The sequence below is a fragment of the Gobio gobio genome, assembly GCF_949357685.1.
Source record: "Gobio gobio genome assembly, chromosome: 20".
Taxonomy (NCBI): Eukaryota; Metazoa; Chordata; class Actinopteri; order Cypriniformes; family Gobionidae; genus Gobio; species Gobio gobio.
The window spans coordinates 7,290,597-7,362,685 of NC_137113.1; the positions used below are offsets into that span (position 1 = coordinate 7,290,597).

At 38.3% G+C, this 72,089-nt stretch overlaps 1 protein-coding gene across 1 annotated transcript; it reads left to right on the forward strand.

Annotated features, from left to right (window-relative positions):
- The first annotated feature begins 2,405 nt into the window (after positions 1-2,405).
- On the forward strand, positions 2,406-59,699 carry LOC307144076 (uncharacterized protein). The gene is made up of 11 exons (XM_079846063.1): positions 2,406-2,668; positions 3,857-3,990; positions 4,080-4,376; positions 4,462-4,557; positions 4,644-4,782; positions 56,513-56,643; positions 56,755-57,033; positions 57,299-57,394; positions 57,903-58,053; positions 58,385-58,467; positions 58,561-59,699. Exons 1-11 carry the CDS (start codon positions 2,632-2,634, stop codon positions 58,639-58,641), a joined length of 1,524 nt encoding a protein of 507 aa, XP_079702189.1. The 5' UTR covers positions 2,406-2,631; the 3' UTR covers positions 58,642-59,699.
- Positions 59,700-72,089: the final 12,390 nt, after the last annotated feature.

The following is a 72,089-nucleotide window of genomic DNA, read 5'->3' on the forward strand; positions in this document are numbered from 1 at the left end:
CTGGAACGCGGCATAAGATGCCGGTATTAAAATGCTTCAGTGATTTTAAAGACAGAAAGAAGCAGGCAGGATCATGCATTGAGATGACATTTATGCATTTTGCAGCTTCATTTTTTTCAAAGTGACATACGTTGCATTCAAGATATATATTTTATTAGTTCATGGATTCGAAAATTTCAAATTTGCTCTACTGTTTGAGCTAAAGTAAGTTTTAACTTATTTTGGCAATAAAAGTTAAATATCCCCATTGACCAAAAAGTAAACATCCATATTGACCAACCACCCCCCTGTATCTGCATGAAATGGTGTGGTCCTGCCTTAGCGCACTCATCAGTAGCCGCGTTTCCATTACAGATTTGCACAACACTTTTGCGATATTTTCTAAAAGTCGATAAAAAATATTACGAAATTATGGCATTTCCATTAACTGATGTTATGTGACTAAAACAATTTTTTTCCTCTCTTGATAGGCCTAAGTCATTCCAAAAATTATGCCATGTATGTTGTTAGGTTTATATCCCAGCAACCGCACGCCATTATTATTAATGGAAGGAGACGTGTGTGTGTGTGTGTTATCCAAGCATTGATGGATTAATGTTTGAATTTGATGGTGGTAATTCAAAGGTTTTTTTTACCACTTTGTTATTTTGGCTCGGAATTTCGTTTGTTGGAATTATATACTGAATTTAGAAATGCTTTTGAAATGAAAAACTTTGCGTTTAATAAACAAAATATATATTTTTAAATGAAGACAAAATAGGCAAAATAATCTGTTCCCGGAGTCCACGGCCTTTGATGTTATTATGAGTGTACACAAATAAAAGTAGACAGTTTATAGTTTATAATTATATCTTGCACATATCTATGGCTAAAAATGACGGAGTATTGTGAGTTTTTTCCACTGCCATAAAGGAAAAAATCCATCAGAAGGCGGCGACGACTTCGTCGGCCATGGGTTAAAGAGAATGCAGCCTATTTAGTTTCATAGTTAGGCTATGTTTAAATATTATTATTTTAATTTCATATGTTGATTATGAAAAGTGAGCAGCATGAGTAAGGCTACATAATCAGATGTGCATATGTCTGGGGACACATGGATTTTGAGCATGTAGGCTAATTTTGTTTCCTATAAAGTCTTTCTTTAAAATTAATTTTGTTTGTATAAACTTTATCTTAATTTTAATCAATGTTTCATTAACTAATTGGCTGGATTTAATAAACAATTAGGAAATATAGCAGTCAATATAATAGTGACATGGAGGCATCAGCAACATTAATAGCATTGCATGTGAAATGGAGCTTGTCTCACAGACATGAGAAATATGTCACTTGAAAAGTCTACTTTTAAACGAAACAATTCAACTCGAAAAGAAATGGCTACTCTCTGATTATGTAATGAAAAGTGCATTTTTCTCTTGGAATGGCAGAATGGCTCTCTTGGCATCTCTCTCCACTACTGCGGAGATGGCGAGTCAGCACCGTCAGCCGATATGACAAAAGCCGATTATTAATAAACAATTAAAATGTCTCCTTGCTAGTTTTGACACATTCATAATCAATACTTTTGCCGGTTCTTTGTGGCAAGCTTAATGCGTTCGCTTGAGTGGGGATAATAATAGCCTTTTATATTGGTAGCGTTTGGTGCGTGTTAGGGGGGGCCCAACCTCATATTCTTTCATAGGGCCCAAAATCGCTAGCGGCGCCCCTGATCTCCCTTGATGCTGAAAAAGCATTCGATCGTGTGGAATGGAATTATTTGATGAATAATTCTGAAGTTTTGATATCATTCAGTAGTGGTGTGTTTGTGTCTGTTGGTATAGGCTGTAAAAACAGTGATTTGTCAGTCATTTTACTACATTGACTATATTTGAATGAATTGTAAGAAATGTAACTGTACAAAATCTTTACACACCTTTTTTCTATTACCAAGACGAGACAAGATGACAGACATTAAAGGGTTACTTCAGCGATTAGCATTAAGCTTTGTATCAGTAGAAACCCGGTAGTATATTCAAATTATGGTACCCCCCCCCCCCATAAAAGGCACTTAAAACGTCGTTACAAAGTCCATCTCACCACAGTGGCTCTACAATAATTTTACGATGCGACGACAATAGTTTTTGTGCGCAAAAAAAAATCTAAATAACACCTTTATCCAATTTGTTATTGTCTTCCGTGCGTGCCTCCACGACGCATGCGCGAGAATATGACGTAGCGCCAGCATTCGGGAATCCATGAACTGCACACTTTAGTCCGATTTTGAGAACTACGCCGAGACCTAAAGCACGATCAATGTAGAATCCAACAGCTTAGACACGCGCGTCTTCCTCTGCTTGTAAACAAATCGCTTCTGGGTCATATTCTCGCGCATGCGTCGTGGAGGCACACACGGAAGACAAGAACAAGTTGGATAAAGGTGTTATTTAGATTTTTTTTTGCGCACAAAAACTATTGTCGTCGCATCGTAAAATTATTGTAGAGTCACTGTGGTAAGATGGACTTTGTAACGACGTTTTAAGTGCCTTTTATGCGTCTTGGGAGAGTAAATGTACTGAATGCCAATGGAGGCCTATCTGAAGCCTTTCTCAGCCATCAGCTTTCAACTAAAATATCTTCATTTGTGTTCCGAATATGAACGGAGGTCTTACGGGTCTCGAACGACATGAGGGTGAGTAATTAATGACAGAATTTTAATTTTTGGGTGAACTAACCCTTTAATGGTGTTGGTATGTGTTTCTTCTTACAGAAAACAGCACATGCCAAACACCACAGCGTCTGTTAATTAGGGCTGTGCAATTAATCACAATCGCAAAACAATCAATTTGAGCATATGCTATTTCTAAACCGCACAAGGCTGCGCTTTTATTTATTTATTTATATTGTAATTCAGAATACTACAACGTTCTTGTGCGCATGTTTAAGATGTTACCCAATCAGAGCTCACTCAGCGGCAGCGCAGCAAAAACAATGGCCAAAATCGCAAATAAAATCGCAATTGCAATATTCATTAAAAAAAAATTGCAATATGAATATTCTGTCCATATTATTCCGTACACAGCCCTACTGTTAATAATGTTGTGAGTGATGAAAGACTAATCATATGTCTGTGCAGATGTTGCGATAGTCTTTTATTCCCTATTGTAACATATATCCAAAAGAATTTTTACATCGAGAATTGGATCACTGTCTTTTTACATTGCTGTGATCTCATGTGAGTGTCAAAGCCAGCTCTGGTGTTTGTTTTTCAAAAAACACTATTCTGGTCTCATCTGAACCATAGATCAGGGATCATTTATAGTAGATGGCTCCTGTAATGTTTGGCAAACAGGAGTTTGTAGTTTGATGACAGCAAATGCTTTTTTTGGCAAACCATAGAAGTTATGTAGATTCTTAATTATTGCCCTGATAGCACTAATGAGGATTTTCAACTGTTGAGCTAACTTCTTATGCCACTTCCTTATTTATGCAATTCAATGGAATTCTGTCAAACATCATCGCTGTATTTTCGGGTCTTTCTCATAATGATGTACGTCTATAAGAATTTACCTTGCATGTCAACTCATAATTAGAGCCCAGTGACACAGGAAGTCATGACTTATGATTTAAGTCTTCTGATCTCTCAGGTGAAAATTAAAACCATACAGTACGATTGGATATCTACTTTTAGATTTGACAGATTTTTTAATTGATGTAGTGATTAAATATTTTGCTGTCACATCAAAAGTTGGCCACCAGAGGCCATCATCATTCTTCTACTAATCACAGTCAGTCCTCACACGAAATAAAGAAAAATGAGCCTCATAAATCAGAGTCAAATGTAACCATTTTGTATTTTTTGTGTTCATTCTCCCGGCAGGACCAGTGATATTCTATCCATTCGGCTCAGCGGCAGGAGACACAGAACATTTTGAAAATGGTGGTGAAACCTTTGTAAATGTTGCCTTCTCCACTCCATTTGTGTTCTTCGGCCGCACGTACAACAACACATATGTGAGAATCCGGTTCCAATACCAGACTAAATATGAATGCAGATGTTGTGATAAACTATTTCATCCTGAACTTGTGTCTTTTATTTTTAGGTTAATTATAACGGACTTCTTACGTTCAAGCAACCTTTACCAGAATCTCTGCCTTACTACATTCCCAAATATGCAACTGAAGATTTCATTGCTGCGCTCTGGACTGACCTTGATGACTTTGGATTGGGCAAATACTCGTATCAGGAGTACACTAATGGAAGTGTGCTCACCCGCGCCACTCAGGATATAAACAAGTATTTCCCACAGAGGGGCTTCACTGCTTCCTGGGTCTTTGTTGCAACATGGGACTATGTTCAAACATCAGATATGAATGTATTTAATCTTCACTCAGCACCGGTAAATAATGTCTTCTTTTCTTTTCAGATACAAGGTCACAGACTGTGTAGACTATGAATCATGATGTTGTTTCTTTTCTTTTCAGGCAATCACCTTTCAAGTGGTTTTAATTTCAGGCAGTGGTTTTTCTTTCATTCTGATGAATTATGGTGATTGTGCTGTGATAAATGATTACGTGGAGGTAAGACAAACATCACAGGATTGAAGTAACATTATATACTGGCTCTGTATGAAAAGCTACATAACATTTGTATATTGTTTTATTAGGCTGGATATGACACCATAAACTCCACTGACTATTATCTAATTCATTATGCAACTAATGGCAGCTACATCCCAAACCTCAAGCTCACGACTAATGTCAACGTTGCTGGTCGTTGGGCTTTTCTTGTGAACAGTGGATCAGGTAGGACTTTCATCAGGATGTGTATTACTATTATCAGTTGTGTGCAGCTCTGACTGGAGTCCACCTGTTGTCATCCTGAGTATTGAAAACATTTCCCTACATACTGTATCCAAGCAAAATACAGGATATCTTAGTTCTGTGAAACACAGCAAAACCAACGTTACTCACGTATCGAGAAGAAACAAAATAACATCTGTGACTGTTTTCAGGCCTTCCCACACCTTAAGGTCTCTCCAGCGCTGGAAAGCTTCTCCAAAATTAACGCCGGGCCTACTTTTTCCCAAGTTATTCCCCTGGCCTTTTTCTCTTTCTATACACTCTAAAAAACATGGTGCTATATACTATATGGCACTAAAAGTGGTTCTTGGTTCGTAATCATAGGACAACCACTTTTGGTGCTATATAGCACTTCAGTCATTTAAAGAACTGCTGAAGAACCACTGAAGCACCAAGATTTGACCCTTACTGCGGATTGGCTACAAGTGTGTTTTTGGTGCTTGATCTGATTCACTTTTCAACAGCGTAATTCAACAATTGCTTACTGCACCTTTAAAGAGTTAGTTCCCCCAAAAATGAAAATTCTATCATTAATTCCTCACCCTCATGTCTTTCCAAACCATAAAACCTTTGTTCATCTTTGGAACACAAGTGAAGATATTTTTGATGAAATCTGATTGTAACATATAGATCCACTGGAGGCAAGTTGTTGGACCCAAGTGCAGTTATTTTATTCAACATAAAGCTTAACATAAATCAAAACCTTGGCAAAACAACAAACAAAACTTGGCTGTGACAAACATGACTAAACAAAACAGACTTGACTAGAAAACTCACCACCAACAGGTTACAACATCAATAACAGACAAAGACACATGGCAAACATGAGGGCTTAAATACACACACAGACTAATGACAAGACAAGTGACACCTGTGAACAGTGATGAGACAATGAACCAATGACAGGACAAGACACAAGACCACATGAGGGCATGGGAATCACATGACAAGACCAGGAAGTGCATGACAAGACTGAACATGACAAACTCAAACATAACCATGAACATGATAAACTGAAAACAGAACCAAGAACAATGAACATGAACCAACACCAAGACACCATGTGACAGATCCCCCCCTCTATGGGCGGCCCCTGACGCCCAAACAACACCAACACATCAATAACCTAACAAAGAGTCTTAACAAAAAGTCTTGGGGGGCGGTCTTGGGGGAGGGATGGGGGGCCAGGCCCGTGCAGGGGCACCGGACCCAGACATGACACGGCCGGGCCTGGGAGCGTGGGCGGACCTGGACCCTGTGGCGTGGGCGGACCTGGACCCTGTGGCGTGGGCGGACCTGGACCCTGTGGCGTGGGCGGACCTGGACCCTGTGGCGTGGGCGGACCTGGACCCTGTGGCGTGGGCGGACCTGGACCCTGTGGCGTGGGCGGACCTGGACCCTGTGGCGTGGGCGGACCTGGACCCTGTGGCGTGGGCGGACCTGGACCCTCAGGCGTGGGAGGCCATGGCGGCAACGGCAGTTCATCAGGCCATGGCGGTAATGGCGGTTCAGGGGCCCACAGAGGCGTGGCCTTCATGGCCTCCATGTACCCCCTGCCCCCCCCCAAAATTTTCTTGGGTGGGACAGCGGGGCCGTGGGCTGGAGCCTGGACGGGGCCGTGGGCTGGAGCCTGGACGGGGACGTGGGCTGGAGCCTGGACGGGGACGTGGGCTGGAGCCTGGACGGGGACGTGGGCTGGAGCCTGGACGTGGGCTGGAGCCTGGACGTGGGCTGGAGCCTGGACGTGGGCTGGAGCCTGGACGTGGGCTGGAGCCTGGACGTGGGCTGGAGCCTGGACGTGGGCTGGAGCCTGGACGTGGGCTGGAGCCTGGACGTGGGCTGGAGCCTGGACGTGGGCTGGAGCCTGGACGTGGGCTGGAGCATGGACGTGGGCTGGAGCATGGACGTGGGCTGGAGCATGGACGTGGGCTGGAGCATGGACGTGGGCTGGAGCATGGACGTGGGCTGGAGCATGGACGTGGGCTGGAGCATGGACGTGGGCTGGAGCATGGACGTGGGCTGGAGCATGGACGTGGGCTGGGCTCACTGGGGTGGAGAGTACTGTGGGAACGTGGAGCTCCTCATCCACCGTTCCCACAGTAAAAGATGAGCCACTCAACTGAAGTGCATAGTCAATATATCCAGCTAGAGTTCCTGGAGAATTGCTCTCTGGCATCAAATACCTTAAAAGGTCATTAAGTCCATTTAAGAAAATACCCTTGAGGGCAACATCATTAAAGTTCACCTGGTAGCAAAGTCCACAAAACTCCTCCACATAGTTCTCTATGGCTTGGTTTCCCTGGCGTAGACGAAGCAAGGATACAACTGCTGGGTCCATTTTGTAGGTCTGTTATTCTGTAACATATAGATCCACTGGAGGCAAGTTGTTGGACCCAAGTGCAGTTATTTTATTCAACATAAAGCTTAACATAAATCAAAACCTTGGCAAAACAACAAACAAAACTTGGCTGTGACAAACATGACTAAACAAAACAGACTTGACTAGAAAACTCACCACCAACAGGTTACAACATCAATAACAGACAAAGACACATGGCAAACATGAGGGCTTAAATACACACACAGACTAATGACAAGACAAGTGACACCTGTGAACAGTGATGAGACAATGAACCAATGACAGGACAAGACACAAGACCACATGAGGGCATGGGAATCACATGACAAGACCAGGAAGTGCATGACAAGACTGAACATGACAAACTCAAACATAACCATGAACATGATAAACTGAAAACAGAACCAAGAACAATGAACATGAACCAACACCAAGACACCATGTGACACTGATAGATCTCCGATCCCTCCATAGACAGCAATATAATTAACCCTTTTGGTTTAGTAAAGAAAGTAGTAAAAAGTCTCCTGCGCAGTAAATGCAGTGCATCTCGTGGTGCTCACATGAACAGCATCGGCTGCCGCAGAACTCAAAAACGCTGCAATGTTTACAATGTTAACTGCGTAGGAGACTGGCACAGGCTAGAATGAAATTGTTGAATAAAGGCTGTATTTTTGTTTGTTATTAGGGGTTCAAGCACGAAGTGCTGAAACCCTATTGTATTTGTGCTGATTTTTATTAGGGGTTCAAGCACGAAGTGCTGAAACCCTATTGTAATTGTATTGATTTTTATTATTAGGGGTTCAAGCACGAAGTGCTGAAACCCTATTGTAATTGTATTGATTTTTATTATTAGGGGTTCAAGCACGAAGTGCTGAACACCTATTGTATTTGTGCTGATTTTTATTATTATTATTATTATTATTATTATTCTGCCATAAAACGCATCGTGCAGCCCAAACCGTAAGTGCTGGAGCTTTGAAACTTTGTCAGATGGTAGTACAAAAATCGAGGAGAGGTTATCAAATTATGAGCCAGATTGGCCTATAGGTGGCGCTATAGCAATCAATTGCGCGAAACTGCTCATAACTCCTAAACCGTATGTCGTAGACTCAATTGTCTTATATCATTGGAAAGGTGAGTCCCTGACGAACAAAACGTATATCTCCGATTTCATTTCCGTCATAATAGATTTTCCGCCATTTTGAATTTTGTCAAAAAACTACTTTTGCGAACTAGTCCCTGGATTTTTGCCCGATCGGAACCAAACCAGTGCAGAAATGTTCTCTGGAATCTGAATATCAATAATTATTGAAAAAAAGTAGAAATTTCGATTCACGGTCGCAAAGGGGCGGAAAACGAATGTTGTGGGAGGAGCCTATTTTACTAAAATGGCTATAACTCAAGAAAAAAATTAGATATCTTTACCAAACTTGGTACACATGTGTATGGGCTGAGTTTTTGGTCACGATAAAAAAATCGCGACGATTGAACACTTGGTGGCGCTATAACACGAAAAAAACATGAAAATGGCTATAACCACCCGACCGCTAGTCCGATTGACTTGAAAATTGGTATGCAGTGTCTTGGTCCAAGGTCCCATATATGTCTATGAGGGCATTGGCGTATCTCAAAAAACATGGCTGCTATCGGCTAATGAAATTTGAGCACCTCTAAGACAAGGTTAACGGAGGCCGATCGGAATGAAACTTGGTGGGCATCTTTGACTCACGGCCCTAGAGGTCTGTAAGAATTTTGAAAGAAATCGGCCACTAGTTGGCGCTAACGAGTTTTATGGCTCTGTAATCACGTGGTGTTGCACACATCAACCAAATATACATATCATATGATAGGTCTCCTCATGCTGAACAACTTTGCCTCTAGAAGCATATCTGTCAATCAAACCGTTCATTCAATATTTGCAATTATGTTTAAAAACTACTTTTTCAAACTAGTCCCTGGATTTTTGCCCGATTGGAACCAAACTAGTCTAGAACAATTCTCTGGACTCTCTAGATCAATAATTATCGAAAAAAAGTTGAACTTTTGCATTTAGATGGCTATAACAGGGTCATTTAGAAGAGGGGCGTAGCTAAATACACTCAAAAGCCTATAAATCCTAAAGGAAAACTCAAAACTTCACGAAACTTGTTATGTATATGTGACATAAAATGCTGAAGAAGCATGCAGAGTTTCATGGAGATCGGACCATAGGTGGCGCTATAACTGTTAAAAAGCTTGGAAAACCATGTATTCCCTATGGTGAATTGCCTGTATTGGCTGTAAATGGTATTTTCCATCTCTGTAATCAGGTGGGGTAAAAAACATCCACATAATATGCAGAAATTATGATAGATCTCCTCATACTGAACAACTTTGCCTCAAGAACCAATACTGTCAATCAAATTGTTATTTATTTATTCACAATTATGTTAAAAACTTATTACCTAAAATTGCCACCAGATGGCAGCAGAAGACCACTCATTGGTTCATTCTGCTTACTAAGCATATTTAAACTTTATAAAATCATTATAATAAATGTTGCAAATGACATTTTGTCAATGTTTATCAATTAATTTGTTCATTTGATTAATGTTTTTACAATAATTATTAAATTACAATTAAAATAATGCCTGAAAATATATTTTAAAGGGGAAAACCTGGAATAAGCTATTTGTTACCCATCATTTATTTCAAATATCTATATCTCCAACAAAATGTACATTTGAGCTAAGCATGTTTGAAGACATTAACTTGGAAATGTGCCCATTAAATGAAAAACAGACATTTAAAATGAAAATGAGCCAATGAGTGGTTCTCTGCTGCCACCTGCTGGGCTTAAATGGTCATTTTGTCATACTATTTACTTATCATGTTCTACAATTCCTATTTAGACATTATAAAGTCACTATTACAATATTTACAATTATATTTTGTCAAATTAATTTATTTCAAATATATTATGGCGTATTACCTAAAATTGCCACCAGATGGCAGCAGAAGACCACTCATTGGCTTATCCTCTAAACTAATATTGTTCAATCATATTTAAACTGTGATCGTGCAGACCAAAGCGTAAATGCTAGAGACTTGAAACTTTATCAGATGGTGGTACAAAAATCGAGGCTAATGTTGTCAGAGAATGAACCCGATTGGCCAATAGGTGGCGCTACAGCAATCAAAAGCGCGAAATGGCTCATAACTCCTAAACCCTATGTCGTAGACTCAAGTGTCTTATATCATTGGAAAGGTGAGTCTATGACGAACACAACGTATATCTCCGATTTCATTTCCGCCATGATAGATTTTCCGCCATTTTGAATTTTGTCAAAAAACTACTTTTTCAAACTAGTCCTAGGTTTTTTGATTGATCGGAACCAAACCAGTGCAGAAATGTTCTCTGGAGTCTGATTATCAATAATTATTGAAAAAAAGTTGAAATTTCTATTCACGGTCGCTAAGGGGCGGAAAACGATTGTTGTGGGAGGAGCCTATTTTACTAAAATGGCTATAACTCAAGAACAAAATGAGATATCATCATCAAACTTGGTACACATGTGTAAGACCTCAATTTGTGGTCATGATAAAAAAATCGCGACGATTGAACACTTGGTGGCGCTATAACACGAAAAAAACATGAAAATGGCTATAACCACCCGACCGCTAGTCCGATTGACTTGAAAATTGGTATGCAGTGTCTTGGTCCAAGGTACCATCTATGTCTATGAGGACATTGGCGTATCTCAAAAAACATGGCCGCCACAGCCAATTAAATATGAGCACCTATTAGACAAGGTTAACGGAGGCCGATCAGAACGAAACTCAATGGGTATGTTTGACTCATGGCCCTAGAGGTATGTAAGAATTTTGAAAGAAATCGGCCACTAGTTGGCGCTAACGAGTTCTATGGCTCTGTAATAACGTGGTGTTGCACACATCCACAAAATATGCATATCAATTGATAGATCTCCTCATATTGAACAACTTTGCCTCTAGAACCATTGCTGTCAATCAAATTGTTCATTAAATATTTGCAATAATGTTAAAAACCTACTTTTGCAAACTAGTCCCTGGTTTTTTGCCCGATCGGAACCAAACCAGTCTAGGACAATTCTCTGGACTCTCTAGATCAATAATTATCAAAAAAAAGTTCAACTTTTACATTTAGATGACTATAACAGGGTGATTTAGAAGAGGGACGTAGCAAAACACACTCAATAGCCTATAAATTCTAAGGGAAAACTCAAAACTTCCCGAAAATTGGTGGGCATGTGTGACATTAGATCCTTAACAAGCATACAAAGCTTTATAGAGATCGGACCATAGATGGCGCTATAATTGTTAAAAACCATATGTTTCCTATGGTAAATTGCCTATATTGCCTGTAATTTGAGTTTTCCATCTATTATTTCAGTGTTTAAAATCTTGCTAAATAAAACTTAATGTCTTTTGATGCTTGTGTGCTTAAAGGCCTTAAAGGCTTGAACCCCGCTAAATGCTGCTCGCAGCTTTAATTATTATTATTATTATTATTATTCTCCGCTAAAACGCATCATGCAGCCCAAACCGTAGAAGCTGGAGCTTTGAAACTTTGTCAGATGGTAGTACAAAAATCGAGGAGAGGTTATCAAATTATGAGCCAGATTGGCCTATAGGTGGCGCTATAGCAATCAATTGCGCAAAACTGCTCATAACTCCTAAACCGTATGTCGTAGACTCAAGTGTCTTATATCATTGGAAAGCTGAATACCTGACGTAAAAAATGTATATCTCCGATTTCATTTCCGCCATTATAGATTTTCCGCCATTTTGAATTTTGTTAAAAAACTACTTTTGCGAACTAGTCCCTGGATTTTTGCCCGATCGGAACCAAACCAGTGCAGAAATGTTCTCTGGAGTCTGAATATCAATAATTATTGAAAAAAAGTTGAAATTTCTATTCACGATCGCTAAGGGGCGGAAAACGAACGTTGTGGGAGGAGCCTATTTTACTAAAATGACTATAACTCAAGAACAAAATGAGATATCTTTACCAAACTTTGTTCACATGTGTATGGACTGAGTCTTGGGTCACGATAAAAGAATCGCGACGATTGAACACTTGGTGGCGCTATAACACGAAAAAAACATGAAAATGGCTATAACGACCCGACCGCTAGTCCGATTGACTTGAAAATTGGTATGCAGTGTCTTGGTCCAAGGTACCATGTATGTCTATGAGGACATTGGCGTATCTCAAAAAACATGGCTGCTATTGGCCAATGAAGTTTGAGCACCTCTAAGACAAGGTTAACGGAGGCTGATCGGAATGAAACTCGGTGGGCATGTTTGACTCATGGACTTAGAGGTCTGTAAAAATTTTGAAAGAAATCGGCCACTAGTTGGCGCTAACGAGTTTTTTGGCTCTGTAATCACGTGGTGTTGCACACATCAACCAAATATACACATCATATGATAGGGCTCCTCATACTGAACAACTTTTCCTCTAAAAGCATTGCTGTCAATCAAAGCGTTCATTAAATATTTGCGATTATGTTTAAAACCTACTTTTGCGAACTAGTCTCTGGATTTTTGTCTGATCGGAAACAAACCAGTCTAGGACAATTCTCTGGACTCTCTAGATCAATAATTATCAAAAAAAAGTTGAACTTTTGCATTTGAATGCCTATAACAGGGTCATTTAGAAGAGGGGCGTAGCAAAATACACTCAAAAGCATATAAATCCTAAAGGAAAACTCAAAACTTCACGAAAATTATTATGTATATGTAACATAACATGCTGAAAAAGCATGCAAAGTTTCATGGAGATCGGACCATAGGTGGCGCTATAACTGTTAAAAAGCTTTGAAAACCATGTATTCCTATGGTGAAATGCCTGTATTGGCTGTAAATGGTATTCTCCATCTCTGTAATCAGGTGGGGTTAAAAACATCCACATAATATGCATAAATTATGATAGATCTCCTCATACTGAACAACTTTGCCTCAAGAACTAATACTGTCAATCAAATCGTTATTTAAACATTCACAATTATGTTAATAACCTACTTTTGCAAACTAGTCATAGATTTTTCAACCTGATCAGAACCAACCCAGGGCAGTACAATTCTCTGGACTCTTTAGAGCAATAATTATTTTTAAAAAAAGTTAAACTTTTGCATCTGAATGGCTATAACTGGGTTATTTCAAGATGTGGCCTTGACCAAGTGTCCCCAAATGCCTATATCTATTCAATGAATGCTCAGATATTCTTAAAAACAAGTCAGAACATGTGTACTATGCCTCTAAACAAGCATGAAAATTTTCAGACAGATAGGACCATATTTGCCTCTATAACAGTTAAAAAGCTGAAAATTATGAAAATAATGGTATATTAAGCCAATAAGTGGTCGTTTGCTGCCCCCCGCTGTTCATTTTATTGTACTACACTCTAATATTGATATACAAGTCATTTTCAGCTTTAAATAAATCACTATTTTAACATTTGCTATCACATTTAGTTAAAATTAATCTATTAAGTATTACTATTGACAATTGTCACATTGAGAAATGTGAATCTTGAAGGAGACTTGCAGGAAACATTTTGTTTACTGCAACATCATAAAGTTCAAATGTCTGTAACTACAACAAAATGTGTGTGTGTAGTCCTATGTTTCTGAATACATTTTTAAAAATCTGATTAATAGTTACAAAGAGCTATGTGAAATGATTATAGACCATAGCATTAAAAAAGTGTGTGTGTGTCTGGCCTTGACCAAGTGTCCCCAAATGCCTATATCTATTCAATGAATGCTCAAATATTCTTAAAAACAAGTCAGAACATGTGTAATATGCCTCCAAACAAGCATGACAATTTTCAGACAGATAGGACAATATTTGCCTCTATAACAGTTAAAAAGGTGAAAATGACAGAGTTCATATGAAAATAATGACCAATATGTGGTCTTTTGCTGCCCCCCGCTGTTCATTTTATTGTACTACACTCTAATATTGATCTATGGTTATAGATACATGGTTAATCATAGTAAATAATACTAGAACGTGGTGCATTTCACAAAAAAATGTGACATGCTCATAGACCATTAAAAGATATTTTCACAATAACATATCTCAAAAACATTGTGTGTGTGTGTGTGTGTGTGTGTGTGTGTGTGTGTGTGTGTAACCATGCATAATGGAACAACTGGTTTGAAGCCTGTTACAGAGCCTATTTTACTAAAAGGGCTATAACTCAGGAACGAAATGAGATATCTTCACCAAACTTGGTACACTTGTGTATGGGATGAGTCTTTGGTCAAGGTAAAAAGAATTGTGAGGATTGAACACTTGGTGGCGCTATAACATAAAAAAACATGAAAAGGGCTATAACCACCCGACTGCCAGTCCGATTGACTTGAAAGTTGGTATGCAGTGTCTTGGTCCAAGGTACCACGCATGTCTATAAAGGAAATTGGCGTAGCTCAAAAAACATGGCCGCCATTGGCCAATGAAATGTGAGCACTTATTAGACAAGGTTAACAGAGGCCGATCGGAACAAAAGTTGGCGAGCATGTTTGACTCAGGGTCCTAGAGGTCTGTAATAATTTTTTAAGAATTTGGCCACTAGTAGGCGCCAATTAGTTTTATGGCTCTTTAATCACGTGATGTTTCACATATTCCCACAATATTGATATAATTTGATAGATCTCCTCATACTGAACAACTTTGTCTCTAGAAACATTGCTGTCAATCAAATCGTTCATTAAATATTCGTGATTATGTTAAAAACCTACTTTTGCAAATAAGTCCCTGTTTTTTTGCCCGATCGGAACCAAACCAGTCTAGGACAATTCTCTGGACTCTCTAGATCAATAATTATCAAAAAAAAGTTTAACTTTTGCATTTGGATGGCTATAACAGGGTCATTTCGAAAAGAGGCGTGGCAAAAAACACTCTAAAGCCTATAAATTCTAAGGGAAAGCTCAAAACTTCACGAAAATTGGTGGCCATATGTGACATTAGATCCTTAACAAGCATTAAACGTTTTATAGAGATCGGACCATAGGTGGCGCTATAACTGTTAAAAACCTTTTAAAACCATGTTTCCTATGGTGAATTGCCTGTAAATTGAATTTTCCATCTATTATTTCAGCGTTTAAAATCTTGCTAAATAAAACTTAATGTCTTTTGATGCTTGTGTGCTTAAAGGCCTTAAAGGCTTGAACCCCGCTAAATGCTGCTTGTTATTATTATTATTATTATTCAGACCTAAAACGCATCGTGCAGACCAAACTGTAAGGGCTAGAGACTTGAAACTTGGCCAATAGGTAGTACAAAAATCGAGGAGAGGTTATCAAATTATGACCCCGATTGGCCTATAGGTGGCGCTATAGCAATCAATTGCGCGAAACTGCTCATAACTCCTAAACCGTATGTCGTAGACTCAAGTGTCTTATATCATTGGAAAGCTGAATACCTGACATAAAAAACGTATATCTCCGATTCCATTTCCGGTATGCAAATTTTTCCGCCATTTTGAATTTTGTCAAAAAACTACTTTTGTGAACTAGTCCTAGGTTTTTTGTCCGATCAGAACCAAACCAGTGCCAAAATATTCTCTGGAGTCTGAATATTAATAATCATTGAAAAAAAGTCATAATTTGGATTCACGGTTGTTAGGGGGCTTAAAATTGATGTTCAGGGCGGAGCCTATTTTACTAAAAAGGCTATAACTCTAGATCAAAATAAGATATCTTCACCAAATTTGGTACACATATGTATGGGCTCAGTCTTTGGTCACGATAAAACAATCGCGACGATTGGCCACTTGGTGGCGCTATAACATGAAAATAACATGAAAAAGGCTATGACCACCTGACCATTAGTCCAATTGACTTGAAAATTGGTATGCAGTGTCTTGGTCCAAGGTAGCATATATGTCTATGAGGAAATTGGCGTATCTCAAAAAACATGGCCGCCACAGCCAATTAAATTTGAGCACCTATTAGACAAGGTTAACAGAGGCCGATCGGAACGAAACTCAATAGGCATGTTTGACTCATGGTCTTAGAGGTCTGTAAGAATTTTGAAAGAAATCGGCCACTAGTTGGCGCTAACGAGTTTTGAGGCTCTGTAATCACGTGGTGTTGCACACATCCCCGAAATATGCATATCATTTGATAGATCTCCTCATACTGAACAACTTTGCCTCATGAACTATTGCTGTCAATCAAATTGTTCATTAAATATTTGTGATTATGTTTAAAACCTACTTTTGCGAACTAGTCCCTGGATTTTTGCCCGATCAGAATCAAACCAGTCTAGGACAATTCTCTGGACTCTCTAGATCAATAATTATTGAAAAAAAGTTGAACTTTTGCATTTGGATGGCTATAACAGGGTCATTTAGAAGAGGGGCGTAGCTAAATACACTCAAAAGCCTATAAATCCTAAAGGAAAACTCAAAACTTCACGAAAATTGTTATGTATATGTGACATAACATGTTGAAGAAGCATGCAAAGTTTCATGGAGATCGGACCATAGGTGGCGCTATAACTGTTAAAAAGCTTTGAAAACCATGTATTCCCTATGGTGAATTGCCTGTATTGGCTGTAAATGGTATTTTCCATCTCTGTAATCAGGTGGGGTAAAAAACATCCACATAGTATGCAGAAATTATGATAGATCTCCTCATACTGAACAACTTTGCCTCAAGAACCAATACTGTCAATCAAATTGTTATTTATTTATTTATTCACAATTATGTTAAAAACGTATTACCTAAAATTGCCACCAGATGGCAGCAGAAGACCACTCATTGGTTCATAAAGTTTAAATTCATATTTAAACTTTATAAAATCATTATAATAAATGTTGCAAATGACATTTTGTCAATGTTTATCAATTAATTTGTTCATTTGATTAATGTTTTTACAATAATTATTAAATTACAATTAAAATAATACCTGAAAATATGTTTTAAAGGGGAAAACCTGGAATAAGCTGTTTGTTACCCATCATTTATTTCAAATATCTATATCTCCAACAAAATGTGCATGTGAGTTAAGCACGTTTGAAGACATTAACTTGGAAAATGTGCCCATTAAATGAAAAACAGACATTTAAAATGAAAATGAGCCAATGAGTGGTTCTCTGCTGCCACCTGCTGGGCTTAAATTGTCATTTTGTCATACTATTTACTTATCATGTTCTATAATTCCTATTTAGACATTATAAAGTCACTATTACAATATTTACAATCACATTTTGTCTAATTAATTTATTTCAAATATATTATGGCGTATTACCTAAAATTGCCACCAGATGGCAGCAGAAGACCACTCATTGGCTTATCCTCTAAACTAATATTGTTCAATCATATTTAAACTGTGATCGTGCAGACCAAAGCGTAAATGCTAGGGACTTGAAACTTTATCAGATGGTAGTACAAAAATCGAGGCTAATGTTGTCAGAGAATGAACCCGATTGGCCAATAGGTGGCGCTACAGCAATCAAAAGCGCGAAATGGCTCATAACTCCTAAACCGTATGTCGTAGACTCAAGTGTCTTATATCATTGGAAAGGTGAGTCCATGACGAACAAAACGTATATCTCCGATTTCATTTCCGCCATGATAGATTTTCCGCCATTTTGCATTTTGTCAAAAAACTACTTTTGCAAACTAGTCCTAGGTTTTTTGCCGGATCGGAACCAAACCAGTGTCAAAATGTTGTCTGGAGTCAGATTATCAATAATTATCAAAAAAACGTCGAAATTTATATTCACGGTTGCTAAGGGGTGGAAAACGAATGTTGTGGGTGGAGCCTATTTTACTAAAATGGCTATAACTCAAGAACAAAATAAGATATCTTCACCAAACTTGGTACACATGTTTATGGGCTCATTCCTCGGTCTCGATATAAAAATCGCGACGATTGAACACTTGGTGGCGCTATAACACGAAAAAAACAGGAAAAGGGCTATAACCACCCGACCGCTAGTCCGATTGACTTGGAAATTGGTATGCAGTGTCTTGGTCCAAGGTCCCATGTATGTCTATAAGGACATTGGCGTATCTCAAAAAACATGGCCGCCACAGCCAATTAAATTTGAGCACCTATTAGACAAGGTTAACAGAGGCCGATCAGAACGAAACTCAATGGGCATGTTTGACTCATGGCCCTAGAGGTCTATAAGAATTTTGAAAGAAATCAGCCACTAGTTGGCGCTAACGAGTTGTATGGCTCTGTAATCACGTGGTGTTGCACACATCCACAAAATATGCATATCATTTTATAGATCTCCTCATATTGAACAACTTTGCCTCTAGAACCATTGCTGTCAATCAAATTGTTCATTAAATATTTGCAATTATGTTAAAAACCTACTTTTGCAAACTAGTCCCTGGTTTTTTGCCCGATCTGACCCAAACCAGTCTAGGACAATTCTCTAGACTCTCTAGATCATTAATTATCAAAAAAAAGTTCAACTTTTGCATTTGAATGGCTATAGCAGGGTGATTTAGAAGAGGGACATAGCAAAACACACTCAATAGCCTATAAATCTTAAAGGAAAACTCAAAACTTCAGGAAAATTGGTGGGCATGTGTGACATTAGATCCTTAACAAGCATACAAAGCTTTATAGAGATCGGACCATAGGTGGCGCTATAACTGTTAAAAACCATATGTTTCCTATGGTAAATTGCCTATATTGCCTGTAATTTGAGTTTTCCATCTATTATTTCAGTGTTTAAAATCTTGCTAAATAAAACTTAATGTATTTTGATGCTTGTGTGCTTAAAGGCCTTAAAGGCTTGAACCCCGCTAAATGCTGCTTGCAGCTTTAATTATTATTATTAGGGGTTCAAGCACGAAGTGCTGAAACCCTATTGTAATTGTATTGATTTTTATTAGGGGTTCAAGCACGAAGTGCTGAACACCTATTGTATTTGTGCTGATTTTTATTATTATTATTATTATTATTATTATTCTGCCATAAAACGCATCGTGCAGCCCAAACCGTAAGTGCTGGAGCTTTGAAACTTTGTCAGATGGTAGTACAAAAATCGAGGAGAGGTTATCAAATTATGAGCCAGATTGGCCTATAGGTGGCGCTATAGCAATCAATTGCGCGAAACTGCTCATAACTCCTAAACCGTATGTCGTACACTCAATTGTCTTATATCATTGGAAAGGTGAGTCCCTGACGAACAAAACGTATATCTCCGATTTCATTTCCGTCATAATAGATTTTCCGCCATTTTGAATTATGTCAAAAAACTACTTTTGCGAACTAGTCCCTGGATTTTTGCCCGATCGGAACCAAACCAGTGCAGAAATGTTCTCTGGAATCTGAATATCAATAATTATTGAAAAAAAGTAGAAATTTTGATTCACGGTCGCAAAGGGGCGGAAAACGAATGTTGTGGGAGGAGCCTATTTTACTAAAATGGCTATAACTCAAGAAAAAAATTAGATATCTTTACCAAACTTGGTACACATGTGTATGGGCTGAGTTTTTGGTCACGATAAAAAAATCGCGACGATTGAACACTTGGTGGCGCTATAACACGAAAAAAACATGAAAATGGCTATAACCACCCGACCGCTAGTCCGATTGACTTGAAAATTGGTATGCAGTGTCTTGGTCCAAGGTACCATGCATGTCTATGAGTACATTGGCGTATCTCAAAAAACATGGCTGCTATCGGCTAATGAAATTTGAGCACCTCTAAGAGCACCTCTAAGACAAGGTTAACGGAGGCCGATCGGAATGAAACTTGGTGGGCATCTTTGACTCACGGCCCTAGAGGTCTGTAAGAATTTTGAAAGAAATCGGCCACTAGTTGGCGCTAACGAGTTTTATGGCTCTGTAATCACGTGGTGTTGCACACATCAACCAAATATACATATCATATGATAGGTCTCCTCATGCTGAACAACTTTGCCTCTAGAAGCATATCTGTCAATCAAACCGTTCATTAAATATTTGCAATTATGTTTAAAAACTACTTTTTCAAACTAGTCCCTGGATTTTTGCCCGATTGGAACCAAACTAGTCTAGAACAATTCTCTGGACTCTCTAGATCAATAATTATCGAAAAAAAGTTGAACTTTTGCATTTAGATGGCTATAACAGGGTCATTTAGAAGAGGGGCGTAGCTAAATACACTCAAAAGCCTATAAATCCTAAAGGAAAACTCAAAACTTCACGAAACTTGTTATGTATATGTGACATAAAATGCTGAAGAAGCATGCAGAGTTTCATGGAGATCGGACCATATGTGGCGCTATAACTGTTAAAAAGCTTGGAAAACCATGTATTCCCTATGGTGAATTGCCTGTATTGGCTGTAAATGGTATTTTCCATCTCTGTAATCAGGTGGGGTAAAAACATCCACATAATATGCAGAAATTATGATAGATCTCCTCATACTGAACAACTTTGCCTCAAGAACCAATACTGTCAATCAAATTGTTATTTATTTATTCACAATTATGTTAAAAACTTATTACCTAAAATTGCCACCAGATGGCAGCAGAAGACCACTCATTGGTTCATTCTGCTTACTAAGCATATTTAAACTTTATAAAATCATTATAATAAATGTTGCAAATGACATTTTGTCAATGTTTATCAATTAATTTGTTCATTTGATTAATGTTTTTACAATAATTATTAAATTACAATTAAAATAATGCCTGAAAATATATTTTAAAGGGGAAAACCTGTAATAAGCTATTTGTTACCCATCATTTATTTCAAATATCTATATCTCCAACAAAATGTACATTTGAGCTAAGCATGTTTGAAGACATTAACTTGGAAATGTGCCCATTAAATGAAAAACAGACATTTAAAATGAAAATGAGCCAATGAGTGGTTCTCTGCTGCCACCTGCTGGGCTTAAATGGTCATTTTGTCATACTATTTACTTATCATGTTCTATAATTCCTATTTAGACATTATAAAGTCACTATTACAATATTTACAATTATATTTTGTCAAATTAATTTATTTCAAATATATTATGGCGTATTACCTAAAATTGCCACCAGATGGCAGCAGAAGACCACTCATTGGCTTATCCTCTAAACTAATATTGTTCAATCATATTTAAACTGTGATCGTGCAGACCAAAGCGTAAATGCTAGAGACTTGAAACTTTATCAGATGGTGGTACAAAAATCGAGGCTAATGTTGTCAGAGAATGAACCCGATTGGCCAATAGGTGGCGCTACAGCAATCAAAAGCGTGAAATGGCTCATAACTCCTAAACCCTATGTCGTAGACTCAAGTGTCTTATATCATTGGAAAGGTGAGTCTATGACGAACACAACGTATATCTCCGATTTCATTTCCGCCATGATAGATTTTCCGCCATTTTGAATTTTGTCAAAAAACTACTTTTTCAAACTAGTCCTAGGTTTTTTGATTGATCGGAACCAAACCAGTGCAGAAATGTTCTCTGGAGTCTGATTATCAATAATTATTGAAAAAAAGTTGAAATTTCTATTCACGGTCGCTAAGGGGCGCAAAACGATTGTTGTGGGAGGAGCCTATTTTACTAAAATGGCTATAACTCAAGAACAAAATGAGATATCATCATCAAACTTGGAACACATGTGTAAGACCTCAATTTGTGGTCATGATAAAAAAATCGCGACGATTGAACACTTGGTGGCGCTATAACACGAAAAAAACATGAAAATGGCTATAACCACCCGACCGCTAGTCCGATTGACTTGAAAATGGGTATGCAGTGTCTTGGTCCAAGGTACCATGTATGTCTATGAGGACATTGGCGTATCTCAAAAAACATGGCCGCCACAGCCAATTAAATATGAGCACCTATTAGACAAGGTTAACGGAGGCCGATCAGAACGAAACTCAATGGGTATGTTTGACTCATGGCCCTAGAGGTATGTAAGAATTTTGAAAGAAATCGGCCACTAGTTGGCGCTAACGAGTTTTATGGCTCTGTAATCACGTGGTGTTGCACACATCCACAAAATATGCATATCAATTGATAGATCTCCTCATATTGAACAACTTTGCCTCTATAACCATTGCTGTCAATCAAATTGTTCATTAAATATTTGCAATAATGTTAAAAACCTACTTTTGCAAACTAGTCCCTGGTTTTTTGCCCGATCGGAACCAAACCAGTCTAGGACAATTCTCTGGACTCTCTAGATCAATAATTATCAAAAAAAGTTCAACTTTTACATTTAGATGACTATAACAGGGTGATTTAGAAGAGGGACGTAGCAAAACACACTCAATAGCCTATAAATTCTAAGGGAAAACTCAAAACTTCCCGAAAATTGGTGGGCATGTGTGACATTAGATCCTTAACAAGCATACAAAGCTTTATAGAGATCGGACCATAGGTGGCGCTATAATTGTTAAAAACCATATGTTTCCTATGGTAAATTGCCTACATTGCCTGTAATTTGAGTTTTCCATCTATTATTTCAGTGTTTAAAATCTTGCTAAATAAAACTTAATGTCTTTTGATGCTTGTGTGCTTAAAGGCCTTAAAGGCTTGAACCCCGCTAAATGCTGCTCGCAGCTTTAATTATTATTATTATTCTCCGCTAAAACGCATCGTGCAGCCCAAACCGTAAGGGCTGGAACTTTGAAACTTTGTCAGATGGTAGTAAACAAATCGAGGAGAGGTTATCAAATTATGAGCCAGATTGGCCTATAGGTGGCGCTATAGCAATCAATTGCGCGAAACTGCTCATAACTCCTAAATCGTATGTCGTAGACTCAAGTGTCTTATATCATTGGAAAGGTGAGTTTATGACGAACAAAACGTATATCTCCGATTTCATTTGCGCCATGATAGATTTTCCGCCATTTTGAATTTTGTCAAAAAACTACTTTTGCGAACTAGTCCTAGGTTTTTTGCCCGATCGGAACCAAACCAGTGCAGAAATGTTCTCTGGAGTCTGAATATCAATAATTATCGAAAAAAAGTTGAAATTTCTATTCACGGTTGCTAAGGGGCGGAAAACGAATGTTGTGGGAGGAGCCTATTTTACTAAAATGGCTATAACTCAAGAAAAAAATGAGATATCTTCACCAAACTTGGTACACATGTGTATGGGCTCCGTTTTTGGTCACGATAAAAAAACCGCGATGATTGAACACTTGGTGGCGCTATAACACGAAAAAAACATGAAAATGGCTATAACCACCCGACCGCTAGTCCGATTGACTTGAAAATTGGTATGCAGTGTCTTGGTCCAAGGTACCAAGTATGTCTATGAGGACATTGGCGTATCTCAAAAAACATGGCCGCCAAGGCCAATTAAATTTGAGCACCTATTAGACAAGGTTAACGGAGGCCGATCAGAACGAAACTCGATGGGTATGTTTGACTTATGGCCTTAGAGGTCTATAAGAATTTTGAAAGAAATCAGCCACTAGTTGGCGCTAACAAGTTTTATGGCACTGTAATCACGTGGTGTTGAACACATCCACAAAATATGCATATCGTTTGATAGACCTCCTCATATTGAACAACTTTGCCTCTGGAACCATTGCTGTTAATCCAATTGTTCATTAAATATTTGCGATTATGTTTAAAACCTACTTTTGCAAACTAGTCCCTGGTTTTTTGCCTGATCGGAACCAAACCAGTATAGGACAATTCTCTGGACTCTCTAGATCAATAATTATCGAAAAAAAGTCCAACTTTTGCCTTTGGATGGCTATAACAGGGTCATTTAGAAGAGGGGCGTAGCAAAATACACTCAAAAGCCTATAAATCCTAAAGGAAAACTCAAAACTTCACGAAAATTGTTATGTATATGTAACATAACATGCTGAAAAATCATGCAAAGTTTCATGGAGATCGGACTATAGGTGGCGCTATAACTGTTAAAAAGCTTTGAAAACCATGTAATCCTATGGTGAAATGCCTGTATTGGCTGTAAATGGTATTTTCCATCTCTGTAATCAGGTGGGGTTAAAAACATCCACATAATATGCATAAATTATGATAGATCTCCTCATACTGAACAACTTTGCCTCAAGAACCAATACTGTCTATCAAATCGTTATTTAAACATTCACAATTATGTTAATAACCTACTTTTGCAAACTAGTCATAGATTTTTCAACCTGATCAGAACCAAACCAGTGCAGTACAATTCTCTGGACTCTTTAGAGCAATAGTTATTTTAAAAAAAAGTTAAACTTTTGCATCTGAATGGCTATAACAGGGTTATTTCATGATGTGGCCTTGACCAAGTGTCCCCAAATGCCTATATCTATTCAATGAATGCTCAGATATTCTTAAAAACAAGTCAGAACATGTGTACTATGCCTCTAAACAAGCATGAAAAATTTCAGACAGATAGGACAATATTTGCCTCTATAACAGTTAAAAAGCTGAAAATTATGAAAATAATGGTATATTAAGCCAATAAGTGGTCGTTTGCTGCCCCCCGCTGTTCATTTTATTGTACTACACTCTAATATTGATCTACAAGTCATATTCAGCTTAAAATAAATCACTATTTTAACATTTGCAATCACATTTAGTTAAAATGAATCTATTAAGTATTACTATTGACAATTTTCACATTGAGAAATGTGAATCTTGAAGGAGACTGGCAGGAAACATTTTGTTTACTGCAACATCATAAAGTTCAAATGTCTGTATCTACAACAAAATGTGTGTGTGTAGTCCTATGTTTCTGAATACATTTTTAAAAATCTGATAAATAGTTACAAAGAGCTATGTTAAATGATTATAGACCATAGCATTAAAAAAGTGTGTGTGTGTGTGTGTGTGTGTGTGTGTCTGGCCTTGACCAAGTGTCCCCAAATGCCTATATCTATTCAATGAATGCTCAGATATTCTTAAAAACAAGTCAGAAGATGTGTACTATGCCTCTAAACAAGCATGAAAAATTTCAGACAGATAGGACAATATTTGCCTCTATAACAGTTAAAAAGCTGAAAATTATGAAAATGATGGTATATTAAGCCAATAAGTGGTCGTTTGCTGCCCCCCGCTGTTCTTTTTATTGTACTACACTCTAATATTGATCTATAAGTCATATTCAGACTTTAAAAAAAATCACAATTTTAACATTTACAATCACATTTAGTCAAAATTAATCTATTAGCTATTACCATTGACAATAATTGTCACATTGAGAAATGTGAATCTTGAAGGAGACTTGCAGGAAACATTTTGTTTACTGCAACATCATATAGTTCAAATGTCTGTATCTACAACAAATTGTGTGTGTGTGTAGTCCTATGTTTCTGAATACATTTTTAATAATCTGATTAATAGTTACAAAGAGCTATGTGAAATGATTATAGACCATAGCATTAAAAAAGTGTGTGTGTGTGTGTGTGTGTGTGTGTGTGTGTGTGTGTGTGTGTGTGTGTGTGTGTGTGTGTGTGTGTGTGTGTGTGTGTGTGTGTGTGTATAAGCATGCATAATGGAATTAACATGGAAGACCAATTTGATATATAACTGATTTTATAGTGTTTATTGCAAAGCAACTGTGAAAAGACTTTATTAATAAGTAGAATGTCCAGCAGAGGGCAGCAGAAGACCACTAATTGGTTCATTCTGTCCACTAAGCATATATATAAACTCTAAAAAAACATTATAATAGCATTGAAAATGACATTTTGTCAATGCTTATCAATTAATTTGTTCATTTGATTAATGTTTTTACAATAATTATTAAATTACAATTAAAATAATGCCTGAAAATATGTTTTAAAGGGGAAGACCTGGAATAAGCTATTTGTTACCCATCATTTATTTCAAATATTTATATCACCAACAAAATGTGCATGTGAGTTAAGCACGTTTGAAGACATTAAAAAACAGACATTTAAAATGAAAATGAGCCAATGAGTGGTTCTCTGCTGCCACCTGCTGGGCATAAATAGTCATTTTTTTCATACTATTTACTTATCATGTTCTATAATTCCTATTTACACATTATAAAGTCATTATTACAATATTTACAATCACATTTTGTCAAATTAATTTATCTCAAATATATTATGGCGTATTACCTAAAATTGCCACCAGATGGCAGCAGAAGACCACTCATTGGCTTATCCTCTAAACTAATATTGTTCAATCATATTTAAACTGTGATCGTGCAGACCAAAGCGTAAATGCTAGAGACTTGAAACTTCATCAGATGATAGTACGAAAATCGAGGCTAATGTTGTCAGAGTATGAACCCGATTGGACAATAGGTGGCGCTACAGCAATCAAAAGCGCAAAATGGCTTATAACTCCTAAACCGTATGACGTAGACTCAAGTGTCTTATATCATTGGAAAGGTGAGTCCATGACAAACAAAACGTATATCTCCGATTTCATTTCCGCCATTATAGATTTTCCGCCATTTTTAATTTTGTCAAAAAACTACTTTTGCAAACAAGTCCTAGGTTTTTTGCCCGATCGGAACCAAACCAGTGTCAAAAAATTTTCTTGAGTCAGTTTATCAATAATTATCAAAAAAAAGTCGAAATTTATATTCACGGTTGTTAAGGAGCGTAAAAATAGTTGTTCAGGGCGGAGCCTATTTACTAAAAAAGCTATAACTCAAGAACAAAATGAGATATCTTTACCAAACTTGGTAGACATGTGTATAGGCTGAGTCTTTGGTCACAATAAAAAAAATCGCGACGATTTAACTCTTGGTGGCGCAATAACGTAAAAAAACATGAAAATGGCTTTAACCACCCGACCGCTAGTCCGATTGACTTGAAAATTGGTATGCAGTGTCTAGGTCCAAGGTACCAAGTATGTCTGTGAGGACATTGGCATATCTCAAAAAACATGGCTGCCACAGCCAATTAAATTTGAGCACCTATTAGACAAGTCTCATGGCCCTAGAGGTCGGTAAGAATTTTGAAAGAAATCGGCCACTAGTTGGCGCTAATGAGTTTTATGGCTCTGTAATCACGTGGTGTTGCACACATCCACGAAATATGCATATCATTTGATATATTCTAAGGGAAAACTCAAAACTTCACGAAAATTGGTGGGCATGTGTGTCATAACATCATTAACAAGCATAGAAAGTTTTATAGAGATCGGACCATAGGTGGCGCTATAACTATTAAAAACCTTTTAAAACCATATGTTTTCTATGGTAAATTGCCAATATTGCCTGTAAATGGACTTTTCCATCTGTTATTTCAGTGTTTAAAATCTTGCTAAATGAAACGTAATGTCTTTTGATGCTTGTGTGCTTAAAGGCCTTAAAGGCTTGAACCCCGCTAAATGCTGCTTGCAGCTTTAATTATTATTATTATTATTATTATTATTCTCCGCTAAAACGCATCGTGCAGCCCAAACCGTAGAAGCTGGAGCTTTGAAACTTTGTCAGATGGTAGTACAAAAATCGAGGAGAGGTTATCAAATTATGAGCCAGATTGGCCTATAGGTGGCGCTATAGCAATCAATTGCGCAAAACTGCCCATAACTCCTAAACCGTATGTCGTAGACTCAAGTGTCTTATATCATTGGAAAGCTGAATACCTGACGTAAAAAATGTATATCTCCGATTTCATTTCCGCCATTATAGATTTTCCGCCATTTTGAATTTTGTCAAAAAACTACTTTTGCAAACTAGTCCCTGGATTTTTGCCCGATCGGAACCAAACCAGTGCAGAAATGTTCTCTGGAGTCTGAATATCAATAATTATCGAAAAAAAGTTGAAATTTCTATTCACGATCGCTAAGGGGCGGAAAACGAACGTTGTGGGAGGAGCCTATTTTACTAAAATGGCTATAACTCAAGAACAAAATGAGATATCTTTACCAAACTTTGTACACATGTGTATGGACTGAGTCTTGGGTCACGAAAAAAGAATCGCGACGATTGAACACTTGGTGGCGCTATAACACGAAAAAAACATGAAAATGGCTATAACGACCCGACCGCTAGTCCGATTGACTTGAAAATTGGTATGCAGTGTCTTGGTCCAAGGTACCATATATGTCTATGAGGACATTGGCGTATCTCAAAAAACATGGCTGCTATTGGCCAATGAAGTTTGAGCACCTCTAAGACAAGGTTAACGGAGGCTGATCGGAATGAAACTCGGTGGGCATGTTTGACTCATGGACTTAGAGGTCTGTAAGAATTTTGAAAGAAATCGGCCACTAGTTGGCGCTAACGAGTTTTTTGGCTCTGTAATCACGTGGTGTTGCACACATCAACCAAATATACACATCATATGATAGGGCTCCTCATACTGAACAACTTTTCCTCTAAAAGCATTGCTGTCAATCAAATCGTTCATTAAATATTTGCGATTATGTTTAAAACCTACTTTTGCAAACTAGTCTCTGGATTTTTGCCTGATCGGAAACAAACCAGTCTAGGACAATTCTCTGGACTCTCTAGATCAATAATTATCAAAAAAAAGTTTAACTTTTGCATTTGAATGCCTATAACAGGGTCATTTAGAAGAGGGGCGTAGCAAAATACACTCAAAAGCATATAAATCCTAAAGGAAAACTCAAAACTTCACGAAAATTATTACGTATATGTAACATAACATGCTGAAAAAGCATGCAAAGTTTCATGGAGATCGGACCATAGGTGGCGCTATAACTGTTAAAAAGCTTTGAAAACCATGTATTCCTATGGTGAAATGCCTGTATTGGCTGTAAATGGTATTCTCCATCTCTGTAATCAGGTGGGGTTAAAAACATCCACATAATATGCATAAATTATGATAGATCTCCTCATACTGAACAACTTTGCCTCAAGAACCAATACTGTCAATCAAATCGTTATTTAAACATTCACAATTATGTTAATAACCTACTTTTGCAAACTAGTCATAGATTTTTCAACCTGATCAGAACCAACCCAGGGCAGTACAATTCTCTGGACTCTTTAGAGCAATAATTATTTTTAAAAAAAGTTAAACTTTTGCATCTGAATGGCTATAACTGGGTTATTTCAAGATGTGGCCTTGACCAAGTGTCCCCAAATGCCTATATCTATTCAATGAATGCTCAGATATTCTTAAAAAAAAGTCAGAACATGTGTACTATGCCTCTAAACAAGCATGAAAATTTTCAGACAGATAGGACCATATTTGCCTCTATAACAGTTAAAAAGCTGAAAATTATGAAAATAATGGTATATTAAGCCAATAAGTGGTCGTTTGCTGCCCCCCGCTGTTCATTTTATTGTACTACACTCTAATATTGATATACAAGTCATTTTCAGCTTTAAATAAATCACTATTTTAACATTTGCTATCACATTTAGTTAAAATTAATCTATTAAGTATTACTATTGACAATTGTCACATTGAGAAATGTGAATCTTGAAGGAGACTTGCAGGAAACATTTTGTTTACTGCAACATCATAAAGTTCAAATGTCTGTAACTACAACAAAATGTGTGTGTGTAGTCCTATGTTTCTGAATACATTTTTAAAAATCTGATTAATAGTTACAAAGAGCTATGTGAAATGATTATAGACCATAGCATTAAAAAAGTGTGTGTGTGTCTGGCCTTGACCAAGTGTCCCCAAATGCCTATATCTATTCAATGAATGCTCAGATATTCTTAAAAACAAGTCAGAACATGTGTAATATGCCTCCAAACAAGCATGACAATTTTCAGACAGATAGGACAATATTTGCCTCTATAACAGTTAAAAAGGTGAAAATGACAGAGTTCATATGAAAATAATGACCAATATGTGGTCTTTTGCTGCCCCCCGCTGTTCATTTTATTGTACTACACTCTAATATTGATCTATGGTTATAGATACATGGTTAATCATAGTAAATAATACTAGAACGTGGTGCATTTCACAAAAAAATGTGACATGCTCATAGACCATTAAAAGATATTTTCACAATAACATATCTCAAAAATATTGTGTGTGTGTGTGTGTGTGTGTAACCATGCATAATGGAACAACTGGTTTGAAGCCTGTTTCAGAGCCTATTTTACTAAAAGGGCTATAACTCAGGAACGAAATGAGATATCTTCACCAAACTTGGTACACTTGTGTATGGGATGAGTCTTTGGTCAAGGTAAAAAGAATTGTGAGGATTGAACACTTGGTGGCGCTATAACATAAAAAAACATGAAAAGGGCTATAACCACCCGACTGCCAGTCCGATTGACTTGAAAGTTGGTATGCAGTGTCTTGGTCCAAGGTACCACGCATGTCTAAAAAGGAAATTGGCGTAGCTCAAAAAACATGGCCGCCATTGGCCAATGAAATGTGAGCACTTATTAGACAAGGTTAACAGAGGCCGATCGGAACAAAAGTTGGCGAGCATGTTTGACTCAGGGTCCTAGAGGTCTGTAATAATTTTTTAAGAATTTGGCCACTAGTAGGCGCCAATTAGTTTTATGGCTCTGTAATCACGTGATGTTTCACATATTCTCACAATATTGATATAATTTGATAGATCTCCTCATACTGAACAACTTTGTCTCTAGAAACATTGCTGTCAATCAAATCGTTCATTAAATATTTGTGATTATGTTAAAAACCTACTTTTGCAAATAAGTCCCTGTTTTTTTGCCCGATCGGAACCAAACCAGTCTAGGACAATTCTCTGGACTCTCTAGATCAATAATTATGAAAAAAAGTTGAACTTTTGCATTTGGATGGCTATAACAGGGTCATTTCGAAAAGAGGCGTGGCAAAAAACCCTCAAAAGCCTATAAATTCTAAGGGAAAGCTCAAAACTTCACGAAAATTGGTGGCCATGTGTGAGATTAGATCCTTAACAAGCATTAAACGTTTTATAGAGATCGGACCATAGGTGGCGCTATAACTGTTAAAAACCTTTTAAAACCATGTTTCCTATGGTGAATTGCCTGTAAATTGAATTTTCCATCTATTATTTCAGCGTTTAAAATCTTGCTAAATAAAACTTAATGTCTTTTGATGCTTGTGTGCTTAAAGGCCTTAAAGGCTTGAACCCCGCTAAATGCTGCTTGCAGCTTTAATTAGGGGTTCAAGCATGAAATGCTGAAACCCTATTGTAATTGTAAGGATTCGTAAAACGCATCGTGCAGGCCAAACCGTAAGGCCTAGAGACATGAAACCTGGCCAGATGGTAGGCCTCAGTTTGGGGACAACCTATCAGAGTATGACCCCGAATGGCCCATAGGTGGCGCTACAGCAACCAAAAGTCCAAAATTGCTCATAACTCTTAGACTGTTTGTCCCAGGATCAAGTGTCTTATATCGTTGGAATCCTTGGCTCAAGGCAGACAAAATGGCTATCTCCGATTTGGATGTAGGCAGGGAAAATTTTCTGCTATGTCGAATTTTGTCCAAAACCTACTTTTGCGAACTAGTCCCTGGTTTTTCGCCCGATCGGAACCGAACCAGTCTAGGACAATTCTCTGGACTCTCTCGATCTATAATTATCAAAAAAAAGTTGAACTTTGGTATTTGGGTGGCTGTAACAGGGTCATTTAGAAAAGGGGCGTGGCAAAATACACTAAAAAGCCTATACATCCCAAATGAAAACTCAGAACTTCACCAAAATTGATGAGCATATGTGTCAGAACATGGCGAGGAAGCATGCAGAGTTTCATGGAGATCGGACCATAGGTGGCGCTATAACTGGCAAAAAGCCTTCATTCTTATTAGGGGTTCAAGCATGAAATGCTGAAACCCTATTGTAATTGTAAGGATTCGTAAAACGCATCGTGCAGGCCAAACCGTAAGGCCTAGAGACATGAAACCTGGCCAGATGGTAGGCCTCAGTTTGGGGACAACCTACAAGAGTATGACCCCGAATGGCCCATAGGTGGCGCTACAGCAACCAAAAGTCCAAAATTGCTCATAACTCTTAGACTGTTTGTCCCAGGATCAAGTGTCTTATATCGTTGGAATCCTTGGCTCAAGGCAGACAAAATGGCTATCTCCGATTTGGATGTAGGCAGGGAAAATTTTCTGCTATGTCGAATTTTGTCCAAAACCTACTTTTGCGAACTAGTCCCTGGTTTTTCGCCCGATCGGAACCGAACCAGTCTAGGACAATTCTCTGGACTCTCTCGATCTATAATTATCAAAAAAAAGTTGAACTTTGGTATTTGGGTGGCTGTAACAGGGTCATTTAGAAAAGGGGCGTGGCAAAATACACTAAAAAGCCTATACATCCCAAATGAAAACTCAGAACTTCACCAAAATTGATGAGCATATGTGTCAGAACATGGCGAGGAAGCATGCAGAGTTTCATGGAGATCGGACCATAGGTGGCGCTATAACTGGCAAAAAGCCTTCATTCTTATTAGGGGTTCAAGCATGAAATGCTGAAACCCTATTGTAATTGTAAGGATTCGTAAAACGCATCGTGCAGGCCAAACCGTAAGGCCTAGAGACATGAAACCTGGCCAGATGGTAGGCCTCAGTTTGGGGACAACCTATCAGAGTATGACCCCGAATGGCCCATAGGTGGCGCTACAGCAACCAAAAGTCCAAAATTGCTCATAACTCTTAGACTGTTTGTCCCAGGATCAAGTGTCTTATATCGTTGGAATCCTTGGCTCAAGGCAGACAAAATGGCTATCTCCGATTTGGATGTAGGCAGGGAAAATTTTCTGCTATGTCGAATTTTGTCCAAAACCTACTTTTGCGAACTAGTCCCTGGTTTTTCGCCCGATCGGAACCGAACCAGTCTAGGACAATTCTCTGGACTCTCTCGATCTATAATTATCAAAAAAAAGTTGAACTTTGGTATTTGGGTGGCTGTAACAGGGTCATTTAGAAAAGGGGCGTGGCAAAATACACTAAAAAGCCTATACATCCCAAATGAAAACTCAGAACTTCACCAAAATTGATGAGCATATGTGTAAGAACATGGCGAGGAAGCATGCAGAGTTTCATGGAGATCGGACCATAGGTGGCGCTATAACTGGCAAAAAGCCTTCATTCTTATTAGGGGTTCAAGCATGAAATGCTGAAACCCTATTGTAATTGTAAGGATTCGTAAAACGCATCGTGCAGGCCAAACCGTAAGGCCTAGAGACATGAAACCTGGCCAGATGGTAGGCCTCAGTTTGGGGACAACCTATCAGAGTATGACCCCGAATGGCCCATAGGTGGCGCTACAGCAACCAAAAGTCCAAAATTGCTCATAACTCTTAGACTGTTTGTCCCAGGATCAAGTGTCTTATATCGTTGGAATCCTTGGCTCAAGGCAGACAAAATGGCTATCTCCGATTTGGATGTAGGCAGGGAAAATTTTCTGCTATGTCGAATTTTGTCCAAAACCTACTTTTGCGAACTAGTCCCTGGTTTTTCGCCCGATCGGAACCGAACCAGTCTAGGACAATTCTCTGGACTCTCTCGATCTATAATTATCAAAAAAAAGTTGAACTTTGGTATTTGGGTGGCTGTAACAGGGTCATTTAGAAAAGGGGCGTGGCAAAATACACTAAAAAGCCTATACATCCCAAATGAAAACTCAGAACTTCACCAAAATTGATGAGCATATGTGTCAGAACATGGCGAGGAAGCATGCAGAGTTTCATGGAGATCGGACCATAGGTGGCGCTATAACTGGCAAAAAGCCTTCATTCTTATTAGGGGTTCAAGCATGAAATGCTGAAACCCTATTGTAATTGTAAGGATTCGTAAAACGCATCGTGCAGGCCAAACCGTAAGGCCTAGAGACATGAAACCTGGCCAGATGGTAGGCCTCAGTTTGGGGACAACCTATCAGAGTATGACCCCGAATGGCCCATAGGTGGCGCTACAGCAACCAAAAGTCCAAAATTGCTCATAACTCTTAGACTGTTTGTCCCAGGATCAAGTGTCTTATATCGTTGGAATCCTTGGCTCAAGGCAGACAAAATGGCTATCTCCGATTTGGATGTAGGCAGGGAAAATTTTCTGCTATGTCGAATTTTGTCCAAAACCTACTTTTGCGAACTAGTCCCTGGTTTTTCGCCCGATCGGAACCGAACCAGTCTAGGACAATTCTCTGGACTCTCTCGATCTATAATTATCAAAAAAAAGTTGAACTTTGGTATTTGGGTGGCTGTAACAGGGTCATTTAGAAAAGGGGCGTGGCAAAATACACTAAAAAGCCTATACATCCCAAATGAAAACTCAGAACTTCACCAAAATTGATGAGCATATGTGTCAGAACATGGCGAGGAAGCATGCAGAGTTTCATGGAGATCGGACCATAGGTGGCGCTATAACTGGCAAAAAGCCTTCATTCTTATTAGGGGTTCAAGCATGAAATGCTGAAACCCTATTGTAATTGTAAGGATTCGTAAAACGCATCGTGCAGGCCAAACCGTAAGGCCTAGAGACATGAAACCTGGCCAGATGGTAGGCCTCAGTTTGGGGACAACCTATCAGAGTATGACCCCGAATGGCCCATAGGTGGCGCTACAGCAACCAAAAGTCCAAAATTGCTCATAACTCTTAGACTGTTTGTCCCAGGATCAAGTGTCTTATATCGTTGGAATCCTTGGCTCAAGGCAGACAAAATGGCTATCTCCGATTTGGATGTAGGCAGGGAAAATTTTCTGCTATGTCGAATTTTGTCCAAAACCTACTTTTGCGAACTAGTCCCTGGTTTTTCGCCCGATCGGAACCGAACCAGTCTAGGACAATTCTCTGGACTCTCTCGATCTATAATTATCAAAAAAAAGTTGAACTTTGGTATTTGGGTGGCTGTAACAGGGTCATTTAGAAAAGGGGCGTGGCAAAATACACTAAAAAGCCTATACATCCCAAATGAAAACTCAGAACTTCACCAAAATTGATGAGCATATGTGTCAGAACATGGCGAGGAAGCATGCAGAGTTTCATGGAGATCGGACCATAGGTGGCGCTATAACTGGCAAAAAGCCTTCATTCTTATTAGGGGTTCAAGCATGAAATGCTGAAACCCTATTGTAATTGTAAGGATTCGTAAAACGCATCGTGCAGGCCAAACCGTAAGGCCTAGAGACATGAAACCTGGCCAGATGGTAGGCCTCAGTTTGGGGACAACCTATCAGAGTATGACCCCGAATGGCCCATAGGTGGCGCTACAGCAACCAAAAGTCCAAAATTGCTCATAACTCTTAGACTGTTTGTCCCAGGATCAAGTGTCTTATATCGTTGGAATCCTTGGCTCAAGGCAGACAAAATGGCTATCTCCGATTTGGATGTAGGCAGGGAAAATTTTCTGCTATGTCGAATTTTGTCCAAAACCTACTTTTGCGAACTAGTCCCTGGTTTTTCGCCCGATCGGAACCGAACCAGTCTAGGACAATTCTCTGGACTCTCTCGATCTATAATTATCAAAAAAAAGTTGAACTTTGGTATTTGGGTGGCTGTAACAGGGTCATTTAGAAAAGGGGCGTGGCAAAATACACTAAAAAGCCTATACATCCCAAATGAAAACTCAGAACTTCACCAAAATTGATGAGCATATGTGTCAGAACATGGCGAGGAAGCATGCAGAGTTTCATGGAGATCGGACCATAGGTGGCGCTATAACTGGCAAAAAGCCTTCATTCTTATTAGGGGTTCAAGCATGAAATGCTGAAACCCTATTGTAATTGTAAGGATTCGTAAAACGCATCGTGCAGGCCAAACCGTAAGGCCTAGAGACATGAAACCTGGCCAGATGGTAGGCCTCAGTTTGGGGACAACCTACAAGAGTATGACCCCGAATGGCCCATAGGTGGCGCTACAGCAACCAAAAGTCCAAAATTGCTCATAACTCTTAGACTGTTTGTCCCAGGATCAAGTGTCTTATATCGTTGGAATCCTTGGCTCAAGGCAGACAAAATGGCTATCTCCGATTTGGATGTAGGCAGGGAAAATTTTCTGCTATGTCGAATTTTGTCCAAAACCTACTTTTGCGAACTAGTCCCTGGTTTTTCGCCCGATCGGAACCGAACCAGTCTAGGACAATTCTCTGGACTCTCTCGATCTATAATTATCAAAAAAAAGTTGAACTTTGGTATTTGGGTGGCTGTAACAGGGTCATTTAGAAAAGGGGCGTGGCAAAATACACTAAAAAGCCTATACATCCCAAATGAAAACTCAGAACTTCACCAAAATTGATGAGCATATGTGTCAGAACATGGCGAGGAAGCATGCAGAGTTTCATGGAGATCGGACCATAGGTGGCGCTATAACTGGCAAAAAGCCTTCATTCTTATTAGGGGTTCAAGCATGAAATGCTGAAACCCTATTGTAATTGTAAGGATTCGTAAAACGCATCGTGCAGGCCAAACCGTAAGGCCTAGAGACATGAAACCTGGCCAGATGGTAGGCCTCAGTTTGGGGACAACCTATCAGAGTATGACCCCGAATGGCCCATAGGTGGCGCTACAGCAACCAAAAGTCCAAAATTGCTCATAACTCTTAGACTGTTTGTCCCAGGATCAAGTGTCTTATATCGTTGGAATCCTTGGCTCAAGGCAGACAAAATGGCTATCTCCGATTTGGATGTAGGCAGGGAAAATTTTCTGCTATGTCGAATTTTGTCCAAAACCTACTTTTGCAAACTAGTCCCTGGTTTCTATTGTAAGTTTCTAATTTAAAATGTTTATAGGCTATAAGTTATATTTCAATGTTTTTCCACTTGTGTGAGCTAAAGTATAGGCTATATAAAGTTATATAGGCTATATAAATATAAAGTAATGAATTGAATAAAACGTTGTTTAAATGTACTACGTTAAAACGTGACATCTATGAAAGTGTAAACAAAGAGAATTTTAATTCTGACAAGCCATGTTCAGTAACAACTTTTGGATTTGAAATGAAAATAATAATGAATAAATGCTGTGTTTGTGGTATACAACCGCGGATCAGTTGCACGCTGCAAACACAGCATATATGAAAGCACAACAGCGCGTGCTGCTCCTGCACCGCATACGCACCGCAACACGCACCGCATACGCACTGCAGACGGAGTATGTGTGAAACGGGCGTTAGTTTACTGAAAATTGGCATGCAGTGTCTTTGTCAAATCACTTTATTGTCACTCTACCATATGCACAAGTGCAACAGTAGGTGAAATTCTTAGGTGCAGTTCCGAGCAAGTATACGTCATTGGCACAATGCCTTGAAGGAGCCTTAGAAGTTTCAAGCCCGTGTTTTTTTCACAGGAGAGACCTCCTAAGAATCCTTGCCGAGTCCAACAATACCAAACATGCCAGGTTTCGCCTTATGGTTTTTGTAAGTGTCATTTAGAGCTTTAAAAAATTGTGGTTATCTTCAAAGCTGTTAGTCTGACCGAGACAACAACAAAAAAACAAATGAAATTTGTAAACATAGGTAAATAGCTAAACAATAACGCCAAAATGTTAAAATTATGATAGGAACTGACAAAAAAATAAATTAAATCCAATCAATTTCACCCATGGATCATTTTGATGCTCTCACATGTTTGAAACAAACAATGATGGATTGTGATGAAATTTGTTTTGAATTGGGACTGGCGAATCCCCGTCCATACTGTCAATGACCGTTCGCAAAGACCAGCCCACTTTAGTTACTGTTGCTATGTCTGACAAGCGACGCCACTCTCAAACCACACCAAGTTCTCACGCAGTGAAAAATACATTGCGGATCAGAGAAAAGACTGCGTGCTGACAGACAAGTACTTTTGATATGAAACAAAGTATCACCTTTCAAATGTAGTCAATTTTTAGAGACATTTAAAAAATAAATGCCATTTTGTGACTCTTTAATGTGTCTGATAGATTGCTGTAGACTCGAGGCTCAGTTAAAGCTGCTTGTGAACCGATCATCTCTTCCTTCTAGTTAATTTATATCATTAAAATAAACATGAATGAACATAAAAGGAATGTTGTTTTAAAGTGCTAAGACGTCAGTACACTTTGTTTTTCAAATTTAATTCCTCCTATGTTAATCTACTAACTTTCCTGACTGCTTTGTTGGACAAAATGGCGGATTATGATTAGTCAGATCGCCTGTCAATCAAACTCCCTCCACATATATACAGTATGGGCACACTTTGAGTACTACTAATAAAAGTGGTGGAGATCAGGCAAGACTATAAGAAGACTCAGGCAAAAGGTGCTATAACTGTAAAAACGCTTTAAAACCATATATTTCCTATGGTAAACTGCCTGTATAGGCTGTAAATTGACTTTTTCATCTATGATGGCAGTTGTTAAATGCTTGCTAAATAAAACTGAATGTCTTTTGATGCTTTTGTGCTTAAAGGCCTTAACTGCTTGAACCCCGATAAATGCTGCTTGCAGCTTTAATTAGGGGTTCAAGCACGAAGTGCTGAAACCCTATTGTAATTGTAAGGGTTTTTATTATTATTATTCTCCGCTAAAACGCATCGTGCAGCCCAAACCGTAAAGGCTGGAGCATTGAAACTTTGTCAGATGGTAGCCCAAAAATCGAGGAGAGGTTATCAAATTATGAGCCAAATTGGCCTATAGGTGGCGCTATAGCAATCAATTGCGCGAAACTGCTCATAACTCCTAAACCGTAAGTCATAGACTCAAGTGTCTTATATCATTGGAAAGCTGAATACCTGACGTAAATAATGTATATCTCCGATTTCATTTCCGGTAGGCAAATTTTTCCGTCATTTTGAATTTTGTTGAAAAACTACTTTTGCGAACTAGTCCCTGGATTTTAACCCGATCGGAACCAAACCAGTGCAGAAATGTTCTCTGGAGTCTGAATATCAATAATTATCGAAAAAAAGTTGAAATTTCGATTCACGGTTGCTAAGGTGCGGAAAACGAATGTTGTGGGAGGAGCCTATTTTACTAAAATGGCTATAACTCAAGAACAAAATGAGATATCTTTACCAAACTTGGTACACATGTGTATGGGCTGAGTCTTTGGTCACGATAAAACAATCGCGACGATTGAACACTTGGTGGCGCTATAACACAAAAAAAACATGAAAATGGCTATAACCACCCGACCGCTAGTCCAATTGACTTGAAAATTGGTATGCAGTGTCTTGGTCCAAGGTACCATATATGTCTATGAGGACATTGGCGTATCTCAAAAAACATGGCCGCTATCGGCTAATGAAGTTTGAGCACCTCTAAGACAAGGTTAACGGAGGCCGATCGGAATGAAACTCGGTGAGCATGTTTGACTCATGGCCCTAGAGGTCTGTAAGAATTTTGAAAGAAATCGGCCTCTAGTTGGCGCTAACGAGTTTTATGGCCCTGTAATCACGTGGTGTTGCACACATAAACCAAATATACATATCATATGATAGGTCTCCTCATGCTGAATAACTTTGCCTCTAGAAGCATTGCTGTCAATCAAAGCGTTCATTAAATATTTGCAATTATGTTTAAAACCTACTTTTGCGAACTAGTCCCTGGATTTTTGCCTGATCGGAACCAAACCAGTCTAGGACAATTCTCTGGACTCTCTAGATTAATAATTATTGAAAAAAAATTGAACTTTTGCATTTGGATGGCTATAACAGGGTCATTTAGAAGAGGGGCGTAGCAAAATACACTATACAGCTTATAAATCCTAAAGGAAAACTCAAAACTTCACGAAAATTGTTATGTATATGTGACATAACATGCTGAAGAAGCATGCAAAGTTTTATGGAGATCGGACCATAGGTTGCGCTATAACTGTTAAAAAGCTTTGAAAACCATGTATTCCCTATGGTGAATTGCCTGTATTGGCTGTAAATGGTATTTTCTATCTCTGTAATCAGGTGGGGTAAAAAACATCCACATAATGTGCAGAAATTATGATAGAACTCTTCATACTGAACAACTTTGCCTCAAGAACCAATACTGTCAATCAAATTGTTATTTATTTATTCACAATTATGTTAAAAACGTATTACCTAAAATTGCCACCAGATGGCAGCAGAAGACCACTCATTGGTTCATTCTGCTTACTAAGCATATTTAAACTTTATAAAATCATTATAATAAATGTTGCAAATGACATTTTGTCAATGTTTATCAATTAATTTGTTCATTTGATTAATGTTTTTACAATAATTATTAAATTACAATTAAAATAATGCCTGAAAATATGTTTTAAAGGGGAAAACCTGGAATAAGCTATTTGTTACCCATCATTTATTTCAAATATCTATATCTCCAACAAAATGTGCATGTGAGTTAAGCACGTCTGAAGACATTAACTTGGAAAATGTGCCAATTAAATGAAAAACAGACATTTAAAATGAAAATGAGCCAATGAGTGGTTCTCTGCTGCCACCTGCTGGGCTTAAATGGTCATTTTGTCATTCTATTTACTTATCATGTTCTATAATTCCTATTTAGACATTATAAAGTCACTATTACAATATTTACAATTACATTTTGTCAAATTAATTTATTTCAAATATATTATGGCGTATTACCTAAAATTGCCACCAGATGGCAGCAGAAGACCACTCATTGGCTTATCCTCTAAACTAATATTGTTCAATCATATTTAAACTGTGATCGTGCAGACCAAAGCGTAAATGCTAGAGACTTGAAACTTTATCAGATGGTAGTACAAAAATCGAGGCTAATGTTGTCAGAGTATGAACTTGATTGGCCAATAGGTGGCGCTACAGCAATCAAAAGGGCGAAATGGCTCATAACTCCTAAACCGTATGTCGTAGACTCAAGTGTCTTATATCATTGGAAAGTTGAGTCCATGACGAATAAAACGTATATCTCCGATTTCATTTCCGCCATGATAGATTTTCCGCCATTTTGCATTTTGTCAAACAACTACTTTTGCAAACTAGTCCTAGGTTTTTTGCCGGATCGGAACCAAACCAGTGTCAAAATGTTCTCTGGAGTCAGATTATCAATAATTATCAAAAAAAGTCGAAATTTATATTCACGGTTGTTAAGGAGCGTAAAAATAATCGTTCAGGGGGGAGCCTATTTACTAAAAGGGCTATAACTCAGGAACAAAATGAGATATCTTCACCAAACTTGGTACACATGTGTATAGGCTGAGTCTTTGGTCACGATAAAAAAATCGCGACGATTTAACACTTGGTGGCACAATAACGTGAAAAAACATCAAAATGGCTTTAACCACCTGACCGCTGGTCCGATTGACTTGAAAATTGGTATGCAGTGTCTTGGTCCAAGGTACCAAGTATGTCTATGAGGACATTGGCGTATCTTAAAAAACATGGCTGCCACAGCCAATTAAATTTGAGCACCTATTAGACAAGTCTCATGGCCCTAGAGGTCTGTAAGAATTTTGAAAGAAATCGGCCACTAGTTGGCGCTAACGAGTTTTACGGCTCTGTAATCACGTGGTGTTGCACACATCCACGAAATATGCATATCATTTGATAGATCTCCTCATACCAAACAACTTTTTCTCTAGAACTGTTGCTGTCAATTAATATGTTCATTAAATATTCCTGAGTATGTTCAAAACCTACTTTTGCGAACTAGTCCCTGGTTTTTTGCCCGATTGGAACCAAACTAGTCTAGGATAATTCTCTGGACTCTCTAGATCAATAATTATTGAAAAAAAGTTGAACTTTTGCATTTGAATGGCTATTACAGGGTCATTTAGAAAAGAGGTGTGGCAACATACACTCAAAAGCCTATAAATTCTAAGGGAAAACTCAAAACTTCACGAAAATTGTTTTTGCATATGTAAGATAACATCTTTAACAAGCATGCAAAGTTTTATGGAAATCGGACCATAGGTGACGCTATAACTGTTAAAAGCCTTTTAAAACCACGTATTTCCTATTGTAAATTGCCTGTATTGACTGTAAATGGTATTTTCCATCTATTATTTCAGTGTTTAAAATCTTGCTAAATAAAAATTAATGTCTTTTGATGTTTGTGTGCTTAAAGGCCTTAAAGGCTTGAACCCCGCTAAATGCTGCTTGCAGCTTTAATTAGGGGTTCAAGCACGAAGTGCTGAACACCTATTGTATTTGTGCTGATTTTTATTATTATTATTATTATTATTATTATTCTGCCATAAAACGCATCGTGCAGCCCAAACCGTAAGTGCTGGAGCTTTGAAACTTTGTCAGATGGTAGTACAAAAATCGAGGAGAGGTTATCAAATTATGAGCCAGATTGGCCTATAGGTGGCGCTATAGCAATCAATTGCGCGAAACTGCTCATAACTCCTAAACCGTATGTCGTACACTCAATTGTCTTATATCATTGGAAAGGTGAGTCCCTGACGAACAAAACGTATATCTCCGATTTCATTTCCGTCATAATAGATTTTCCGCCATTTTGAATTATGTCAAAAAACTACTTTTGCGAACTAGTCCCTGGATTTTTGCCCGATCGGAACCAAACCAGTGCAGAAATGTTCTCTGGAATCTGAATATCAATAATTATTGAAAAAAAGTAGAAATTTTGATTCACGGTCGCAAAGGGGCGGAAAACGAATGTTGTGGGAGGAGCCTATTTTACTAAAATGGCTATAACTCAAGAAAAAAATTAGATATCTTTACCAAACTTGGTACACATGTGTATGGGCTGAGTTTTTGGTCACGATAAAAAAATCGCGACGATTGAACACTTGGTGGCGCTATAACACGAAAAAAACATGAAAATGGCTATAACCACCCGACCGCTAGTCCGATTGACTTGAAAATTGGTATGCAGTGTCTTGGTCCAAGGTACCATGCATGTCTATGAGTACATTGGCGTATCTCAAAAAACATGGCTGCTATCGGCTAATGAAATTTGAGCACCTCTAAGAGCACCTCTAAGACAAGGTTAACGGAGGCCGATCGGAATGAAACTTGGTGGGCATCTTTGACTCACGGCCCTAGAGGTCTGTAAGAATTTTGAAAGAAATCGGCCACTAGTTGGCGCTAACGAGTTTTATGGCTCTGTAATCACGTGGTGTTGCACACATCAACCAAATATACATATCATATGATAGGTCTCCTCATGCTGAACAACTTTGCCTCTAGAAGCATATCTGTCAATCAAACCGTTCATTAAATATTTGCAATTATGTTTAAAAACTACTTTTTCAAACTAGTCCCTGGATTTTTGCCCGATTGGAACCAAACTAGTCTAGAACAATTCTCTGGACTCTCTAGATCAATAATTATCGAAAAAAAGTTGAACTTTTGCATTTAGATGGCTATAACAGGGTCATTTAGAAGAGGGGCGTAGCTAAATACACTCAAAAGCCTATAAATCCTAAAGGAAAACTCAAAACTTCACGAAACTTGTTATGTATATGTGACATAAAATGCTGAAGAAGCATGCAGAGTTTCATGGAGATCGGACCATATGTGGCGCTATAACTGTTAAAAAGCTTGGAAAACCATGTATTCCCTATGGTGAATTGCCTGTATTGGCTGTAAATGGTATTTTCCATCTCTGTAATCAGGTGGGGTAAAAACATCCACATAATATGCAGAAATTATGATAGATCTCCTCATACTGAACAACTTTGCCTCAAGAACCAATACTGTCAATCAAATTGTTATTTATTTATTCACAATTATGTTAAAAACTTATTACCTAAAATTGCCACCAGATGGCAGCAGAAGACCACTCATTGGTTCATTCTGCTTACTAAGCATATTTAAACTTTATAAAATCATTATAATAAATGTTGCAAATGACATTTTGTCAATGTTTATCAATTAATTTGTTCATTTGATTAATGTTTTTACAATAATTATTAAATTACAATTAAAATAATGCCTGAAAATATATTTTAAAGGGGAAAACCTGTAATAAGCTATTTGTTACCCATCATTTATTTCAAATATCTATATCTCCAACAAAATGTACATTTGAGCTAAGCATGTTTGAAGACATTAACTTGGAAATGTGCCCATTAAATGAAAAACAGACATTTAAAATGAAAATGAGCCAATGAGTGGTTCTCTGCTGCCACCTGCTGGGCTTAAATGGTCATTTTGTCATACTATTTACTTATCATGTTCTATAATTCCTATTTAGACATTATAAAGTCACTATTACAATATTTACAATTATATTTTGTCAAATTAATTTATTTCAAATATATTATGGCGTATTACCTAAAATTGCCACCAGATGGCAGCAGAAGACCACTCATTGGCTTATCCTCTAAACTAATATTGTTCAATCATATTTAAACTGTGATCGTGCAGACCAAAGCGTAAATGCTAGAGACTTGAAACTTTATCAGATGGTGGTACAAAAATCGAGGCTAATGTTGTCAGAGAATGAACCCGATTGGCCAATAGGTGGCGCTACAGCAATCAAAAGCGTGAAATGGCTCATAACTCCTAAACCCTATGTCGTAGACTCAAGTGTCTTATATCATTGGAAAGGTGAGTCTATGACGAACACAACGTATATCTCCGATTTCATTTCCGCCATGATAGATTTTCCGCCATTTTGAATTTTGTCAAAAAACTACTTTTTCAAACTAGTCCTAGGTTTTTTGATTGATCGGAACCAAACCAGTGCAGAAATGTTCTCTGGAGTCTGATTATCAATAATTATTGAAAAAAAGTTGAAATTTCTATTCACGGTCGCTAAGGGGCGCAAAACGATTGTTGTGGGAGGAGCCTATTTTACTAAAATGGCTATAACTCAAGAACAAAATGAGATATCATCATCAAACTTGGAACACATGTGTAAGACCTCAATTTGTGGTCATGATAAAAAAATCGCGACGATTGAACACTTGGTGGCGCTATAACACGAAAAAAACATGAAAATGGCTATAACCACCCGACCGCTAGTCCGATTGACTTGAAAATGGGTATGCAGTGTCTTGGTCCAAGGTACCATGTATGTCTATGAGGACATTGGCGTATCTCAAAAAACATGGCCGCCACAGCCAATTAAATATGAGCACCTATTAGACAAGGTTAACGGAGGCCGATCAGAACGAAACTCAATGGGTATGTTTGACTCATGGCCCTAGAGGTATGTAAGAATTTTGAAAGAAATCGGCCACTAGTTGGCGCTAACGAGTTTTATGGCTCTGTAATCACGTGGTGTTGCACACATCCACAAAATATGCATATCAATTGATAGATCTCCTCATATTGAACAACTTTGCCTCTATAACCATTGCTGTCAATCAAATTGTTCATTAAATATTTGCAATAATGTTAAAAACCTACTTTTGCAAACTAGTCCCTGGTTTTTTGCCCGATCGGAACCAAACCAGTCTAGGACAATTCTCTGGACTCTCTAGATCAATAATTATCAAAAAAAGTTCAACTTTTACATTTAGATGACTATAACAGGGTGATTTAGAAGAGGGACGTAGCAAAACACACTCAATAGCCTATAAATTCTAAGGGAAAACTCAAAACTTCCCGAAAATTGGTGGGCATGTGTGACATTAGATCCTTAACAAGCATACAAAGCTTTATAGAGATCGGACCATAGGTGGCGCTATAATTGTTAAAAACCATATGTTTCCTATGGTAAATTGCCTACATTGCCTGTAATTTGAGTTTTCCATCTATTATTTCAGTGTTTAAAATCTTGCTAAATAAAACTTAATGTCTTTTGATGCTTGTGTGCTTAAAGGCCTTAAAGGCTTGAACCCCGCTAAATGCTGCTCGCAGCTTTAATTATTATTATTATTCTCCGCTAAAACGCATCGTGCAGCCCAAACCGTAAGGGCTGGAACTTTGAAACTTTGTCAGATGGTAGTAAACAAATCGAGGAGAGGTTATCAAATTATGAGCCAGATTGGCCTATAGGTGGCGCTATAGCAATCAATTGCGCGAAACTGCTCATAACTCCTAAATCGTATGTCGTAGACTCAAGTGTCTTATATCATTGGAAAGGTGAGTTTATGACGAACAAAACGTATATCTCCGATTTCATTTGCGCCATGATAGATTTTCCGCCATTTTGAATTTTGTCAAAAAACTACTTTTGCGAACTAGTCCTAGGTTTTTTGCCCGATCGGAACCAAACCAGTGCAGAAATGTTCTCTGGAGTCTGAATATCAATAATTATCGAAAAAAAGTTGAAATTTCTATTCACGGTTGCTAAGGGGCGGAAAACGAATGTTGTGGGAGGAGCCTATTTTACTAAAATGGCTATAACTCAAGAAAAAAATGAGATATCTTCACCAAACTTGGTACACATGTGTATGGGCTCCGTTTTTGGTCACGATAAAAAAACCGCGATGATTGAACACTTGGTGGCGCTATAACACGAAAAAAACATGAAAATGGCTATAACCACCCGACCGCTAGTCCGATTGACTTGAAAATTGGTATGCAGTGTCTTGGTCCAAGGTACCAAGTATGTCTATGAGGACATTGGCGTATCTCAAAAAACATGGCCGCCAAGGCCAATTAAATTTGAGCACCTATTAGACAAGGTTAACGGAGGCCGATCAGAACGAAACTCGATGGGTATGTTTGACTTATGGCCTTAGAGGTCTATAAGAATTTTGAAAGAAATCAGCCACTAGTTGGCGCTAACAAGTTTTATGGCACTGTAATCACGTGGTGTTGAACACATCCACAAAATATGCATATCGTTTGATAGACCTCCTCATATTGAACAACTTTGCCTCTGGAACCATTGCTGTTAATCCAATTGTTCATTAAATATTTGCGATTATGTTTAAAACCTACTTTTGCAAACTAGTCCCTGGTTTTTTGCCTGATCGGAACCAAACCAGTATAGGACAATTCTCTGGACTCTCTAGATCAATAATTATCGAAAAAAAGTCCAACTTTTGCCTTTGGATGGCTATAACAGGGTCATTTAGAAGAGGGGCGTAGCAAAATACACTCAAAAGCCTATAAATCCTAAAGGAAAACTCAAAACTTCACGAAAATTGTTATGTATATGTAACATAACATGCTGAAAAATCATGCAAAGTTTCATGGAGATCGGACTATAGGTGGCGCTATAACTGTTAAAAAGCTTTGAAAACCATGTAATCCTATGGTGAAATGCCTGTATTGGCTGTAAATGGTATTTTCCATCTCTGTAATCAGGTGGGGTTAAAAACATCCACATAATATGCATAAATTATGATAGATCTCCTCATACTGAACAACTTTGCCTCAAGAACCAATACTGTCTATCAAATCGTTATTTAAACATTCACAATTATGTTAATAACCTACTTTTGCAAACTAGTCATAGATTTTTCAACCTGATCAGAACCAAACCAGTGCAGTACAATTCTCTGGACTCTTTAGAGCAATAGTTATTTTAAAAAAAAGTTAAACTTTTGCATCTGAATGGCTATAACAGGGTTATTTCATGATGTGGCCTTGACCAAGTGTCCCCAAATGCCTATATCTATTCAATGAATGCTCAGATATTCTTAAAAACAAGTCAGAACATGTGTACTATGCCTCTAAACAAGCATGAAAAATTTCAGACAGATAGGACAATATTTGCCTCTATAACAGTTAAAAAGCTGAAAATTATGAAAATAATGGTATATTAAGCCAATAAGTGGTCGTTTGCTGCCCCCCGCTGTTCATTTTATTGTACTACACTCTAATATTGATCTACAAGTCATATTCAGCTTAAAATAAATCACTATTTTAACATTTGCAATCACATTTAGTTAAAATGAATCTATTAAGTATTACTATTGACAATTTTCACATTGAGAAATGTGAATCTTGAAGGAGACTGGCAGGAAACATTTTGTTTACTGCAACATCATAAAGTTCAAATGTCTGTATCTACAACAAAATGTGTGTGTGTAGTCCTATGTTTCTGAATACATTTTTAAAAATCTGATAAATAGTTACAAAGAGCTATGTTAAATGATTATAGACCATAGCATTAAAAAAGTGTGTGTGTGTGTGTGTGTGTGTGTGTGTCTGGCCTTGACCAAGTGTCCCCAAATGCCTATATCTATTCAATGAATGCTCAGATATTCTTAAAAACAAGTCAGAAGATGTGTACTATGCCTCTAAACAAGCATGAAAAATTTCAGACAGATAGGACAATATTTGCCTCTATAACAGTTAAAAAGCTGAAAATTATGAAAATGATGGTATATTAAGCCAATAAGTGGTCGTTTGCTGCCCCCCGCTGTTCTTTTTATTGTACTACACTCTAATATTGATCTATAAGTCATATTCAGACTTTAAAAAAAATCACAATTTTAACATTTACAATCACATTTAGTCAAAATTAATCTATTAGCTATTACCATTGACAATAATTGTCACATTGAGAAATGTGAATCTTGAAGGAGACTTGCAGGAAACATTTTGTTTACTGCAACATCATATAGTTCAAATGTCTGTATCTACAACAAATTGTGTGTGTGTGTAGTCCTATGTTTCTGAATACATTTTTAATAATCTGATTAATAGTTACAAAGAGCTATGTGAAATGATTATAGACCATAGCATTAAAAAAGTGTGTGTGTGTGTGTGTGTGTGTGTGTGTGTGTGTGTGTGTGTGTGTGTGTGTGTGTGTGTGTGTGTGTGTGTGTGTGTGTGTGTGTGTGTATAAGCATGCATAATGGAATTAACATGGAAGACCAATTTGATATATAACTGATTTTATAGTGTTTATTGCAAAGCAACTGTGAAAAGACTTTATTAATAAGTAGAATGTCCAGCAGAGGGCAGCAGAAGACCACTAATTGGTTCATTCTGTCCACTAAGCATATATATAAACTCTAAAAAAACATTATAATAGCATTGAAAATGACATTTTGTCAATGCTTATCAATTAATTTGTTCATTTGATTAATGTTTTTACAATAATTATTAAATTACAATTAAAATAATGCCTGAAAATATGTTTTAAAGGGGAAGACCTGGAATAAGCTATTTGTTACCCATCATTTATTTCAAATATTTATATCACCAACAAAATGTGCATGTGAGTTAAGCACGTTTGAAGACATTAAAAAACAGACATTTAAAATGAAAATGAGCCAATGAGTGGTTCTCTGCTGCCACCTGCTGGGCATAAATAGTCATTTTTTTCATACTATTTACTTATCATGTTCTATAATTCCTATTTACACATTATAAAGTCATTATTACAATATTTACAATCACATTTTGTCAAATTAATTTATCTCAAATATATTATGGCGTATTACCTAAAATTGCCACCAGATGGCAGCAGAAGACCACTCATTGGCTTATCCTCTAAACTAATATTGTTCAATCATATTTAAACTGTGATCGTGCAGACCAAAGCGTAAATGCTAGAGACTTGAAACTTCATCAGATGATAGTACGAAAATCGAGGCTAATGTTGTCAGAGTATGAACCCGATTGGACAATAGGTGGCGCTACAGCAATCAAAAGCGCAAAATGGCTTATAACTCCTAAACCGTATGACGTAGACTCAAGTGTCTTATATCATTGGAAAGGTGAGTCCATGACAAACAAAACGTATATCTCCGATTTCATTTCCGCCATTATAGATTTTCCGCCATTTTTAATTTTGTCAAAAAACTACTTTTGCAAACAAGTCCTAGGTTTTTTGCCCGATCGGAACCAAACCAGTGTCAAAAAATTTTCTTGAGTCAGTTTATCAATAATTATCAAAAAAAAGTCGAAATTTATATTCACGGTTGTTAAGGAGCGTAAAAATAGTTGTTCAGGGCGGAGCCTATTTACTAAAAAAGCTATAACTCAAGAACAAAATGAGATATCTTTACCAAACTTGGTAGACATGTGTATAGGCTGAGTCTTTGGTCACAATAAAAAAAATCGCGACGATTTAACTCTTGGTGGCGCAATAACGTAAAAAAACATGAAAATGGCTTTAACCACCCGACCGCTAGTCCGATTGACTTGAAAATTGGTATGCAGTGTCTAGGTCCAAGGTACCAAGTATGTCTGTGAGGACATTGGCATATCTCAAAAAACATGGCTGCCACAGCCAATTAAATTTGAGCACCTATTAGACAAGTCTCATGGCCCTAGAGGTCGGTAAGAATTTTGAAAGAAATCGGCCACTAGTTGGCGCTAATGAGTTTTATGGCTCTGTAATCACGTGGTGTTGCACACATCCACGAAATATGCATATCATTTGATATATTCTAAGGGAAAACTCAAAACTTCACGAAAATTGGTGGGCATGTGTGTCATAACATCATTAACAAGCATAGAAAGTTTTATAGAGATCGGACCATAGGTGGCGCTATAACTATTAAAAACCTTTTAAAACCATATGTTTTCTATGGTAAATTGCCAATATTGCCTGTAAATGGACTTTTCCATCTGTTATTTCAGTGTTTAAAATCTTGCTAAATGAAACGTAATGTCTTTTGATGCTTGTGTGCTTAAAGGCCTTAAAGGCTTGAACCCCGCTAAATGCTGCTTGCAGCTTTAATTATTATTATTATTATTCAGACCTAAAACGCATCGTGCAGCCCAAACCGTAAGTGCTAGAGACTTGAAACTTGGCCACAAGGTAGTACAAAAATCGAGGAGAGGTTATCAAAATATGAGCCCGATTGGCCAATAGGTGGCGCTATAGCGCAAAAAACAAAAAAAAATCACTATTTTGCTTAAATCTCAACAACCCTTTGTCCCAGATGCAAGTGTCTTATATCATTGGAATCTTTGGCTCAAGACCAACAAAACGTGCCTCATCGATTTCATTTCCGGTATGCAAATTTTCCCGCCATTTTGGATTTTGTCGAAAACCTACTTTTGCGAACTAGTCCTAGGTTTTTTGGCCGATCGGAACCAAACCAGTGTCAAAATGTTCACTGGAGTCTGATTATCAATAATTATCGAAAAAAAGTAGACATTTGTATTCACGGTCGTTAAGGAGCGTAAAAATATTTGTTCAAGGCGGAGCCTATTTACTAAAAAAGCTATAACTCAAGAACAAAATGAGATATCTTTACCAAACTTGGTACACATGTGTAAAGGCTAAGTTTTTGGTCACGATAAAAAAATCGCGACGATTGAACACTTGGTGGCGCTATAACACGAAAAAAACATGAAAATGGCTATAACCACCCGACCGCTAGTCCGATTGACTTGAAAATTGGTATGCAGTGTCTTGGTCCAAGGTACCATGTATGTCTATGAGGATATTGGCGTATCTCAAAAAACATGGCCGCCACAGCCAATGAAATTTAAGCACCCATTAGACAAGGTTAACGGAGGCCGATCGGAATGAAACTCAATGGGCATGTTTGACTCATGGCCCTAGAGGTCTGTAAGAATTTTGAAAGAAATCGGCCACTAGTTGGCGCTAACGAGTTTTATGGCTCTGTAATCACGTGGTGTTGCACACATCCACGAAATATGCATATCATTTGATAGATCTCCTTATACTGAACAACTTTGCCTTTAGAACCCTTGCTGTCAATCAAATCGTTCATTAAATATTCGCAATTATGTTAAAAACCTACTTTTGCGAACTAGTCCCTGGTTTTTTGCCTGATCGGAACCAAACCAGTCTAGGACAATTCTCTGGACACTCTAGATCAATAATCATTGAAAAAAAGTTGAACTTTTGCATTTGGATGGCTATAACAGGGTCATTTAGAAAAGAGGCGGGACAAAATACACTCAAAAGCCTATAAATCCTAAAGGAAAACTCAAAACTTCACAAACATTTTTATGTATATGTGACATAACATGCTGAAGAAGCGTGCAAAGTTTCATGGAGATTGGATCATATGTGGCGCTATAACTGTTAAAAAGCTTTGAAAACCATGTATTCCCTATGGTGAATTGCCTGTATTGGCTGTAAATGGTATTTTCCATCTCTGTAATCAGGTGGGGTTATAAACATCCACATAATATGCATATATTATGATAGATATTCTCATACTGAACAACTTTGCCTCAAGAACCAATACTGTCAATAAAATCTTTATTTAAATATTCACAATTCTGTTAAAAAACTATTTTTGCAAACTAGTCCTAGGTTTTTTGCCCACTTGGAACCAAACCACTGCATTACAATTCTCTGGACTCTTTTGAGCAATAATTATATAAAAAAAGTTAAACTTTTGCATCTGAATGCTTATAACAGGGTAATTTCAAGATGTGGCCTTGACCAAGTGTCCCCGAATGCCTATATCTATTCAATGAATGTTCAGATCTACTTAAAAACAAGTCAGAACATGTATCCTATGAATTTCCAGACAGATCGGACAATATTTGCCTCTATAACAGTTAAAAAGGGGGAAATTACAGAGTTCATTTGATAATAATGGTATATTAAGCCAATAAGTGGTCGTTTGCTGCCCCCCGCTGTTCATTTTATTGTACTACACACTAGTATTGATCTATAAGTCATATTTAGACTTTTAAAAAAAATCACTATTTTAACATTTACAATCACATTTAGTCAAAATTAATCTATTAAGTATTACTATAGAATATTGTCTCACATTGAGAAATATGAATTTTGAAGGAGACTTACAGGAAACATTTTGTTTACTGCAACATCATATAGTTCAAATGTCTGTATCTACAACAAAATGTGTGTGTGTGTGTGTGTGTGTGTGTGTGTGTGTGTGTGTGTGTGTGTGTGTGTGTGTGTGTGTGTGTAGTGCAATGTTTCTGAATACATTTTTAATAATCTGATTAATAGTTACAAAGAGCTATGTCAAATGATTATAGACCATAGCATTAAAAAAGTGTGTGTGTGTGTGTGTGTGTGTGTGTGTGTGTGTGTGTGTGTGTGTGTGTGTGTGTGTGTGTGTGTGTGTGTGTGTGTGTGTGTGTGTGTGTGTGTGTGTGTGTGTGTGTGTGTGTGTGTGTGTGTGTGTGTGTGTGTGTGTGTGTGTATAAGCATGCATAATGGAATTAACATGAAAGAACAATTTGATATATAATTGATTTTATTTTGTCTATTGCAAAGCACCTGTGAAAAGACTTTATTAATAAGTAGGATGTCCAGCAGAGGGCAGCAGAAGACCACTTATTGGCTCACTTCCCTTTAAAAGTTAATTATTTTTAAAAGTATTCTGCACTAAAGCAATTACTATTATAACACAATCATATTTTGTCAGAGGTTATCTCTTCATTTGTACTGACACTTCACATAATTACTAGCAATGTGGTAAATCATAGTAAATAATACTAGAACGTGGTGTATTTAAAAAAAATGTAACATGCTCATAGACCATTGAAAGATATTTTCACCATAACATAACTCAAAAACATTGTGTGTGTGTGTGTGTGTGTGTGTGTGTGTGTGTGTGTGTGTGTGTGTGTGTGTGTGTGTGTGTGTGTGTGTGTGTGTGTGTGTGTGTGTGTGTGTGTGTGTGTGTGTGTGTGTGTGTGTGTGTGTGTGTGTGTGTGTGTGTGTGTGTGTGTGTGTGTGTGTGTGTGTGTGTGTGTGTGTAACGGAGGTATTTTTCTCTATGGGACTTTTATTTTGACGGGTTTTCTCTGTCTCTGCCGTGTCCGCGGGAGATCCAAGCAGATCGGAGTGAGAGGTGTTGGGAGACAGACACGCCATGATCGCTGTACAGGAAGCCAACATTTTTCTCCTTGGATCTGTAATATAGGACAGTAGTGCACGGGCAGCTTATGTTTTGCGGGTTTAGTGCATTTACATTATCTCGTGAAACATGAGAAGTAGTTAAGGCAGAAGATCGGTCGATTGCGTCATTGGACGGTGAACAGTGTTGGAGAGAGAGAGAGAGAGAGACAGAGAGACAGAGAGAGAGAGTTGCTGGAGCCGTGAGTTTCATTCATAACACTTGTTTGTGTTGCTATCCTGACAGTACGCTTTTTCTTGAGAGTTCTGCTGCTTTCTGAGTCTTGAACGGTGTCAGGGCGAGAGACATTGATTTTTTTCCTGCAAATCCATTAAGTGCACTTATTAGTGCGCGAGAATGCGTCTGTGAACTGAACGATATTTTTTTGAAGGAGTGATTTATTTCTTTTGGAGTGTTTTTGCATTTTTAAAGAGACGGATTTGTTTTTGAAAGACATTTTTGTGTGATTCAGACATTCAGTCCAGGCCGCGTGCGAGCTGAACCGGGCTGCGCCATTTTGTTCCAGAAAGTTCCTGAGTTTTTCTGGGCCACCTCTCTTGTTTCTGTTGATTACCCTGACATTCTTACATCTCATTGCCCTGTCCCAGCTGTTCATCTTGTCATCGCAAGTCATCACATCAAAGTTGTCGTTGCCACAGACTGGTACAACAGTTCAACACACACACACACACACACACACACACACACACACACACACACACACACACACACACACACACACACACACACACACACACACACACACACACACACACACGAACATTTTACTGATACGTAGTGAACAGAACTGAGTGTTTGAGTGAACTTGTGGGTCTCAATTGTCAATTTGAACTTTGTGTGAGAACTGAGTAGGGTTGCCACCCGTCCAGTAAAATACAGAATCGTCCTGTATTTGCAAGCAAAATGGCTCGTCCCCTTGTCAAACCAATACGGGACACGATTTGTTCCGTATTTTACATCTAGGTCCACACATAGTGGAGTGTGGAGAATAGCCTTCTGGTAGCAAATATAAAGAAATCAATTTCACAATAAGTAGCCTAGTACAGGAGCTCATTTGTGCGTGATTGCGTTTTAGCGGCTTTGTTGTCATAGCGGCGGAGTCTCGAGAACATGAGCTGTGCCTCTGAACTTGCGCGTTTTTTTAAAAACATGTCGAGCTCGCGTCGCGTCCACCGTTTGAACGCAAGAGGATCTCCAGATATAGAGCTGAATATCAAAAAGGTATCAATGGGTCTGACCAGTAACTCATGATGAAGTTCAGGCCAACTGCACACTTTATGAGAAGCATTTCAGTGTCTCAGACTGTCTGACTTAAAGCAACAGCGCTGACAGACCGGTCTATGTGACAGACACATCCGTGCTTCTAAGGTTATAGGCCTATAGTTTTTTTAAATGGATAATATATTAATATAATATTCCATACATTATCAGAGCTTGGGAGACATAATTATTATTTTTTAGACAGGTTAATTAATAGATTATATCCTAATAAATGTTATTATTAATTTATAATTTAGCTAGGCTATGTTAATCATACATAAATAATCCTGTCATATAAATTGTATGACATTTAAAAAAAATTTAGATAAAAATGGGACAAATAATTGCATGTAAATATAGTCATAATTTAAGAAAATTTATTGAAAAAAATGTACATTTTTGAAATTCAAAAAAAGTGATTACTGGTTCAGAGTGACTGCTTAAAGGGACAGTTCACCAAGAATGAAAATTCTGTCATCATTTACTCACCCTCAAGTTGTTCCAAACATGTATAAATTTCTTTATGTTGAACACATAGGAAGATTGCTATGGAAGTCAATGGTGCCCCCAAAGCAGCCTGGTTACAAACTTTCTTCAAAATATCTTCTTTTGTGTTCAGCAGAACAAAGAAAATGACATAATTTTCATTTTGGGTGAACTATCCCTTTAAAGTGCACTAAAAAGTCAAGTGTCTAAACACTCAAGTGTCTTATATCATTGGAAAGGTGAGTCCATGAGGAACAAAATGTGTATCTCCGATTTCATTTGCGCCATGACAAATTTTCCGCCATTTTGAATTTTGTTAAAAAACTACTTTTGCAAACTAGTCCTAGGTTTCTTGCTTGATCGGAACCAAACCAGTGCAGAAATGTTCTCTGGAGTCTGAATATCAATAATAATCGAAAAAAAGTTAAAATTTCTATTCACGGTCGCTAAGGGGCGGAAAACGACTGTTGTGGGAGGAGCCTATTTTACTAAAATGGCTATAACTCAAGTAAGAAATGAGATCTCTACACCAAACTTGGTACACATGTGTATTGTCTGAGTCTTTGGTTACGATAAAAAAATGGCGACGATTGAACACTTGGTGGCGCTATAACACAAAAAAAACATGAAAATGGCTAAAACTACCCGACCTCTAGTCCGATTGACTTGAAAATTGGTATGCAGTGTCTTGGTCCAAGGTCCCATGTATGTCTATGAGGACATTTGCCTATCTCAAAAAACATTGCCGCCACAGCCAATTAAATTATTTCAGTGTTTAAAATCTTGCTAAATAAAACTTAATGTATTTTGATGCTTGTGTGCTTAAAGGCCTTAAAGGCTTGAACCCCGCTAAATGCTGCTTGCAGCTTTAATTTTTGTTTGTTTTTGCTTACAAAAAGTATTCTCGTCACTTCATAAGATTAAGGTTGAACCTTGTGTAGTCACATTTCATCCAAGAAATACACAAAAATCAAACTTTTCAGAAAACATTTATTTCACATTGAGTTTTGCCCCCATTTTCATTTGCTTTACTTTACTCTTGTCGCATCCACATGAGTCGGCCACCAGAGGGCATCATCATCCCACTATTAATCACAGCCAGATTCAAACATGAATCCCATAAATCAGTGTAAAATGTAAACTTTTTTTTTTTTCCCACTCTTGGTAGCACCAGGAATATTCTACCCATTCGGCTCATCAGGAGACACAAGAAATGCTGCTGCTGATGATGGAAGCTCCTCAGTTATTCAGCTGCTGAGTCCATTTCTGTTCTTTGGCCGCACATACCAGCAGATTTTTGTAAGAATTTGATTCCATCTTGATTCAAAGTCTAAATGTGAGTGGTGAATGCTTTATTAACTCATCTGTGATCCTGTGGCTGTGATTTTAACAATATTTCTCATGTTTCAGGTGAATAATAATGGACACCTCACATTCAACCAGGCTTCATCACAGTTTGTTCCCGACTCCTTTCCTGCTTATGGAGGCCAAGATATAATCGCTGGTCTCTGGACCAACCTTGACAACCGTATGAGAGGAGTGGTTTCATATCATCAGTACACTAATGGAAGTGTTCTCACACGCGCCACTCAGGATATAAACAATAATTTCTCAAATCTGACCTTCAACGCTTCTTGGGTCTTTGTTGCAACGTGGGATAAAGTCGCTTACTATCCCATCACCAACACAGTACGTTTGGTATACTTCTGAAATGGGACGGTTTTCACTTTATCAATAATTCAGTTCAATACAATTTCAGAATCTTTATTGAACACATTTAGTACACAAAGACATTTATTAAAATTATAATACATTTTAAACAGTAAAAATATCAATGAGGTCAGTCAGTAATGCTCATAAAATTAATGTTCAATATTACAGAAATGTAATTTTATAAATTAAAAACGACGAGAATGCTAAGTTTAAAGTGATTATCCTTTTTCAATCTTTGCAGGAAACATCGTTTCAAGTGGTTTTAGTTTCAGGCAGTAATGTTTCATTTATTCTGATGAATTATGGTGACATTGCTGCAACAGGACATCCAGTGAAGGTAAAAGAAACTTGTTTTCTATATTCAGAATCAGGGGCGGACTTAATCAATAAGCAAGGTAAGCTGTCGCTTAGGGAATCAGGGGACCCCATAAAATACATTTATACAGCTTTATTTTAAACTGTCATTTTAAGACATTTCTGAAATGTGTCATATCATTGACATTACCTGAGTAGTTGAATTAAATATGCTAGAAAATCCCACTCATTCAAGGATGTGCATTTATTGACTGTTATTTACAGTTTATAGTTAGGCTCATAGGTGTTCGCCTCTCACTTTAACTTTGGGTAAACTCTTGTAAAACATGTAGTGCTTTGAGAGAAAGAAAGAGTAACAAAAGAAAAATGGCGCATATTGATTTGGATGCCCTAGGCAAATCCAGTTATAGGGCCCCAACACACCAACTAAGTCTGCCCCTGTTGAGAACAAAATATTAATAGTGTATAACAAACAGCATATGTACTGTATATATACTACTTATATGAATAATGTTTTTGTATACTTTCAGGCTGGTTATGACACAGTAAACTCCTTTGACTACTTTGTGATTCCTGGATCAAACAACGGGAGCTTCATCTCAAACCTCAAAAACTCCAGTAATGTCAATGTTCCCGGTCGATGGGCCTTCAGGGTGGACAGTGGACACAACACCTCTAAAAGTAAGGGTTTCAATTTATTTGCAAAGTTACTAATTACTAGTCAGTAGAATCTCTGTTGGCAGGAGCATCACAATAAAGAGTTAGCAGATATTAAGCAGACCGTCTACTAATTCCTAATGAGAGTTAGTTGACATAGTTGCAAAGTTACTTATAGTCAACAACAGAAAGTTCAAAAGGGACCATCAAAATAAAGTGTTACAAAGTAACAAGTCTTGTCTTTCTAGAAATAGATGATAGATAGGTTTTGATGAATTTCATATAACCCCATGTAATGTTTTTATACGATATAATATGAGTATTTTAGGATGTTTGTCTGTGTGTTTCCCTTTAGACAACGTCATTGGACTTCGAGTGAGACTTTCTTCATTTTTAGATCTAACACAGAGTGGAAACAGTGAGATTGTTTTACAGCTAGTACGTCGCACTTACTATGAATATTTATACAAAATACAGTGCTATTAGAAGATTCATGGAAAGATTGATCTGTCTGTCCATCTTTTGTTTCAGATAAAACAGGAGCTGGTCAAGAACGGTCTGCCAAGCTACATAAAGCTGAAGTTAAGAAAACTGCAAAAGATAAATCCATAAATTCAGTCTCTTTCAGGAAAATAAATAAAACAGTCCTGTTTTCTTAGTGTCTGACAGCAAATATCTCATTGATCATATGAAGACTGTAATGACAGTTTTTCATTGTGTGGTTTCACTTAAAGGAAAGCGTTTATGAGTTTTCTTCCCATGTGGACAAATTTTACAATTACTTCCTTACATTCCTAGGCTTCTTTGCATGTTCATGAGATTTTTTCAATGGGACCAATATTTGTATACAAATCGCTTTAAAAAAAAAGATTGAATCTTTTCAATGAATCAGTGATGCAGTTCACAGAACTGGTCTGAATGATTCATTAGGGAATCAGACTGATCCAATCCACGTTCAGTTCAATGATCCGGTCACTAGAGAGGAAATTGTCAATGAATAACAACATAAATTTCTGTCTTTTTTCCCTCACATAAAGCTATTGTATGATTGTAGAAGATTTTACATATAGTGCATGAATTGTATGAATAACATCATACATTTAATGGTGTTTTTGGATCTTTTTAATACATGAAAGCCTATTTTTTCTGAAAAGCGCAATCAGTTCAAATGTTCTCCTTTTACATTCCCCCTTCACTTTTAATCAACATTTATGAATTTACAAAATAAAACCAGACAGGTGAACTATTTCTTTAATGTCTGTTGTTTTTCCCCCATCATGCTGTGTGTCATAAACTGTGTTATCAAATGTCTGCTGCAGAAGTTTAAACTCGTTCTTAACTGAAAGTAAACTATTCGTCTCATTCATTGACCTTCATTAGAACCATAACTTAGTACAAATACTAAACTGTAAGACCTTTGGCTTTTATTGAGAACAGACACCTGGAGAACGGGTAAAACTAAGGTCAAATGCATGTCTTTAAAGAAAGAAATGCTCAACACCACATAAGCTAATCATTTCTGTACTGATCAGCCATGATGATTTTTCATACAGCCTTACTTTAGCACAAACAGTAGAGCAGTGTAAAGTTTCAAATCCATGAACTGAAAAATAAATCTTGAATGCAATGTATAAATGTAAATGTCTTTAATAAAAGCATTTGCCAATTACATTCATGTCATATCTCAATGCATGATCCTGCTGCTGCTGCTTTATGTCTATAAAATGTATTTCTTCTGCTGAACACAAAATAAGATATTTTGAAGAATATGGATAACCAGACCACTTGAGGGTGAGTAAATGATGACAACATTTTCATTTTTGGGTGAACTATCCCTTTAAGCCTTTAAGGTGTATAACGTACTGATATGATATCTACTCTAGATTTCCTTGTACAAACCTAATCTGAATGATTTTATCACAAACGGGACTGATATGGTCCTCAAGTTCATTTCATTGAATAAATGATATTGTTAATAACTCGCAAGATTAAGAGTTTACAACGGCTTCAATTTCAGGGCCCTATTTTAATGATCTGAGCGCATGGTTTCTAAATCAACTTTTGCTAGTTTAACGACGGAACAAAATGGTCGATGCATCCGGCACATGGTCTAAAAGGGTTGTCCCTATTCTCTTAATGTGTAATGGGTGTATTTTAGGCCTCTCGTGCAATAAACCAATCAGAGTCTCAACTCCCATTCGCTTTAAAAGCCAGTTGCGCTTGCACCATGCCGGATTTGCTATTTACATGTGAGCGGAAAGACTGAACGCTTCTCCAGAGAGGAATTATTTTATTTTTAATATTTAAAAAAATGTGTGTGTGTAATAAGCAAAGTGTACAAAGGTGTGCGTTGTGCCCCATACACTTTAGTAATCATCACTGACCCTCCTTGTTTTGCCCATTCATAGTGTGTCATAGACTGCGTTATCAAATGTTTGCTGCAGAAGTTTAAACATATTGCTTATAACTAACTTATAATTTCTTTACTGATCAGCCTGCAAAGATTTTGATATAGGCTACAGCCTTACTTTAGCTCAAACAGTAGAGCAAATTTGAAATTTTCGAATCCATGAACTAATAAAATATATATCTTGAATGCAACGTATGTCACTTTGAAAAAAATGAAGCTGCAAAATGCATAAATGTCATCTCAATGCATGATCCTGCCTGCTTCTTTCTGTCTTTAAAATCACTGAAGCATTTTAATACGTCAAAACTCGTAACATTTTATGCCGCGTTCCAGGCAACCCGTAACCCGTGTTTTCCCAACCTTCTACCCGTGAAAGTGGACTGGAACGGCAGCCAAACCCGTGACTTCCCACCCGTGAACTCGTACTAGATCGATGTACTCCCAGTTACGAGTTTTGACGTCACATAGCCCGTGAAGCAACAATGGCAGGATGCTGTTTATGAAACAAATATACAAATAACGTAAAATAAAAGGTATAACAGCTTTTCTTGCCGTCTGCGCCGTTTTTCTCCTCCGTTTCCCTCAAATAAGCAAGGAGTAAGCACCTTTGGCGATATTAATTATTGTAATTTGTAAATGAGCAAACACCCCATACGGTCCGCCACGCTTTGTTTACATCTAACTACCACACAATTCCTTGAGCTCAGGCAGTTTGGCGTGACTTTGCCTGGAACACTACAAAGTCATGAGTTGTGGTTTGAAGTTGTAATTTACGGGCTCAAAAACCTGCCTGGAACGCAGCATCAGTCTCTTAATATCAAAAAAGTTGCCCCTGTGTATCATCAACTTTAAATCACGCAGTAAGAGTGTGCACTTCTCACGTGCAGCACTAGTCTACAATAAACACTGAATGCGTGGACTCTCTCTGTGCGTTTGGTTTTGGCAAAGTGAGGGACATGCTGCCACATTATCATTATCGCACACCCTATGGCATAGTTGCCACTGTATCCGCTATGGATGACAGGAACACAACAAAAATGTGAAAGAGAAGTTACTCACGAGACTTGACGTCTGACGTCTGTGTGTGTGTGTGTGTGTGTGTGTGCTTCAGGTAAGTGGTTCAGAAAACGGTGGGGGTGCACGCAGCAGCTCATTTGCATTTAAAAGCACATGCATGAATTTTGATGATATGTGGTGAATCAGTTCTCTTACGAAAATAATGTAGCAAAAACCATGGCTATTACTCTGTTGTTGTTTTCTCTTTTTTTGTCTTTTTTTCTCTCTCTCACTTACATGTGGGGAAAAGAATGTGTAAAAAGAAAAAAGTGCAGACAAAGTTTTCTCTTTAATGCTTGTCTTTTTAATTATTTGATTTTTTTATTTTGTGTGTATAATAAAAAACTAAAAATCTAGCATTCTGCCAGTGGTGGGCCGTCAAGGCCAGCAAGGAATCAGAACATCAGAATCTCTGACTTTTTGATCTCTGATATTTTTTCCATGAATGTGTGTTAAATTATTCCCAATAGTCTATTTTCTTAACTTCATAGCTTTTCTCTTGGTTGCGCTGCTTCCAGTAGTGTTTATTTATGTTAGAGCTTTTATCCAAATAGGCTTGTTTGAGATGCGCCTCGCCTCGCCTGAAATTCAGCTGAGACTAGGCGGCTGCAGTGAGGGAAGGAGTGAAAAAAGTGCAGGCAAGCCGGACAGTTCTCTCTTCTCGTAGTGGATCAGACACCTGCGAGATCAAAGACAGATATCGCGGGATTCACACTCGTGCACTTTGTTGCTGATAAACTGGATGTAATTTAAGTTCTGTTAATTTTATTTGAAAAAAAATATTATGAACAAGACACCCAAAGTTTTTGTTATTTATTTCCATTCGAAAGACGTGTTTATCAAAATTCAAACGTTTTATATATATATTTTTTATAAATATGACAACAATCACATAACCAAAAGAGAGATCGCCTTTGTTAGAGAGTTTGGGAATAGTCACACATAAAAACATGATATCAGAGTTTTAAAATCAAACATTTTAAAAAAGAACCATACATCACGGTTGTTTAAACCAATAAGCATTAAGCTGTGTCGTCAGCAGGTCGTTTCCCATCATGCTTTTGATCAGCGCAGTCGGTGGAGAGCAGCTGCGCTCGACTGCAGAATCCGACACATCCGCCTTTCGCTCGCGAGAGTTTTTTGACATACGTCAGCATGACATCAGAGCAAGGCGGACCGCCCTCGGACACTTTTCTAACCGGCATGAATCTCGCGCTGATCGGTTCTGCGCAGATTTTGCTCATCTCAAACAAGCCTATTGTAACAGACTTTATTTGATCCTGTCATGATGTATTAATTTGGTACGTTCTGGCGCTCGTTGTGTATATGTGTGTGCAATGTATTTTTCCCCTCGGGGCTCGCCGTATATAGGTTTGTGTATGCGCACTTTTGTATTGGAGGCGGGTTTTTGAGGCTGGTCTCACTTTGACAGCGAATATCTTTACATCTGAGGCGTTTAAAGACTCCATTTGTCCATTGTTTATTTCTAAACAAACACGACAATGTATAAAATGTTCTATTACCTTGTATCTTACACTATCGCCCCGTAGAAGCCGTTTTTGTAAAAAGTAGGCTAACGATTGCGTCATAACCACGCGACTCCATCGCGCTGTACCGTATAGACCCAAGGAGAAGCTCGTAGGCAATCTTTTACTGTCTATGAGGCAATCGGGGGACGTGGAGGCATAAACGCCGATAGAGATGTCGTAAATCCTGCTTCATTCATCAAAAGTTGCTCCTGCTCACTCTCTCTGTCTCTACAAGATTCGGTGATTCAGATTTTACGTTGCACAACTACTAGAAGACTTACAACTGTCGGACAGGTTGCTCACGTCACATCTACGTCGTCAAGCTCAGTCTGAGGCTGCGCAGTACATCAGCCATCAGGATGTGAGTGCTTCTACCTGATTTCATTTTTCCCCTTTGAAGTCTATGGGGGTCGCTGTGTCCATTTCTTTTACTGTCTATGGTTATTACATATGTGACAGAGAATAAAGTGAAGTAAAGATCGGACAACTGTCGTTGATTGTTTTCTTATTTCTAAGTATTTTAGGCGAACCCTGCACGAACGCTCGGTCACACAATCATATTTCAGGCATCATGTGTTGCCAGGGTCAAAGAAATATTTTTTTATTTAATTTTTTATGTTTATTACAAACTCTCATTTAGACAACAGCATAAGAAAAAAGAAAAAGAAAACAGGCAAGGCAACAACAAAATGCAGATTGACAATGAAAAAAAAAAGACATTGTTCTCAAAATAAATAATATGTGTTACAGAATCAAAAACATTTCAGCAGCATAACAAATAGCTTCTACAGATTGTTTAGATTTAAATTGCATTTCTTTTACTTTGGGTGCAATTGGCCATTTTATAAATTTCCAATGTTTTCCTGCAATTGTTGGATTATCTAATAATTTAAGTTTTATCTTCCTATCATAATCATGATATATATCATGGCTCGAGCCCCTGCCCTTTTTCAAAATGAATCAAAAGTGCCCCTCTCAGACAAATATCAATGATAATATCGTGGTCAATAAAACTAAATAAATGTGATTATTATAACATGACAATGTATACAATAGTAACGAACGGCTCAAAAGGCGGACATTTCTGTTGAGGCGTTGCCATAACGCGTTGCTATTGGTTGCGCGCGTTTTGATTGACAGCTGATTTTCCTCTGTTCGGAAACGGCTCTCGAGCCAAATATGGTCCTTTCAGAGAGTGTGTGGCCTTACGGGAAAAAATAAACCAATTTTTTTCCCCCTCCATAATCAGAGCTAATGTGTTGATTTAATTACAAATCTATATATTATATATTTTAAAGTATTACACAATTCACCAATGCCCGTTTTTCATGTATATACACCAACCAATCGTGATCTGGCAAAGCAAGTTCAAATTCCATTGGGCGATGAGAAGCGGTAATTTTCTGTTCTTATTCATAAATCGGTTGAAAATTACATGGACAGACGAACTAACGTTTGTGGAACGATTTCCTACGGTTTGTCTCATTTTATAAATTGCATTACTGACAAAATGGATTTTAACTGACAACAAATAAATCACTGCACAAAACCATGCAGCAGCAAAAGTCGCATTAATGGTAAGTATTGTTAAATTCACTTGTATTTATGTATATTGATACACTGTTTACTATTTCATGAAACTATCAAAGTTAACAAAACCCAAGTGCCACCGGCATCTACAGACCTATTATGCGAAGTGTAGGCAGGTGAAATGGTTACGTGAAAGGACTTTATTATATTAACGTTACCAGTTTTTAATATTATGCAGCATGATTTATGAAAGAAGTCTCTTATGTTCATCAAGCCTGCATTTATTTGATAAAAAACAGCAATATTGTGAAATATTATTAAAATAATGGTTTTCTATTTTTAAATAATTTTAAATATATTTTGTTCCTGTGATCACAGCTGGATTTTTAGCATCATTACTCCACTCTTCAGTGTCACATGATCATTCAGAAATCATTCTAATATGAGAATTTAATGTCAATGATGGAAACTGTGATACTATTTTCAAGATTCTTTGATTAATAAAAAGTTAAAAAGAACATTGTAATAATATTTCACAATATTAGGCTACTGTTTTATTTTTGATTAAATAAATGCAGGCTCGATGAGCATAAGGATATATATATATATATATATATATATATATATATATATATATATATATATATATATATATATATATATATATATATATATATATATATATATATATATATATATATATATATATATATATATTGTAGAAAAGGCTTTGAATACATAGGTAGATACATTAGTGCCCCCTTGTGGTCTTTCAGATACCTTACGTGAAATGACGCACTTCCCCTTTAAGAGTTCAGTATTGACAGAACGCAGTTCGGAGAGTACGAATAGAGAATTCGCTGCCGCTGTTGTTGTTGTTTCAGAGTGCGTTCATATACAAGTGAGTGACTTTGTTTATGTTATTCATTATCTGTAAAGAGCCATAGTTAAAATATACATTTGATTGTATTGAGGTTATTTAGTTGTAATCGCGGATGTTCACCATATCATTGTTTACCTATTGCATCATATGCAACGCTAGTGAAAGCATACAGAGACAGTTAAATATTAATGTTTTGAGATACTTTGAGTCACATTGAGCATGTGTACGTTATTATGTACTTTATAAGTGATCTTATGCACATTATTTACGCCAGAGGTGTTGATTATCCCGAGCTCACGTGGCAGACCAATGTGATGCTAATTTCACGTGTGCTAATCTAGCCTATACGATCGCTATATATGTATAACTATATACATAATGGATATTTAAATGACAAAGTGATTTAATTCTTGTTATTATTTGCATTACTAATTGAGTATTGTTATTTCTGTTGTTTAGAACCACTCATACTACTCATAATACAGTCCAAACTACTCTATCATTCTGCCATCCATCTGCTACTTGTACGACAAGTCATCAAGCCAATAAAGTGTACTTCGTCTCTGACCGGACGACTTATGTCTGCTCAATATCCACCAGCACCCACACTAGTCTACCCCACAAATGGTCCTTCGAGCCGGATTTGAGGAGCTGTCATAAGAATGATGGATCAGAGTGATACAGATACAAGATACACCCATCCTGAGCCCACCGTCAGACCTAGACGATCAGTTCGACTCCCTAGCTACCTGTCGGACTTCGAACTCACTGATCATCAACAGAGGTTCCAGTCAAGACAGAGAGAAGATTCTTCCCCTGAGATGAGTGATGATTCAGAACTGTTAGGAGCAGCTGCACCTAAGTTAGCCCACACCTCCATTGAGTATAGCGCAAGTATGCAGTCCAAGCAGCCTCTGATAGAGTGGAGTCCCAGTAGTGAGTACGAACAACAGCGAGCACATACTTCCTCAGTCCCAGTGCTGTCGTCAGAAGTTCTAGTAGAGTTCCAGCAGTTACGTAAAGAGACTGATGAACTGCGACGTCATTCCTCTGAACAAATAAGGAAACTGGAGGAGCGGAATGCGGCCTTGGAAGTACAGTTGAGCCTACTTGCAGTGAGTGATAGATCCAGTCACCATCCACAGAGCACATCTTCCCCTGTTCCTCAACCCCGTGTCCATATTCAGCAGATCACTACAGATGCTAGGCCCATCCCTCTGCCTAGATTCAAGCTACATCAGAGAATGAGTGACAACACGGCAGAAGCATCTAGACAAGATCGTCTGCATGACTTAGAAAGGAGACTTCAGCAGCTGGAGATGACATCACAGCTTACTAGCGCTCGACCCACACCATGTCAGTCTTTCCCTCAGACATCTCATGACAGAGTCGAGGATAGCAGAAGTGGCTACAGCTCCAACAGATTACGTATACCTCCCAGTCAAGAGACTACCTATAGGGGACCAGCTACCACCATCCCAAACTTTGTTAAGCCAGATCCTAGAGAGTTTTCCCGGCTGCGCACAGCCCTGGAGAACATCCTGCCAGCAGACGCTACAGAGAGATTCAAATACCAGATTCTCATCGATCACCTGAAGTTAGAGGAAGCGTTGCTGATTGCTGACTCTTATTGCAACTCATTATTCCCCTTCTCGGAGACTATGGAGGCACTTAACCAACAGTACGGACAACCCCACCAGTTGGCCCTTCAGAGAATAGCTGAGCTTATGGACGGTCCGAATGTCAGTCATGGAGACGTGCGAGCCTTCAGGATGTTTGCATTGAAAGTTCGCTCACTAGTGAGTATGCTTCAGCAACTGGGAAATAAAGGCTACATGGAACTTGAGTGCGGTTCCCATGTATCAAGACTGTTGTGTAAGCTTCCGCATGATCTCCAGACTAGCTTTCGACGGTCTGTCCATCCCCAACAAGTTCCCATTCCAACCTTGCTAGATCTATCAGCATGGTTAGAGTTTGAGCTGCAAGTTCAAGAAGATAGCACCAGGTTCTATCCACTAGCAAGTAAGCCTGTACCCATTCACAAGAGGGGACCTCAGAGAGACTTGAGACAGCCAGTCAAGGCCACAAGTATCTTCCTTGGAACAGAGACAGAAAGTAGTGATCCGCCAGTTCAAGTTCCCGACCCCAAGCCCAGAGACAGGAAGGTGTTCTGCCCATATTGCGATGCTCAAGACCACTACCTGAATGGGTGTGCTAGTTTCCAGAGACTGAATAGAGATCAGAAAGTGCAGTGGATCCAATCACACAAGAGATGTTGGCGTTGTGGACGAGCACATCAAGCCGCACAATGTAACCTCAAGACACTTTGCAAGAGTTGTAATCGCCGACACCTTAACATCCTTCACGAGGTTAATGATAGAGGCTTTGTGAAGACACCTGAGAAACCTACGATCGGACCTTCAGAAAGTTGTTTGGTGAACACGACCACAGAGACATTGTACCTAGATCGTCCCACTGACAGCCGGCGTGTCTTGTTGAAGATCTGTAAAGTGCTATTGAGAAATGGAAATCACTGTCTAGAGACTTACGCCCTCTTAGACGATGGTTCCGAACGTACCATCCTCCTTCATTCTGCAGCACAGCAACTCAAATTGACTGGTCGGCCAGAAGAGCTCGTATTACGCACAGTAAGAGAAGACCTCCACAAGCTGCGAGGTGCCTCAGTGACCTTCACAGTATCGCCAGATTCCCAACCTAAGACCTCATTCAGGATCCATCAAGCCTTTACAGCAGAGACTCTGGGATTAGCCGAGCATACATACCCAGTAGAGGAGTTGCAACGTAAATTCCACCATCTACAAGGTCTACAGTTGCCACATGTTCAATCCGTCCAACCACTCATCCTTATAGGATCGGATTACCCTGCTCTTATCACTCCAGTCGAGCCAGTTCGTCTAGGCCCGCCAAATGGTCCTGCTGCCATCAAGACCCGACTAGGTTGGACACTTCAAGGTCCAACTCAAGAGATCAAACATCACCTTCCTAGCCAACAGTGCCTCTTCACAGCTACTTCAGGCTCATATACTGACCTGTTGAGACAAGTTGATACTGACAAGTTGAGAGATTGTGGCAATTAGACGTGCTCCCTTACCGCAGTGAGAAACTCATTACCCGCTCAAAGCAAGATCAAGAAGCAATTTCACTGCTCGAGTCCAAGACTATCAGAGTTCCAGTAGATGGAGTAGCCAGGTATGCCACACCCTTATTAAGAGTGAAAGATATGCCTCTTCTGCAAGCCTCAGCAGATACCACTCTGCCTTGTCTCCGAGGAATAGAGCGGCGATTAGCCAGGGATCCAGCACAAGCAGACGCTTATCAAGTGGAGATGAACAAGTTGAAGGAGGCAGGATATGCACAATTGATACCTCCCGACCAAGTGGATCAAGCTGAGGAGGCGTGGTACATCCCTCACCACATGACACAACATAATGGCAAGAAAAGGGTTGTATTCAATTGTTCGTTCCAACATGGAGGGAAGAATCTCAACCAATTGCTTCTCCCTGGTCCCACACTGGGCCCTTCCCTGTTGTCTGTACTCCTGAGGTTCCGTGAACATGCTGTCGCAGTGAGTAGTGATATTAGAGGCATGTTTCATCAGGTGCGCTTGCTACCTGAAGACCGACCACTGTTACGATTCCTCTGGACGGACCTAAACAGAGAGAAGTCCCCGCAAGTATATGAGTGGCAAGTTCTCCCCTTTGGGACGACGTGCAGCCCATGCTGTGCGACCTTCGCGCTCCAGAAGCATGTCATCGACCATAGTCACCCAAGCGAAGATGTCAGATACAGTATAGAGAAGTCATTCTATGTAGATAACTTCCTTCAGAGTTTCAGCTCCCAAGAAGAGGCCAGTGCACTGGCATCCAAGTTACGAGATCTCCTCGCCACAGGAGGATTTGATCTGAGACAATGGGCCAGTAACATCCCACAAGTACTCAACCATATACCAGCAGAAGCCAAATCAAGTAGCTTGATATTGTTGCTGACACAGGTAAAACCAGACGCTCAGGAGTCCGCTCTCGGCCTGCAATGGCAATGTAACTCAGATACTCTGGCCTACAAATATTGGCCCATTGCAAGCTCTGCCCCTACTATGCGCCTTATATACAAGGTTCTAGCCAGTCAGTATTACCCCTTGGGGTACATCATTCCGTATACCACGAGAGCAAAAGTCCTGGTCCAACGTCTTTGGGACAAGAAAAGGGATTGGGATGACCCTCACCTTCCAGAAGAGTTGCTCCAAGCTTGGCTAACATGGGAGCAAGAGTTACCAAACCTTCAGCACATCTCCCTTCCCAGATGTTACGTCACGTCAGAGTTGGATAACCCTCAGAGTATCAGAGACATACACATATTCTGTGATACGTCTGAGCGAGCCTACGGCTCAGTAGCCTACCTCCGCACCCTCAGCCCTCAAGGTGATGTAGAGATAGCTTTCTTGACTGCCCGTTCCAGAGTTTCCCCTAAGAAACAACAGTCTATCCCTCGCCTTGAGTTGTGTGCCGCTCTGACTGGAGCCCAACTCGCCAAGTTGTTGAAGGCAGAACTCAGTATCCCTCTGTTTCAAGTCACGCTTTGGTCCGACTCCACTACCGTGCTGGCATGGATCCAAGCTGAATCCTGTCGATTTAAAGTTTTCATTGGCACGAGGGTAGCAGAGATACAGGAGATGACAGACCCCAAAGATTGGCGTTACGTTGATTCTAAGTCTAATTCAGCCGACGACATCACGAGGGGTAAGACGTTAGCTGAGTTAGCAAAGCAGAGTCGATGGAGTCAGGGACCATCTTTCCTCCTCCTACCCCCAGATCAGTGGCCACAGAGTCCCCCCATACAGCTCCCTACCGAAGATGCAGAGCTGAAACAAGGCATATTTTGTGGACTCACCGTTCCTATCACCAACCCGGCCTTGCCTGATTGCAGCCAGCTTGAGTCCTATAAACAACTACTCGCATCAACAGCCAGAGTCTTACACGGGGCGGCTAATGGTACTGACACTCTAACAGCTGAGGATTATAGAAAAGCAGAAATGGAAGCTTTAGCGCAAGTTCTGCCAGGAAGACTTAATTGTCATGTCACTTTAATTTTATCTATCCAATCACATGCTAAATACCTGGGTATAAAAGATCGGTACTTACTCATGTCTGAGTTCGCAGATGCTGACGCTCCCATTCACTTGACGATCCGGGCGTTCCGTAGTGGTCGATCGCTGGTCCTACGATAACTAATAATGTGTTTACAGTGGCGTTCTAAGTCCATGTCAGCCTTTCATCTGTTCAATGGGTTACCGCAGTAACAGACGCGAGTGCTTCACTAACAACAGCAAGTCTCACGTCAGACTCAGATCAATCGCTTCATGAGGACTATCTGGGCATGTTATCAAAGACACGGCTGTGGTTTTCATCACCATTCTGGCGACATCACTACATCAGCATTTATCACAGTGATATGCATATGGTTATGCATTCCGATGCCGATTGGGTGTAGTATATTACTTTTTTTCAACTTTGTCGCAAGCATGTCTGTATAGAGCACACACATGCATCGTGTGAGACGCGCACAGGTGTTTGCCGGTCTGCTCGTGCAACGTGATCTCTCGTTGTGACTCGTTTGTGCCCATAGTGCTCGTAAATGATTCGCATGACACCGGTTACCGCTATAGATAGTATTTTGTTATAAAACTGAAACAGAACAGATATGCACAGCATATTTTGACTCTATCATTCTCCCTACGAATGCAAGGAAAATTAACACGGGTTTTAAAGCAACATGCACCCATTTAATCGGGGCTTCATGTTGAACTGAAGTTAAGCTGAAATCGCGATTGGGTTCAGTGTTATCAGATCATTAAAATTGAATTTAAAAACTATGCTGAGCAAATAAGCATATTTAGGTACAGCACCGACATCAGTGCTTTGATCCGGTCTGATTCAATGGCGTTAGATTCATCTTCCAAGTGTTGTGAGTTCGTCACATATGCAATTTAACTGTCACAACAAAGTTTCAAGCTTGAAGTGTTGGCTGTCATCCAGCAGAGTACATATTTTGCTCAAACATACGGGGCACCAAGCGTTGGACCGGCTTCCTTTCGTGATTCGATATGGCTTCCTTCCCTATGAGGAAGATCTGTAGCGTTCTGTGCTCATATAAAGGTGCTGTTTTATGTTCAATCTTCAGGTGCTACATGGAAAGCCTAATGAAATACTCATCCACCTATTCAAAGAAAAAACATCTCAAATTAATTTTCCAGAAATTAAACAAAAGTGTGCTTTGATGAACACAGAAAAACACATTTTGATGGTGAGAACAAGAAAATATATGTAATTCGCTGAATGGAAACATTTCGTTTTTTATACGTATTGTTGAAGGTTAACAATGTTTGCAAGATAAATGAGTTTAAATTATCTCCTTGATACATTCTTTGCATTATGATACTTTTTGATGTTGTGATGGTAATGACGTTTTGCAGTGCCAGTTGGCAAATGGATATAAAATACTCAAATTACATTTAAGCTCAGTCGTGGCCATTTTTATATCTTTACATCAAAGCATGTAAACATTGTCTTGACATAATTTTAACAAAATTCAACCAAATTTCATTCATCAAAATGTAAGATGGCAAAATAGCCCC

Excerpts from the sequence above, each read along its gene's own strand:
- LOC307144076 (XM_079846063.1), top strand. The coding sequence starts at position 2,632 with ATGAACGGAGGTCTTACGGGTCTCGAACGACATGAGG. Across the intron at positions 4,783-56,512 it reads TCTTGTGAACAGTGGATCAG|CACCAGGAATATTCTACCCA; the intron begins GTAGGACTTTCA and ends CACTCTTGGTAG. Across the intron at positions 58,468-58,560 it reads GTGAGATTGTTTTACAGCTA|ATAAAACAGGAGCTGGTCAA; the intron begins GTACGTCGCACT and ends CTTTTGTTTCAG.